Source organism: Lolium rigidum, chromosome 7 (genome assembly GCF_022539505.1).
Source record: "Lolium rigidum isolate FL_2022 chromosome 7, APGP_CSIRO_Lrig_0.1, whole genome shotgun sequence".
NCBI classification, from domain to species: Eukaryota; Viridiplantae; Streptophyta; class Magnoliopsida; order Poales; family Poaceae; genus Lolium; species Lolium rigidum.
The window spans coordinates 17322757-17394845 of NC_061514.1; the positions used below are offsets into that span (position 1 = coordinate 17322757).

Consider the following 72089-nt stretch of genomic DNA (forward strand, 5'->3'; position numbering starts at 1 on the left):
AAAGCGGAGACATGCCGGGATCCACATCTGGCAGGCGCGACGGCCAGAGCTTGCCTGGGTCGTCCATGTGCGCGCACACCAGCGCGTTGCTGGGTCATGCATGCGCTTATTTCGGAAACCTGCGGGCTTAATTAACTTTCTAAAAATAGATAACGTGTGATGCTGTCGGGAGTAGAAACGGTCCTAGTCCATTCGTGCAAAGTCACTTACGAGGTTAGAGGACTGGGCGACAGGTGTTTGCCTCCCCGCTCGCAAGCACTACTGTGCGCAGGTCCATCGATGAAGGCGATAAGTGATCTATAAAACGAGCTCCCACAAGAATAGCATTCCTGTATATCTGAAATCGTATCCACTCGAACCGAAAAGATCAGTCACCAATTGTCGACGAAGATGTTCCTGGAGGGGTTCAAAGTGGAGAGCCCGCATGTGCGATACGGCGCCGGCGAGATCGAGTCCGAGTACCGGTATGACACCACGGAGGTGGCGCCGACACCGGAGGGAAGCTGGGTGGTGCGTCCCAAGTCTGTCACCTACAACTTCAAGACCAGCACCGCCGTCCCAAAGCTCGGGTAATTGTTCTTCAACAGCTCCACAATGTTGTTGGTTTTGAATAAATTAGTCTCATCTCTAAATCATGCGCGCAGGGTGATGCTCGTCGGATGGGGCGGCAACAACGGCACCACTCTCACAGCCGGGGTCATCGCAAACAAATTGTAAGTTTGAACTAGCTCATCTAGGATACACATCGGTTAACACATCTCTTCTTGCATGCATAAGTACATTTTCATCATCACATATTTGTTGTTGGGTCGATGGGGATCGGAATCCATGTCAATTAAAATCATCCAAGTATATGCATCAAGAATTTTATCTAGCATACTTGTCCCACCTGCAAACCTTTAGATTGACAAAAGCACCTGACCCAAAGTAATGCTCATGCAAAATTGCATCAGTTAGTCAAGCCAGAAAGCCAAACAAAAAACAGCAATTCGCAATAATGCACAGTCCCCAATGGCTTGGAAGCCAAACTAAATGGACCCTATGATTTTTTTTAATAACAGACGCATATGTGTAAGTGGGTACGGACAACTGAAAGTAGTGAAAAGGCAGTTATTCTTCTCTCAAAGCTGTAAGAAAACAAAATAGAAACATACTGGAAGCCCACTCAGTTTATGCATAGGTGAATTACCCTCCTTTGATGGCCCATATCCACCTGCAGATTTTTTATTTTTGAAGGTAAACAATATACGAATTGCCTACTGCAGCACCTGATACCCCAGGCCATTTATGTAATAACTTCCATATGAAAAGTAGCAGCCAACATGTTACTATAGATACAATCTGTAGCTGTGAAATCAGAGGAAAGATATTTCCAGGCAAACTGATATTGAAAGAACAAATGATCTTTTGTCTCAATTTTGAGTTCGTTGCACAATACACCACATCTATAATCTTCCAAAAAGAAATTATGTGCTATAGCAGGGCTCTTGTATTAACCCTATCTATAAGCAAAAGCCAGAAATAAACTGCGTTGAGTTTAAGGATGGCAATGGGCAGGGTATGGGCAGGGTAGAGCAATACCATACCCATGCCCATATAGTCAATGGGTACAAACTTCCACCCATACCCGTACCCGCGGGTATAAAACTTTACCCATACCCATACCCGGCGGGTACCCGTACCCATTGGGTACCCGGTGGGTAGGTCAAACTGTATAGAAGTCACTCGCAATTTTATATTTCTCGACCACAAATTTGATTGAAAAAATGAATTATCTCAACTCAATAACAGGTAGTTGCGTACATAAAAATTAACAAAATATAAAAAGCACATTCTCATATTTTAACTCATAAGTCAACAAAATTAGACGTATCACATAAGAAATTTATAATAAACGGGCAGGGTAATGGCATACCCGCGGGTACGAGGATATACCCGTACCCTACCCATGACTTAGTGGGCAGGGTATGGGTACTACCCATGGGCATAAAAGTGTACCCATACCCTGCCCATATGGGTATGGTACCCGCGGGTACCCGTACCCGTGGGTACAATTGCCATCCTTAGTTGAGTTAACTACATGATTTCCATAACAAATGGAAACTTACATGGATGATATAATTTCCACGGAGAACTCTGTATAATTTAGGTGCTAAAACCTGGAGTTCTCCATTTATAGGACCAAGTATCGATCTCATCAGCGAGAGCTAGGAATTCTTGGAGACCAATAAAATACAGGCACTGCAAGCCTCATCTGAATGGGAAGTCCAAAAATATTACCTCGGTTATCACATGAAGGAGTTGACTGTATGATTTCCATAACAAATGAAAACTTACATGGAAAATATAATGTCAAATGAGAACTCTATATAACTTAGGTACTAAAACCTGGAGTTCTCCATTTATAGGACCAAGTATCATCTTAGTAAGTCAGAGCTAAGATTTTTTGGACCAGAATAAAACACTGGCACTATAGGCCTCATCTACCATGGGGAAATCCAAAAATATCACATAGGTTATCACAGTTGAGGAGTTGTTGGATAGAAAAAACATTGATCTTTCACAAAAGGAAAAGATATGAGGCCACTGTTGCTTTCTCTAGAAATATTCATGCGTTCGCTGGAGATTACAGTAGACCTGTCACACCTTCCTTGCCCAAGGGCCAAGGCTCGAGGGGTTAGCATGGTTACTGTGGACAGAACAGATAGCATCGGAAAGAGTGCCTTGTTGGTGGCCACCAGAACACCGAACACTCACGCCAGCAACAATAGATCCCAGCAGCCAACATAAGGAAAATCAAATATTTTTCAGGGCACTGGAACCTAACAACCAAATAACCTGAGCTTAAGAAGCAAAAACAAAAGAAAACAGACCGGCAAAACTATGGCATGAAGAAACGGCCTGTCGCAGCGGAAACCGGAAAGGCCAACGCGAAAGAAATCCCTATCGTTGGTCAAGCTAGAAAAAGAAAAGATAAGAGAACTATTTGAATATCAACAACTGAGCAGCTTACTATCAAGTTAATGAATGTAACTCCAGGATAATTTTTTATTGTTATATTAATCTAGCGAAAGAAAATATAAGAAAACTATCTGAATATCAACAATTGAACAGCTAACCATCAAATTGATGAGGGTAAATCTAGGATAAACAGTATAGTGATATTAACAATTATCGACTTGGTTTCTATAGATTATTCAACCTCGCGGTAGATCAGAAATTTTCTGGGCTTCCACTATAAGTTGTAACAACAAATATTTTTTGTGAAACTTCCAGCGCAAATAAGCCAGTCACTTTTGGTTTGCAAATAGAGTATACACTATTTGTTTGCTACCAAACTAATTTTTGTATAGATAGGACTAATAGTTAGAGACAAAGAACTATCTACAATTTTTTGAGAAAAATATGAATCCTTCAGAGAAAGATGAGCGATCCGTGGATGCACACCAGGAGTCAGCCACAATAATCATAGTACTGCAAACGACATGGCATACTTCAGCTCAGCGGCCTAACCCGGCATAAAACTGTTAACATGAAAAGTATTTTCACCTATCGTAAATACTTATTATATACTACAAAATATTAAGCCCGCTCCGTTCTTTCATATCTTCAGGATAGAACGGCAGAAGAAAGATCAAATCTGAATATTCAGTTTATGAACTTTTAGCCCAAAAACGTGAGGAATCAAAGGACAAAAAATTGGGTGTATCCTTGCAATGAGCAACTCTCCAGCATTTGCAGTGTTGGATAAAGGGCAAGGAAACGGCGTGTGTGATGGCAACATCTTTATATCCTTTGTCGTTGTCACTATCCTGAAGGCTTCTGCTTGAAGACCACGTAGATCCCTAGCTACAGCAAACTGAACTGAAATTTTTGTGGACGTGGTTTTACAGGACCAAACTGATGTTCTCAAACAAACCAAAACTGTACATGTCAGCCAAAAATTCACCATTAGCATGACGGTGGCCGCTGCTAAAGGGGGCGTTGCGAGGCAAGTAGGCAACTTGCCGTATCCAATCGACAGTGTCGTCTCCTTTGTAGACGTCGAGCACCGGGGACCTGCCGTGTAGACTGGTGGCCCGGCTCGATGCTGCCGGGCACGATAGCGGGGCCGACCGTCGAGAACGACGAGAGCTATCTGCGGGCAGTAAGTAAGGAGGAAGAGAGGAGAAAAGGAGGTGTCGCGGCTGCTCTCCTCCCCAAGGGATGGAGTTCATAGGCGGCGACCCCTCCATCTGGGAACTCACTGTGGCAAGTGGCAACGGCCATGGTGGTCACTTTCGTCACCCATGGCGACGACCGCTACCGCCTACAGAGTTTCAGGTCTTCTTCTCTGTATTGGCACCGGTTGCCGTGGCAAGCGACGCTGAGTGCTAGCGGTGGACGCTGTGTAATGGCTGGGTCCAGAGTTCCCGGCGGCGATCTGCGCCACCTCGCGCACCGTCTCCAGATCGACCGTGCCGCATCCTGCCGCTCTGCTCTCCAGCCACCAAGATCAACCCGCACCACCCCCTGCTTGCTTCTCGCCTCGGGAGGTCGGATCCGGTGGTGGTGGGAAAGAAAGTCGTGGATAGCGGCGGCGTGGATTAAAAGAGCAGATGAGCTAGGGCTGGTCGGTTCGTATTTTCTTTTTTTATGCGGTGGAGTTCCTTCATGCATGGTTCGATGGAGTACAACGCAGATCATCTTCTCGGGTATAGAGCACCGCTGACCAACACGGGAGGAAGAGGAAAGACAAATCTAGAAGCTCACCACTTTGAAGCTAAAGCCACACACAACCAATCGACAAGAACAAAGCACAACTGAAGAAATGGAAGAACAGACTAACCCACACATGATTCTTCATCCCATCATTCCAGAGTTCCCTTGTTCAAAAAAAAAAAAAAAATCATTCCAGAGTTCCCAAAAAATGCAGAGGGTACCCACATCAGGCAAGTAGGCAACACTGAACCATCGAACAAAAAAAAAGATGAAACCAGATGAAACACACATGTCACCATGTTGTAAATCCTCAGCCTTGCCCAAAACTCTTACAAAAAAAGTTGTTCCCCTTTAATAAAATAAAATAATCAGAAGATCAGATCAATGGATGTTCCAATGGTCTAATGTATCTGCATAGCTTTATGAATTAATTGCTTGATGCACCCTTTCATGTAACCAGATTAGTCGATGTTCAAATGGTCTAATGTATCTGCATAGTTTTATCAACTAATTGCTCCTAAACCGTGTCTTATAATGTTTATTGTTTTCTGGTGGGCTTTTCTCCAGAGGCATTTCATGGTCAACCAAGGAGAAGGTGCACAAGGCTAACTATTTCGGCTCCCTAACCCAGGCTTCCACAGTCAGAGTTGGCAGCTACAATGGGGAGGAGGTCTACGCACCATTCAGGAGCCTTGTACCCATGGTAGTCTTTTTTTCTTAATTAAATCTCCTCCTATTTTTTTTTCGGGGCAGTAGTAAATTTTGTCGAGATTTGTTTGTGAGACAAGAACACATACTTTGTACACTGAAAATTGCATACACGTCGTATTACGATGGTCACTTTAGGGAGAAAATGTTTTTAGTGCTGAACATGCATGCATGTTTCAATTCAATTCTGCAGGTGAACCCGAACGACATTGTGTTTGGTGGATGGGACATCAGCAGCATGAACTTGGCCGATGCCATGGGCAGAGCCAAAGTACTAGACTTTGACCTCCAGAAGCAGCTCAGGAGCCATATGGAGTCCATGGTGCCCCTCCCCGGCATCTTCAACCCGGACTTCATCGCAGCAAACCAAGGTTCCCGCGCTAACAATATACTAAAGGGCACCAAGAAGGAGCAGGTGGACCATATCATCAAGGACATCAGGTACACAATTAGATCAGCACATTCAGACATGACTTTTGTTCGGTTTGTTCATGCTACTGGATTTTACATTGAATGGAACAGGGAGTTCAAGGAGAAGAACAAGGTGGACAAGGTGGTTGTGTTGTGGACAGCCAACACCGAACGGTATAGCGATGTTATCGTCGGGCTCAATGATACCATGGATAACCTCTTGGCTTCTCTTCACAAGAATGAGGCTGAGATCTCACCGTCAACCATGTACGCGATAGCCTGTGTAACGGAGGGAGTACCATTTGTCAACGGAAGCCCTCAGAACACCTTCGTGCCCGGTGCGTATGTATCTAGTTAGCTATGCAGAAGAAACTAAATATTTGTGGTGTTCCATCTTCCATTCCTGGATTTGAACGATGCTAAGATTGATTGTTTTGTGCATTCGTGCACAGGGTTGATTGAGTTGGCCATCAAGAAGAACTCGTTGATCGGTGGTGATGACTTCAAGAGCGGGCAAACTAAGATGAAGTCGGTCCTGGTTGACTTCCTCGTCGGTGCTGGAATCAAGGTATCCTTAAACTTATGGACAGTGTTGATTCAATCCTCCATTACCAAACAACAAAATTTCAAGAGACTAATGATGTTTGCGTTTTGCTTTCAGCCTACCTCTATTGCCAGCTATAACCACCTGGGAAACAATGACGGCATGAACCTCTCGGCACCGCAAGTATTCCGATCCAAGGAGATCTCCAAGAGCGGTGTGGTGGATGACATGGTTGCTAGCAACAATATCCTTTACAACCCAGGGGAGCACCCTGACCACGTCATCGTCATCAAGGTTTGTCCGTTGGAGTTAACTATTGCTCGCCACCTTGCATGCACGTTGAGAGATTCAATTTTTTTTGATTGAAACCTAAACGATCCTTTCATGATACTGCAGTATGTGCCGTATGTCGGGGACAGCAAGAGGGCCATGGACGAGTATACCTCAGAGATTTTCATGGGTGGCAAGAACACCATCGTGTTGCACAATACTTGCGAGGACTCGCTTCTCGCTGCACCTATCATCCTTGATCTGGTGCTCTTGGCTGAGCTCAGCACTAGGATCCAACTGAAAGCTCAGAGCCAGGTAACTGAAAGTGGAGGCATTGTAAGATCAGTTGATATTTCACAAATGATCATGCTTAATTTTTATTTTTATTTCATCTTGCCGTGTAGGAGAAGTTCCATTCTTTCCATCCAGTGGCCACCATCTTGAGCTATCTAAGCAAGGCTCCACTTGTAAGTGCAATCAGTTTTCATTACGAATTAGTTGTCAGTACTAGAGTTATACTCATAGAAAACTTTTCAGTTGGCAAGTTAAATAAGTATTTTTGTTTACAAAAGAGTTTGGTTCTTGGAACAGGTTCCTCCAGGGACACCAGTGGTTAATGCACTGGCCAAGCAGAGGGCCATGCTCGAGAACATCCTTAGGGCTTGTGTTGGGCTGGCCCCTGAGAACAACATGATTCTTGAGCACAAATGACATGCCAAGCGAATCTTCTCATCACAAGGAAGAACAAAGTATCAACACGAGAAGGAATAACAAGAGGCCAATGAAAGGGGAAAGGTGAAGTAGAGATCAGGACAAAGCATGGATCCTCTTGGTGCTTTTCGTTCATTATTAGTTGGCCCTCGGCTCCTGTTTTTCTCTATTTTTAGACTAATTTTCGTGATGGAGACAGATTCATGTATGATAGTCAAAGGAATTATTACTTCGGTTATTTTCTTATCATGGAGCTAGTAGAATCAGCCGGCCTAATATTTGAAACTTTAAATCAAAGAACGGCTTGCAATTGTCAAATCAATGTTTTCTCGCTCTTGGTTTTTTTATTGTTTGGTGATAAACTCTTCTCCTGTGGGTTCAGGGTAGTGTTTTCCTATTTTCGATAAATCCTTGTTGCAGTTGTTTTAGAATTTCAGAAGAGTGGGTAAGAGAAGAATTTAAACACATACAACAAAGAGAAGGAGTTCGAAGTTTGAGAAGTTGCTCTCCTATTCTAACAGAAATTTCAAAAGAGCCAGAAGTTTGAGTGGTCCTGTTCTAATGGTAAATTGAGAGTAATGGGTATGCTAACAGATTCTCATCAGCGACATTCTTGCATGGCTTTCCCTTCATAGTAATGAAAAAAAAAATTGTTACCAGTGTGGCAAGGTACTGTATCTGGTAACAACTTAACACCACAATGTTCCAATGAATGTATTTTATCAATATTAGTTCCTATGCATGGTTGTCTTTGGACATCCCTAGATGGCTAGTTCTTGGCCACTCTAGTTTATAACTCAATTCGGAGATCAGGATACAATATCACATATTCACATTCTATATAGCCCAAAAATTTGCACATAACACTCACACCAAGTAACAAAAAATCTACTAGTAGAGTGCATAGGCCACTTCCTAATTTGAAACCTTTGGTCGTAAGACCAGGTGTCTACCAGGGGGAAGCACCATGCTTGCCACTGAACTTCTTGACAACAGTACCTGAGTGTGATGGCCGACAGTTGGAACGCTTCCAAGCAGTCAGCTTCGACCAAAAAGCCTCTCTCCACAGGTGGGACTTCTATAATTAAACTTTCTATCTCCGGAAGATGGACACAGCAACAACTGTGTCATCCAACTTCCCCCCACTGAAACCTAGGTAACCCACTGCGAGGGCGGCATCTGAAAATGGGCCTCTCCCTGCTCCAGACCACCCTACCTCATGTGCCCTAGCAGCCAGGTGCTCGGCCATGTCCTGCAAGTAAAATAATCATGTCATGGTTGAATCTTGGACAACGATTGGGCACATTATCTAAAGGAAAGTTGATCCTTACCGTCGGTTTTAAATCTGCCTGTAAAGATCTCGAGATCATGGCTGCTGCTTCTTGCTCATAGACATTGTCGAAAAGGCCATTTGTTGCTGTTATAATGACATCACCTTCCTCTAGATCAATTGTATAATTCTAGAAACATAGTATAAATTCAAGTGTTAATTTTTAGTTGTTCACAAGGTGCAAGGACTGACAGGAGAAATTCGGTAATCATTCGCACCTGTACAAGCTTTAAGGGATCAACCCCCTTCTTACTTTGATTTATTTTTTCGAAATGGGGGGAATATCGCCCAAGATTCTGCATCCAAAGAATGCACACGGTTTTTTTTATTAGATTATTCACAAAATCTTACAAGAACAATATAAAAGATCAATCGCGAAGCAACCTTACTATACCTACAGTGGGATGAAGAGGGTGACAATACACCAACTCACATCATCCAAAAAACTAAATGTCTTCTCAAACCGTCCAATAGCAGGTGAGAAGCACATCCAGTCGAGCAGACTCTCAACGCACGCCAACGCACACACCACAGAAGTTGCTACCGCCGTCTTCCTCGACTCCATCTTCAAGAGAGATCATCGCATTAACCTTGCAAGACCTGCCGTTGATGCCACCATGACGCCAGACGGCTCCACCATCCTGCACGCATACATCATCCCGCATCTGTCGTCGATACCCTGCAACACCATGCCACTGAGACCCAGCGCCAACAATGTGGTAGATGAATACCACTCCACCGACATCCGCCAACATCCAGCAGCTGCTCCAAAAACGATGCCCCAAGAGGTAGAATGACGCAGGGCGCACCGCCATCGTCCGATCCGGGAGACCCGGACCTAGGGTTTCCCCCGGAGCAGCACGTGTGAGAGACCGCAGACTGCGACGACGATGCCTTCAAGAAGGTAGCGGCGCGACACGTCGCCATCATCCGCCAACTGAGGTCGGAGGACAGTTTTCACCGGCAGCCGCGCATCCCCAACTCGCCGAGTGTAGTGCCAAGACGGGCAAAGATGACGCCTTTGACAAGGTAACGACGTTGACCCGACACCGCCATCATCCGCCAAGACCGAGGTCGAGGCTCAGTTTTCACCGGCCGCCATGACACCCCAGACTAGATCACCATTGCCGGAGACCTGTGTGAGATCCCATGATCCCCCACACAGGACTACCAGCCTGGCCGACCACCTCCGACAAAGAAGATGACCACCACCACCATGCCCGGGGCTGCTGCCCCAGGTTTCCTCATGACGTGAGAGATGCCCACGAACGCCTCACTGCCGAGGAGTCATAGCCACGACATGCAGATCGACGCCCGCCCTGGCCCAAACGGACCTAGATTGGACCTGATCTTCACAGCCGTCGCCCGGCCGCCGCATCAAGGAGAAGCCTGGCCGGACGCCGCCGCCGTGCCATCCGGTCGTGGGGCGAGAGGAACGGCCGCCGCCACGCCGCAGGGCTTTGCCCGGCAGCGCTTCCGGCGACGGCGGCGGGGGAGGGGGGAACCCTAGGGAGGACGAGGTGAGGGCTCCGGTGGCTGGGCCCCGGCGCGGGGGGAGAGGAGGTCAACTGGGAGACGAGGATGATGTCCGCTAATGACGAAGCTGCATGCATGACCCCCTTCTCAATTTGATGTGGGAAATTAAAACCATAAACCATTAATTCAGATTTTGTGTATACTTTGTATCTCAAGAAGAGAAATTATGTGCCGAATGTCTCGTGGTAGAGGCTGTGAGCAAGGGTTGTGGTATTCTGCCACCCGACGGTCCAGAACTTGGATGCTGTCAGGCAGGTGCTGCAACTCTTGGGATCTGCTTCTGCTTCAGGTCTTCACACCCCAGCCCTTCCAATCGATTGCAGTGACGCCGACAAGCACGCTGCGATCCACTAGAAACTAGAAAAGAGGATGTTAGAACTTTGTTAGGTAGAAGGAATGAGTGAGCCCCTTCCCCACCCCCCAAGCGCCCCGGCCGCTCCAGGCCGCGGCGGCCACCCCCGTCACCCAAGCCGGACCTTGCTCCGCGGCGCTCCGGGCCGCTGCATCCGCTCTGCGTTTCGGGTCCGTCACGCCGGAGCTTCTCGCAAACGCGACCAGAGGCGCGAGATCTGGCGGTCTGCCGGCGTCTGCATCCTCTTCAATGGTGCCTGCCGCTTTGGAGCCCCTGGCGCCGTCTTCAAGCGCGCCTGCCCAGCCTGCTACCTCGAGCAGCGCAGCCGGGATGGGGAAATCAGGGCCGCGTGCCCCGATTTTCTGCCGCCACCGCCTCCTCTCAGGCCTGGGGATAGGCCTCTGCTCTTCATCTCGATGGAGGAGCAGATCCCTCCTCGCGGCAAGGTGCCTGCTGCGGCGCCTCGGCTGCGCTCCATCATTGTTGCTCCTTCCCGCAATACTGTGGAGTTAAATCAGCGGATTGCCCAAGATCACGGTGGAGTTTGGCAAGTGGTGCGCCCGAAATTTTGGTGGCGCCGAGTTACTCCTTCCTCTTCGAGAGGTAGGTCTGCTGGTCAACAACCATTGGTTTCAAGGAGAGGCTCCGGCTTGGAGTCAAATTGCTTCAACGGGCTCTGCTTCCGCTGTCTTTCCTCCTCCCACTTCGTGAGAGATTGCAAAGGTCCAGTCCACTGCCTCGTGTGCAAGCAGCCTGGGCACCTCGCTCGGGCGTGCTTGACGAGAAAGCTCCCCGGCGTTGCGGCTCTCCCTGCCGGCTCTTCCGCGCTGCCTCCGCCCGTCCCGCTGTCGGCAAGCGCCACAGCCAAGACCAGGCGCACCGCCATGGCTCGTGAGCCTGGGCACTCGTCCCGTCGGCCGGAGGAGGTCTTCAGCTCCTCGCTCAGCACTCCGGCCATGGAGATGGCTGCCACGGAGATGAGGCGCACCCACCTTGCGATCCTTGTGTCTGATCCGAGGCTCAACATCAGCACTCGCTCCATCGCCAAGGCGCTGCAGGACGAGCTCAAGTTCGCCTGGGAGGACATTCACGTGTCTGCATCTGTTGCCTGCCAAAACCCACCGGCGAGCAGTGGTTAAGCAACACGAAGAGCCGGGAGGCTTCCAAGACTGCAGGGGCCCCTGGTCCCTCGACGTCGTCCCGCAAATGTTCCGGCACACGTCCTAGCGGTTGCAAGGGCGTGCCACCTGACCTATACCTGGTCAGGAAGGTGTTGGATTGCTTCGATTAGTTTCCTGCATGGTAGACACGTAAACATTAAATACGAGCCCTATCGGCTCTCAGGTTGCCCTGTGGATCGGCTCAAAGAGCCGATCGCCCCATGGCTTACGTTGGGTTAACGATGACATGGGGCTCCTGCTTGATCAATATAAAGCACCAATCTACGACAGTTTAGGGTTTTCACCGCATGATCGGAACATCCTACGCGTAGTTGAGCCTAACAGACACGAAAGATAATGGAAAACTAACCCTAAAAGAGGCCTAAAAACCAACATTAAGTTAATTCCCGGAACATCCCTCTTAGGACTAACAAACCATACCTAACGCACTACCGGATCGTTCAACCCGTTTTGAAGGCCTAACCATACAGATATTAAACCAATCCTTGAAGAATCAAGGAGCAACTATAACGGATCAGATCTACTAAACAACGAACAAGCAGGGCGCTGCCCTTACACCTAGGTAGGTGTAAGGGCAGCTAGATATCGTGGGGCAGCATAGCTAAGCAAGCATGTATAAGAAAAGCATCCATGCCAGCCCCAAAACATCTACGATAAATAATGCTACTCGCCATCAACAACGCTTCAGTACGAGCAGCACAAGGTAACGAATAAACGCGTACTGCCTAGATCGCAAGCAGCATGATGGTTACCCGGAAGAAACCCTCGAAAGAAAGGGGTGGCGATGCGCCTGATTTGTGCTTGTTGTGAACGTGATTGTCCTCCTTTTCCGATAACCCTAGATACATATTTATAGTCCAAGGGACTTTCTAATTCGGGCGTGCACCTAACCGTGCACGAGTTAAACTCTATCTTTTAATTCTAAACTAAGATGCGATCTACTATATTACAGATACATGTGCAATTAAGCCCAAACTCCTCGTGCAAGGCCGCTTCAAAGATGCTCCACGCGTGTATCCTTCAAGCCCATCTTCACTTACGGCCCATCTCCTGATTTGGCCAAAATCCGGTGGTAACACATGCCCCCCTGGTTTTGGTAATGATAATTTCAAAACCACTCTGTTTTTTTCCTTCGAGGGGTCATGTCGTGGCAGAGCAGAACCGTCGCAGTATTCTTCATCATGATGCCTTGCCTTCTCAACTTCTCTGCACGATTTGACAGTTGTGGCACCGCATCCTCGAAAACTGCTTAAGCATTAAATTTCCGCTTTATCCCCTTTTATTTATCCACTTCTTGCAGTTCCCTTCTTTGCCACCATCTCTTCCTCTTCCTCCTCTTCTTCTTCGTAGGGTCTTTCTGTCCAATCCTCCCCCTCCGGGAGCCGACGCCGGAGTGGGACCCGATGGAGGCCCACGAGGCCTACATTCGCCGCGCCATAGAAGACGGGGACGAGTCCAGCCACGACTTCTCCGTCTGGTCTGAGGACGACAAGTCCTCGACCGACGGGGAGAGTGGCCTCCGTTTCCTCACCGACGGGGAATCGGAGGAGGAGAGCGATGACGATCGCTTCTCCTGGGACTTCACCTCCTCCGAGGAGGCGAAGGAGGAAGAGGAGGAGGAGGACGGCACCTCCTCCGACGAGCCGCCGGCCAAGCGATTCTGCCCCTGGCCGGGCAACCTCAGCGACTTTGATAGCGACGACGACGCTGACGAGGAAGACGAGGACAACGAGGGCCCTGCCGGCGGCCGCGGCAGCAGCGACGACGAGCTCGCCGGGAGTAGCGCCGACAGCGGTGACGACGGCGATGACGAGAGTAGCGACGGCCCGTAGATAGGATCTTTAGCATAGGATCCGTAGTAGTAGATGGGGCAATGTATCCCCTAGTTCTTCCTTTTGAGGGCAATCAGCTCTTCTATGTAAGAAATCCCATTATTAATGAAGAACTCCCTTTGCCATGAAGAACTTCCTTTGATTTTGCCGATTTCCTTCATGCTAATTTAGCCGATTTCCCCTCAACCGATTTTGCCGATTGTTAATTTGGTCGATGCTTAATGAGCCGATGGCAACGCATCAGTCCTTCACAATAAATTGCAAGACAGGTCAATTCAGTTATCTCCTCAAACGGTAACCTGCAACCCTTGCTTCAATTCAGATCCCAAATTGCCAATCGAACAAGTCTAACCCGCAGCGTGCGAATTCCAGATTTTTGGACTCCAAAACACATGAGCGTGATGTTCGATTTAACGGTAAAACTCATGCATTAATGCTTTCAGGAGAGCTTTAGGACCGTGTGATACGTCTTCAACGTATCGATAATTTCTTATGTTCCATGCTACTTTATTGATGATACCTACATGTTTTATGCACATTATATGTCGTATTTACGCATTTTCTGGAACTAACCTATTAACAAGATGCCGAAGTGCCAGTTCCTGTTTTCTGCTGTTTTTGGTTTCAGAAATCCTAGTAACGAAATATTCTCGGAATCGGACGAAATCAACGCCCAGGTTCCTATTTTGCCCGGAAGCATCCGGAACACCCGAGAGCCGCCGGGAGGGGCCCTGTGGGCCCCAGACGACAGGGTGGCGCGGCCAGGGCCTGGGCCGCGCCACCCTATGGTGTGGTCGCCCCTTCGCCCCTCCGACGCTGCCCTTTCGCCTATATAAAGCCCCTGCATCGAAAACCCTTACAGAGGAAGCCACGGTACGCGAAACCTTCCAGAGCCGCCGCCATCGCGAAGCCAAGATCTGGGGGACAGGAGTCTCTGTTCCGGCACCCTGCCGGATGGGGAAGTGCCCCCGGAAGGCTTCTCCATCGACACCGCTGCCATCTCCACCGCCATCTTCATCACCGCTGCTGCTCCCATGAGGAGGGAGTAGTTCTCCATCGAGGCTCGGGGCTGTACCGGTAGCTATGTGGTTCATCTCTCTCCTATGTACTTCAATACAATAATCTCATGAGCTGCTTTACATGATTGAGATTCATATGAGTTTTGTATCACTACTATTCTATGTGCTACTCTAGCAATAGTTATTAAAGTAGTTCTTATTCTCTCCTGTCACGTGTGTAAAGGTGACTGAAGTGGTGTGCACCGTGTTAGTACTTGGTTTATGCTATGATCATGATCTCTTGTAGATTGCGAAGTTAACTATTGCTATGATAATATTGATGTGATCTATTCCTCCTACATATGCATGAAGGTGACGAGTGTGCATGCTATGCTAGTACTTGGTTTAGTCTTTTGATCTATCTTACACTAAAGGTTACTAAAATATGAGCATTAATTGTGGAGCTTGTTAACTCCGGCATTGAGGGTTCGTGTAATCCTACGCAATGTGTTCATCATCCAACAAAAGTGTAGAGTATGCATTTATCTATTCTGTTATGTGATCAATGTTGAGAGTGTCCACTAGTGAAAGTCTAATCCCTAGGCCTTGTTCCTAAATATCTGCTATCGCTGCTTGTTACTCGTTTCTATCGAGTTACTACGCTGCTGCATTACTGCGCATGTTTACTTCCCGCAATATTACTACCATCAACCGCACGCCGAGCAAGCTATTTTCCAGCGCCGTACTACTCGCTCATATTCATTCATACCACTTGTATTTCACTATCTCTTCGCCGAACTAGTGCACCTATTAGGTGTGTTGGGGACACAAGAGACTTCTTGCTTTGTGGTTGCAGTGGTTGCATGAGAGGGATATCTTTGACCTCTTCCTCCCCGAGTTCGATAAACCTTGGGTAATCCACTTAAGGGAAACTTGCTGCTGTTCTACAAACCTCTGCTCTTGGGGGCCCAACACTTGTCTACAAGAATAGAAGCACCCGTAGACATCAAGCACTTTTCCGGCGCCGTTGTCGGGGAGGAAAGGTAAAAGGCACTCATACTTCGGTTCCGGTGTAACAGATGCACTTTTCCGACGCCGTTGTGTGTGTGCTCGAAGCTATTTCCTTTAGACTCTGCAATTGCGACATTTGGTTTCTTGTTTACACTAGTTAGGCATAATGGACAACAATGACCTTTTTATTCTATTTCCTGATTTAAGACATGGATGGTTTGATGCGAAAATTAAAAAACCCATGGAACATATTAATATGAATGCTTTGAACACTATTGTTGCTAATGCTATGGAAAATTCTAAGCTTGGGGAAGCTGGCTTTGATGAGCATGATATTTTTAGTCCCCCAAGCATTGAGGAGAAAATTTACTTTGATGATACTTTGCCTCCCATTTATGATGATTATAATGATAGTAGTCTTTTGTTACCACCTGTTATGGAGGATAAATTTGATTATGATTACAATATACCTCCTATATTTGATAGCTACTTTGTTGAATTTGCTCCCACTACAATTAATAAGAATGACTATGCTTATGTTGGGAGTAGTAATTATTTTATGCATGAGACTCATGATAAGAATGCTTTATGTGATAGTTATATTGTTGAGTTTGCTCATGATGCTACTGAAAGTTATTATGAGAGAGGAAAATATGGTTGTAAAAATTTTCATGTTACTAAAACACCTCTCTATGTGCTGAAATTTTTGAAGCTACACTTGTTTTATCTTCCTATGCTTGTTACTTTGCTCTTCATGAACTTGTTTATTTACAAGATTCCTATGCATAGGAAGCATGTTAGACTTAAATGTGTTTTGAATTTGCCTCTTGATGCTCTCTTTTGCTTCAACTTCTATTTCTTGCGAGTGCATCATTAAAACTGCTGAGCCCATCTTAATGGCTATAAAGAAAGAACTTCTTGGGAGATAACCCATGTGTTTATTTTACTACAGTACTTTGTTTTATATTTGAGTCTTGGAAGTTGTTTACTACTGTAGCAACCTCTCCTTATCATGTTTTTGTGCCAAGTAAAGTTTCTATGTCAAAGTTGATGTTATATTTGGGATCGCTGCGCAGAAACAGCATTGCTGTCTGTCACGAATCTGGGCACAGGCCTCTGTAGAAAATTCTAAAAAATCTGCCAATTTACTGAGCGTGATCCTCAGATATGTACGCAACTTTCATTAGTTTTGAGTTTTTCCATTTGAGCAAGTCTGGTGCCATCTTTAAATTCGTCTTTACGGACTGTTCTGTTTTTGACAGATTCTGCCTTTTATTTCGCATTGCCTCTTTTGCTATGTTGGATTCATTTCTTTGATCCATTAATGTCCAGTAGCTTTATGCAATGTCCAGAAGTGTAAAGAATGTTTGTGTCACCTCTGAATATGTGAATTATTAATTGTGCACTAACCCTCTAATGAGTTTGCTTGAAGTTTGGTGTGAAGGAAGTTTTCAAGGGTCAAGAGAGGAGAATGATATACTATGATCAAGAGGAGTGAAAGCTCTAAGCTTGGGGATGCCCCCGTGGTTCATCCCTGCATATTTTAAGAAGACTCAAGCGTCTAAGCTTGGGGATGCCCAAGGCATCCCCTTCTTCATCGACAAAGTATCGGGTTCCTTCTCTTGAAACTATATTTTTATTCGGTCACATCTTATGTACTTTACTTGGAGCGTCGTGTGTGCTTTTATTGTTTTTGTTTTGTTATCTTAGTTCTCTGAATAAGTTCATCCTTGTGTGGGAGAGAGACACGCTCCGCTGGTTCGTATGAACACATGTGTTCTTAGCTCATAATATTCATGGCGAAGTTTCCTCTTCGTTAAATTGTTATATGGTTGGAATTGGAAAATGCTACATGTAGTAATTGGTAAAATGTCTTGGATAATGTGATACTTGGCAATTGTTGTGCTCATGTTTAAGCTCTTGCATCATATGCTTTGCACCCATTAATGAAGAAATACATAGAGCTTGCTAAAATTTGATTTGCATATTTGGTCTCTCTAAGGTCTAGATAATATCTAGTATTGAGTTTTGAACAACAAGGAAGACGGTGTAGAGTCTTATAATGTTTACAATATGTCTTTTATGTGAGTTTTTGCTGCACCGGTTCATCCTTGAGTTTGCTTCAAATAACCTTGCTAGCCTAAACCTTGTATCGAGAGGGAATACTTCTCATGCATCCAAAATCCTTGAGCCAACTACTATGCCATTTGTGTCCACCATACCTACCTACTACATGGTATTTCTCCGCCATTCCAAAGTAAATTGCTTGAGTGCTACCTTTAAAATTCCATCATTCACCTTTGCAATATATAGCTCATGGGACAAAATAGCCTTAAAAACTATCGTAGTATTGAATATGTACTTATGCACTTTATCTTTTATTAAGTTGCTTGTTGTGCGATAACCATGCTTACGGGGAACGCCATCAACTATTGTTGAATATCATGTGAGTTGCTATGCATGTCCGTCTTGTCCGAAGGATCTATCATTTTAGTGGTTGGAGCATGCAAAATTGTTAGAGAAGAACATTGGGCCGCTAACTAAAGCCATGAATCATGGTTGAAGTTTCAGTTTTGGACATATATCCTCAATCTCATATGAGAATAATAATCATTGCTACATGCTTATGCATTTAAGAGGAGTCCATTATCCGTTGTCCATGTTGTCCCGGTATGGATGTCTAAGTTGAGAATAATCAAAAGCGAGAAATCCAAAATGCGAGCATTCTCCTTAGACCTTTGTACGAGCGGCATGGAGGTACCCCTTTGTGACACTTGGTTGAAACATGGCATGCAAAGATCCGGTAGTCCAAGCTAAGTAGGACGAGGTGCGGACACTATTAGTATACTATGCATGAGGCTTGCAACTTGTAAGATATAATTTACATAACTCATATGCTTTATTACTACCGTTGACAAAATTGTTTCATGTTTTCAAAATAAAAGCTCTAGCACAAATACAAGCAATCGATGCTTTCCTCTTTGAAGGACCTTTCTTTTACTTTTATGTTGAGTCGGTTTACCTATCTCCCTCCACCTTAAGAAGCAAACACTTGTGTGAACTGTGCATTGATTCCTACATACTTGCATATTGCACTTGTTATATTACTTTATGTTGACAATATCCATGAGATATACATGTTATAAGTTGAAAGCAACCGCTGAAACTTAATCTTCCTTTGTGTTGCTTCAATACCTTTACTTTGATTTATTGCTTTATGAGTTAACTCTTATACAAGACTTATTGATGCTTGTCTTGAAAGTACTATTCATGAAAAGTCTTTGCTTTATGATTCACTTGTTTACTCATGTCATTACCATTGTTTTGATCGCTGCATTCATTACATATGTTTACAAATAGTATGATCAAGGTTATGATGGCATGTCACTTCAGAAATTATCTTTGTTATCGTTTTACTCGCTTCGGACGAGCAAAACTAAGCTTGGGGATGCTGATACGTCTCCAACGTATCGATAATTTCTTATGTTCCATGCTACTTTATTGATGATACCTACATGTTTTATGCACATTATATGTCGTATTTACGCATTTTCTGGAACTAACCTATTAACAAGATGCCGAAGTGCCGTTCTCGTTTTCTCGCTGTTTTTGGTTTCAGAAATCCTAGTAACGAAATATTCTCGGAATCGGACGAAATCAACGCCCGGGTTCCTATTTTGCCCGAAGCATCCGGAACACCCGAGAGCCGCCGGAGGGGGCCCCGTGGGCCCCGGATGATAGGGTGGCGCGGCCGAGGCTGGGCCCGCGCCACCCTATGGTGTGGTCGCCCCTTCGCCCCTCCGACGCTGCCCTTTCGCCTATATAAAGCCCCTGCATCGAAAACCCTTACGGAGGAAGCCACGGTACGCGAAACCTTCCAGAGCCGCCGCCATCGCGAAGCCAAGATCCGGGGGACAGGAGTCTCTGTTCCGGCACCCTGCCGGACGGGGAAGTGCCCCGGAAGGCTTCTCCATCGACACCGCTGCCATCTCCACCGCCATCTTCATCACCGCTGCTGCTCCCATGAGGAGGGAGTAGTTCTCCATCGAGGCTCGGGGCTGTACCGGTAGCTATGTGGTTCATCTCTCTCCTATGTACCTCAATACAATAATCTCATGAGCTGCTTTACATGATTGAGATTCATATGAGTTTTGTATCACTACTATCTATGTGCTACTCTAGCAAAGTTATTAAAGTAGTTCTATTCCTCCTGCACGTGTGTAAAGGTGACAGTGTGTGCACCGTGTTAGTACTTGGTTTATGCTATGATCATGATCTCTTGTAGATTGCGAAGTTAACTATTGCTATGATAATATTGATGTGATCTATTCCTCCTACATATGCATGAAGGTGACAGTGTGCATGCTATGCTAGTACTTGGTTTAGTCTTTTGATCTATCTTACACTAAAGGTTACTAAAATATGAGCATTATTGTGGAGCTTGTTAACTCCGGCATTGAGGGTTCGTGTAATCCTACGCAATGTGTTCATCATCCAACAAAAGTGTAGAGTATGCATTTATATATTCTGTTATGTGATCAATGTTGAGAGTGTCCACTAGTGAAAGTCTAATCCCTAGGCCTTGTTCCTAAATATCGCTATCGCTGCTTGTTACATGTTTTATCGAGTTACTACTCGCTGCGTTACTACGCATGTTTACTTCCCGCAATATTACTACCATCAATCGCACGCCTAGCAAGCTATTTTTCGGCGCCGTACTACTGCTCATATTCATTCATACCACTTGTATTTCACTATCTCTTCGCCGAACTAGTGCACCTATTAGGTGTGTTGGGGACACAAGAGACTTCTTGCTTTGTGGTTGCGGGGTTGCATGAGAGGGATATCTTTGACCTCTTCCTCCCCGAGTTCGATAAACCTTGGGTAATCCACTTAAGGGAAACTTGCTGCTGTTCTACAAACCTCTGCTCTTGGGGGCCCAACACTGTCTACAAGAATAGAAGCACCCGTAGACATCACCGTGGCTGAGACAGCTTGATGCTGAAGCTGATACTTCTGCAGAACAGGCACCACTTACTCACAAATTCCCTTGTGATAGTTTACAGTCACCCTGCTCTGTTTCTTCGCAGCAACAAGCTGACCCAGAGCCTATCAATGATGATGGCTCCCTCTTCAAACTCCTCCCACCAGCTCCGGTGGTTCCCTTCTGCAATAATTCACCACTGTTTAAAAAGATTGTGGTGCAGAATTAGCCGATTTCAGCCAAAATCGGCTCCGAAGAGCAAAGGATCTTCAGGGCCAGCTGCCCCCGAGCCTCAGTCAGGGCGAGAATGGTAGTGAAAAAGGTGGCTGCCAGGAAAACTTTGAAGGGCAAACACCCCTCTAGGCTTTAGTAGCCTATTAAGTCCAGTAATCCTGCTCTTGTAGACCTCTACCGAAGATGATATCAGCGAGGATACGCAATCCAGCTGACGAGGTTCAAGCTTGGGCACCTCTGAGGATACCACCACGTAAAACCAGCCAGATGTGCCACCATCGGTCTCCAAGAAAAGGTCAGCCCCTGAACCTGCTGCCCCTCCAACTCATCAAAACAGGGCACCATCTTTGCAAGAAGCTTCCAGTGGGGATGCTGATGAAGTTCTGATGCCCTCCACACTAACGGTGACATTGACCAAGTTACCACCTTGGTCAAACTCCAGGCAGAAACGCCATATCCGATTGCATCGTCATCGGCTGTTCCCCTGGTCCTAGGAGGGGTATGCTCCCTTTGTTGGGCTCGTCCTTACCCTGATCTGCATGCTTATGCTGCTCTTGTTGTTTGTCAGGGTTGGGATGAACTCCAATGCTTCAAAGCTCTGCTTTCTTCACCCATTGAGACATTGGTCGAAAACTCTGAGGAGGTGAAGAACATCCTTGAAGAAATCCAGCTCCACATCCCAACGACGCTGCGGTTGAAACTCTGGCCAGTCGTAACGTTGTCCTGCCTTCAGGTCAAGGGTGCAGTTGGATCTGTAATTCTAGAGTCGATGTCCGAGCATCGGCTGTGCTTAAAATTTTTCGTATTTTCGATTTTTTTTATATCAGCCGATCGATTTCATGAATCGGCTCCTCCTGGGGACATACTTCGTGGCCTTGTATCTTCTCTGTATGTATGCCCCCCGAGCCGAATCCTTCAAGTGATTGAAGATATCGGCTTTTCAGCCAACTATAAGCCTTTCACATCACTCACCATGCGAAATAGCACAACGACTAGTAAATGTGGTGAGAATGTGTTTTGGACGATTGCTGGAATCGGCCTCCCTTGCAGTTGTAACTCTTCTAGCTCATCAGATGATGTAAACCCATACCCCAGCTTCCCATCGCCCGCTAAATCAATGGTGAACCCAGGCAGAAGGCATGTTGAGGTTAATTTTGGCCGATTGCTAGAATCGGCCTCCTTTTCCATTGCAATGTTTAACGAGGGTTTACAACCTCTTGGTTCTCTGCTATAGCGACGTGGCATGCTTGAGGTGAGATCCTTGCTTTTTATTTTTTGGGGCTGATCGCAGGGATCGGCCTTGCCACGTACGTCCATAGACTTGGATCTTGTTACTCTGTCAGGCCAGTGGATAAGACCAGCCTCACCCCATTTTTTGAAGCTTCGATGCGCTCACAGACCGTCCAGTATTGATTCCGAGAGCGGCTCTTGGTCGTTTGCTTCCCAGATGTTCATGGCAGCCAAAGAGATGTCGATCGAATCATCTGCATGAACAACCTCCACTTCATCTCCATCCCATTGTATGATGCACTGATGCATTGTTGATGGAATGCAACAGTTAGCATGGATCCAATCCCTTCCTAGCAGGACAGCGTAAGTGCTCTTGCTGTCGACGATGAAGAAGGACGTAGGGATGGTCTTTCGGCCGACAGTTAAGTCCACGTTCAGAACACCCTTGGCTTCTGACGCTTGGCCGTTGAAATCGCTTAGCGTGACGTTGGTCTTGATCAGATCTTCATTGGAACGTCTCAAACATCGTAACATGGAGTATGGCATTATGTTGACTGCTGCTCCCGTGTCAACCAGCATCTTGCTGATAGGCTGCCCATTGATATAACCCTTCAGGTATAGGGCTTTCAGATGCCTGTAGCTCCTCTCTCGTGGCTTCTCGAAGATAACTGGTCGTGGCCCGCAATCAAACTGTGCCACTGATACTTCCTCATCTCTTGGAGCACAAAACTCTGACGGGAGAATGAACACCATGTTTGTATCAGCCGATGCCTCTGCATCGGCTTTTGTCTGCTTGGGTCGCCACACTTTCTTTGGTGGGCGAGCCTCTGTCTCCAGTGTTTGTTGAATTTTCACGGCCAGATCGGGCCGTGCTTTCCTCAACGTATACAGGTATTGCGCCTCGGCTTCCTCCAAGTTTCGTAGCCGTTGCACTCTGCGCTTTTGGGAGTGGCTGAGTCCATCAGGACACCACCTTGGTCGGTGATATCTATCTTCTTCCTCTGACTCCTCGAAGTCTTCATCTTGAGATGAGTCAGCTCGTTTGTTCTGAGGTGGGAGAGGTCCTAGACGCTTGAACACTGAAACTTCATTTGTTCCCTTCCTCTTCTGTCTACATTCTGGGCATTTCTCGATTGTAGGCAATCGGCTCATTCCCCGAGTCCCAAGCAGTGTTTGAAGAAAGGACAGCTCCAATGCCTATCCATGTCCTCTTGCTCTCTTGACCTCCCTTCCGGCGCGACGCTCATACCCTTCGTATCGACGGTATTTCCTGTTGTCTGCATCAGACCGACGATATCTATCGTCGTCTGCGTCGTAGCGCCGACGTCGGTCGTATTGCTGCTCATATTTGTTAAGGAGACGTGCGGAGAGTGGTCGCTGATATCAGATGGTATATATGTTTCAAGAAAAGCTTGCACAGTATATGGATTTCTTGAAGGTTTAACCCGGGTGCCAACATTATAAAGAAAAAGGATAAGTTCAAACCCCTCTCATCCTCAATGATCATATTGTGTAGAATGACATGATGTCCTTGAGTGTGTCCATATCCCAAAATCGGGCTGGTCCTCAGACTATTGCAAATCTAGCTTGCAAAACACCGAAAGCTCGTTCTATATATCTTTTCGAGCTGCCTCTTGTTCTTTTGCAAACTCAGCTTCAGCTATGTTCCTGGCTCCCCCGGATGGTTTTCGCAAATGTGACCCAATCCGGGTATATACCGTCGGCAAGGTAGTACCACATTGTGTACTCCCTCTCGTTGACTGTGTAGTTGCAAGCCGGGGTATCACCTTTAGCAAGCCGGGCAAGAAGGTGGGATCGATGCAAGACATTGATATTGTTGAGTGAACCGAGCAAACTAAAAAAATTGTGCCAAATCCAAAGATCCTGCGATGCAACGGCCTCAAGAACATTTGTTGGGTCGCCGCTCCAGCCACAATACAAGCCTTGCCAAGCTTTTGGACAATTTTTCCATGTCCAATGCATACAATCTATGCTCCCTAGCATGCCCGGCCACCCCCGCTGTTCATTCTCTGCCATTAATCTTGCGATACCTTCGTCATTGGGAGCTCGAAGATATATCGGCCCGCACACACGCATCATAACCTTGCAAAAACGTCGCCAATGTCGTATCTTCGCCTATGCGAAGATACTCATCGGCATAGTCCGCCGGAATGCCGTATGCAAAGATGCACATGACGGCGGATATTTTTTGGTGCGCGCTAAATCCCATAAGCCCGGCGACATTTCTCTTGCGCTTGAAGTAGAGCGTGTGGTCCTCACACATTTGTGACGATCTTGTTGAACAAAGATCACCGCATTCGGTACCAGCGGCGAAAAAGATGGGGCGGATATGTCGGTACCTCGACACAATAAGCGCGCATGAGCAAGGTGTGGCCGAGGGCGCGGTTCCGCGGGATGCACAGCCGCCCAATGGTCGACCCCTTCTGATTCTTCGGCCGCACGTCCGTGACCGCCGTCGCCGCGAGTATCCCCGCCGTCTGCTCCAACTCGTCGTCGAGCAGCTCCTCCAAGTCGGAGTTGGCGGAGGAGGACGAATCCTCCAACAAAAACAACGCGCATGGGTTCATCTGCAAGGCGCAACAACCGCGGCGAATCATTAGAGCTGTTGAGGCAGATCCGCGGCTGCGAGGAGCTTGGGGAGAAGACTTACCGGCCGGCGGCGAGGCATGCGCGGTGGCGTCGATTCCGGCCGATTGGTGGCCGATTCGCGCGCCGGCGGGCGGAGCGGACGCGGCGGGCCGACGCGTGTGCTCCTACCAGTTGGAATCGGAGGGGACGGCCGGGGGAGGCCGGGATCTGCGGCAGCGCGCGGCGGCGGTTGGCGAGAGGAAGATGAAAGGGACAAGCTGAAAGTTCCTTCACGCCAGGGGGGGGGGGGGGGATGGATGGAGGCCGCGCTCGCACAGCCTCTCTGACCCAGGAACTTGGGGTTTCTGCGTCACGAATCGGGGCGGTCCAAAATTTTGTTTGGAAATGAGGATCTGATGGGGATCTGAACGGTCCCCTTTTTAGTCTCCGAACTGGAAATCAGCGGTTATTATGCGGATGGAGTCGGATGAGGGTCTGCTAGAGATACTCTAAACCAGGTTTGAAAATCGAGTTTTTTTCAACTGCTCCTTAATTTCACAGTTAAGGCGGTTTATAAGCTGAAAAGAACTGGCCCTATGCCATGGCATACCCTGGCTAACAGATTTTTCTATGTATACACTGTGGATGCGCTAATGATCGGAGATAATTACACGATTACAATTAACCTATGTACCTAATGCCCGTATCTAATTTGCTAACCCTATTGGCATGTGTGTGCCCAAGCCTAAAAATCCAGTCCATGTGTTATAGGTAGGCCATCACGGTGGAAGCCTAAGCCGGGAGAGTTTGGTAGTCTGCATGAGAATCATGGCTCACTGCGCCAGCGAGATAGGATTCCCATCTCGTTCCGGACGAGCTTGATTCACAAATGGCACATCGTTTGAAAGGCTGGATTGCATCGAGTTGCACCCAAGTGACATTTTGATTCATTGGTTGCATAATTTCCGTAGCCTCACCTATATAGAAACATGATGACCTTGCCTCACCTATCACAAGACCACCATGGCACCGCCGTTCACAAGTTTCGGCACGTCGGCAATGGCACCGCTGGTCACGCCGGTCAAAAGCATCACCACGTCGCCGACCACGAAGACGAAGACCACCATGACACCATCGGTGACGCCGGTCACACGCATGGGCACGTCGCCGACCACGAAGACGAACACCACCATGACACCATCGGTGACGCCGGTCACAAGCAGCACCATGTCGCCGTCCACGAAGACGAACACCACCAGGATACCGCCGGTCACAAGCATGGGCACGTCACCGACCACGAAGATGAACACTACCATGACACCGTCGGTGACGCCGGTCACAAGCATCACCATGTCGCCGACCAAGAAGACGAACACCACCAGGACACCGTCGGTCACGCCGGTCACAAGCATGGGCACGTTACCGACCACGAAGACGAACACCACCATGACACCGTCGGTGACGCCGATCACAAGCATCACCATGTCGCCGACCACGAAGACAAACACCACCAGGACACCGCCGGTCACAAGCATGGGCACATCGCCGACCACGAAAACGAACATCACCATGACAACGTCGGTCACAGCACGTCACCGACCACGAAGACGAACACCACTATGACTCCACCACCATCGATTATCACCTCTCACTTCTCATCTATCATCACCACGTCGCCGTCCATGAAAATGACGAGCGAGAAGTTGAGAAAAAGTACTCCAAACCTTAGTCACACATACGTACAGATTGCAGTATACTTGTGAGTCAATTATGCATCAGCGTATATACACCAAAACAAAAACCTATCAACATGAAAGTCTACGGAATGGTGAGGTGAACCTAGTCCTGAAAGGAAATCTCAAACGGTTGAGCGTGTGCGACGAATTTAACAAAATTCGTTTAAAACTTCATACACGAAATTAACGATTTACGACCGACGAAACTCGAAACAGATTGTGGTAATTGGTTCGTATCATCGACACGCATCTTTTTCATGTACATCTTATTTCGATTCAGACTATGTTTGTGTTGATTTGAGAGAGAGTGTGTGGAGTAGTATAAGGGAGAGTGAGGGTAAGCAATAGCTCCTGCAGCGGCCGTTGCATCTCTGGAGCCAAAGTGTCGCGAGAACGGGTCTGGCCCTGACGAAACTGTCGATTCAGGCGTTCCCCCAGATCAGGCAAAACGCTGCTTTGAGAACATACGATACAATCTCGTGGCTCGGCCCAGACAACCAAACGGATCGAAAATTGCTGGCCCGATGCGAGCCAAGGGGTATACAGACCACCAAACGCGCCCCTAGATATTTACCTAGACCCGGCTAGGAAATCTAGCTGGTTCAGCACTCTGTTGATCTTGCTGCCATGAGTTAATAGATTATGAACGCTCAAATTAGAAGGTACACTTATATGCATACAATAATCACATATCTAGTAGCCAATTCTTTTTAGGGGATCCTAACACAACATATAGTCTAATTATCTACTTCCACAATTCCACATACAAGGCAATGGATTATCAAATTGGTTGACGATCTTGGCTTGTGGTTAGCTTATACATTAAAAAAATGTCCTTTTGTGACTTTTGGGTTAACATAGAAATTTTATCTATCGAAAACATACATAAAAAAATTCATTTTGTGTAGCTCAACATATTTATTCACATACATCGTCAAAACAAATATATGATAAATTTATGTCGAAACCTTGATGGGCGTCAAATTTTTGGCGTGGCATATCCCTTGAGGAAATCCTAGGTCAAGGCAGCCATGGGCTTGAGCTCTCTGTTTTTTTAGCCATAATCAAACCATATGTTGCAAGGATTTGTTTGTTATTTCTCGTTTTGCAAGGCCATATATTACCCTTCTTGTGAGTCCTTTGGAGCATGAAGTTGCTTCGGCTTTTTTTTTGTTACAAATACGAGGAGTTAGTTCTATGGTACACAAAAACGCGGAGCGGCTATCTATTTACGTCCTACTGCAACCGATAAGTGACCAAAATGTTACACACTTCTTATATATCTCCTCCCTTCTCTTCCGCACACATTTCCTAACACCTAGACTCTTTCCCAATTTGAATTCACCGCATCGCGATTCACGACTGCCACCACTAAATCGAGGCCACCGGCGAATGAATCGATATTTTTCTATTCCGCGGAACCAATTTCACGTATTTGTATCAAAAGTTGGAGTAGATCCTATTTTTTAGAACCGCGTAGCTGTGGGGGAAAACACCGAAGCAATCGTCCTGGAGCATTCAGGATAAGACATTGAGATGCCTGGGTTCCCAGGTCATGTTCAACCTACTGGGTGCTCAACAATTGGTGCAACCATGGAGCACCGGTCCAACCGAACGACATGTATGTGGCGTTCAGATGATTAACGCATGCAGAAGGAAGTACACCGGTATAAATTTGAACGATGGCCGTACGAACTCATCGTCCGTCGCCACGAGCGTCGAGCTGGGAGAACACCTGGCTGCCGGGGATGTCTGTGATTCTCATGACCGTCTCGTCCGCCTGCGCCTGGTCCATCGACAAGCTCATCGACGGCGGCACCCACCTCGGAGCAACAACGTCGACGGGGATATGCGTGGTGACGGCACCGCTGTCCTCGAACGCGTCCGTGTTGAGGGGCATTTCCTGCAGCTGCAGGCAGAACTCGAGGTTCCACACAACTTCGCCCATGGTCGGCCGATCCTTGCCGCAGTCCGCGAGACACTTCTCCGCGGTCTCGACGAACTTGCGCAGCGAGTTGTCGTTCACCTCGGCGGCGATCCTTGCGTCGACGACCCTGTCGAGCTGCCCTTCCCTGTGCATCCTCATCGCCCAGTTTGCGATGTTGATCTCGTCCTGGTCAAGGCCGTGGTCGATCACCGGCCGCGCGCAGAGCGCCTCGAGCAGCACCACACCGAAGGAGTAGACGTCGGAGCGGTCCGTGAGCTGCTGCGTCTTGAAGTACTCCGGGTCCAGATACCCGAAGCTCCCTTTCACGACCGTGCTCACGTGCGTCTCCCCGAAAGACGGCCCGATCCGGGACAGCCCGAAGTCGGCCACCTTGGCGATCACGCCGCCGTCGCGGCCGCCCAGGAGGATGTTGGTCGACTTGACGTCCCGGTGGATGATGTTCTCCGAGTGGCCGTTGTGTAGGTAGTGCAGACCCCGTGCCGCGCCGATACAGATCTCCAGCCGCTGCTTCCACGACAGAGCAGGCTCGTCGGACCCGTACAGGTGGCTCCGCAGCGTGCCCATCTCCATGTACTCGTACACGAGTATCATCTCCGCCTGCTCGTTGCAGTAGCCGACGAGTGACACCAGTTGGCGGTGTCGGATGCTCGACAGCAGCTCGATCTCCGTCTGGAACTCCGGCAGCCCCTGATTCGTTACCCGCATGGCGCGCTTCACCGCCACCGGTGTGCCGCCGTTGTGGGGGAGCACACCCTTGTACACATTCCCGAACCCGCCAACGCCGATGAGGTTGCGCTTGTGGAAGTTGTCCGTGGCGGCCTTAATCTGTGCCAGTGGGATGTGCAGCGTCGTGTTCACCCTCTGCATCCTGACGGTCTTGCCATCGCTGGACCGGCTCGTCGACTGGCCCGCCAGCCTCCGTCTCCTTCGCCGCACCACGAAGAAGCAGAGCACCGCGCAGGCAAGAAGTGCTGCGCTGAGCACCGCCGAGAGCGCGATGACCATGATTCTCCTTTTCTCGCCACGCCACCGAAGCGAGCTCATATCGGCGTGTGGCAGCTTCATAATCTCCAACCCGCTCAGTATGCCGCTTGTATTGCCCGTCGCCGAACTACCTATTGTGACGGTGAGGTTACCATTGCTCGGTGCCCTCGCCGCGTAGTCGAAGTAAAAGGCCGTGTTCGACTGGCTCACGATCGACTCGTCCTTCGGAGAGAGGTCCTGAGTGGCCATGGCCTGCGCGACGTAAACGTTAAATACGATGCCGACTCCAATAACGGAGCTGATCATCTCGTAGTCGCAGAAGTGGAGGCGGACGAGGTAGCTCGCTCTCGGCTCCGCCGGGAACGTCCACGTGACGTTGAAGTTCCACCCCGGGGTGGTCATGTTCTCCGCGCGCTGCGTCTCGTACACGACGTCCGGTGCCACGTTGTTGCTGTATCCGGCCGACAGGTTGAAGACGATGGGGCTGGAGGTGGAGGTCAACACTGTCTTCCTGGAGTCGCCGAGGAGAAAGGGCCCATCGGGGAGCCACGTACGCCAGAGTGTGTCGTTTTCCTTGCTCACCTTTGGGCCGCCGACGTTGAGGCGGTACACCGTCTCCAGCGGCTGCTGCTGCCACATGGCCAGGTCGTTGCTCCCCACGGAGCCCACCGGCGTCACCTTGTTATTCCATAGCAGCTCTGCCGGCGCCTGGAACAGCTCGAGGGCGTTGACGAAGGCAGAGGAACCGGTGACCGGGGTGAATTTGATGGTGAAGTCGCCGTAGCCACCCCGCGGCACAAAGAACTCCTTGACGACGCCGGCGCTGGGCGGCGAGAAGTTAGACAACAGGAAGTAGGCGTTGTCGAGGACCGAAACGTTGAAGCGCGCGTAGGAGAGACTGGCGACGGGCTGGGAGGAGGCTGGGACGAACGGGAAGAAGTGGATGCGCAGCACGACGAACGACGACGCGTACAAAGGGGAGGCCGGGTACGGGAAGCGGTAGTAGAAGGCCGAGCTGTCGGTACGCGCGGCGGCGTACAAAGGGGAGGCGGGGGTTGGGTTCGAGGAGCTGGCATACGCGGAAGGGGCGGTTGCGGGCGAGAGGTAGGCGGAATCAGGGACGAAGGTGCGCGCGGGAGAGTCCGACGGGAAGGAGACGCTGGAGGAGACGCCGCAAGCGAGGAAGAAGGAGAACTCCGGGGAGAAGGCGGCGAGGGCAGCCCGCGGGAGGAATGTGGCGAGGAGGAGAATGAAGAGGACGGCCATGAACACCGTCAGTGGAGGCGTGCCCGTGCCGCGTGAAGGTGGCGGTACTTTGTACGAGATGATCATGGCCTCACGAGGGCGAACGGGAAGGTGCAGAGCGGGAGTGGTGTCTCTGTTGTGTTGACTATGGCAGGGAGAATGTGGACTTGGAGCTGGCACGTAGGAGAGCGTGCAGCGAGGGCAAACGCCGGTCCAAACTTCCAATTTAATTCCACGATCCACTGCTCAAGTGGACGGTCCTTTGTTCCACCAATTGAATGGATTTGCTAGTGCTTTTCAACGTTCTATTCCCCCCCTCCAGGCCTCCACGTAACTTTTCCCCATTCTGTGGTGTCCTTCGTGCAAAATGTTATTTGTTTTTTGAAATTGAAGCTCAGCCCGTAGCAACGGTGCAAACTGTGAGAGGTGTTTGTTTTTTTGCTAATGTCTACCACGAGTAGGATGGATACTATATTCTTGGAATTTCAATTGGGTTACCAAACTAATTTCACCATTCTATGTTTGAGCATATATATGTATGGTTATGTGGACAATTTTAGCTATCTCAGAACTAACTTAGTTCTCGGCCAAGTCCTACACCATTAGAACTGCATATTGATTCATGCACTTAAATTGCAAGTTAGGTTGTAACTGACATTTTTTCTATTGCAGGTTATGTTGGAATTGAAGTTTTTCAATTGCAAATGAAGCTGCAACTAAAAAAAATATCGTAACCGTTAGATTTGCCTCGCGATTTATGCTAATCATGAGTTGCAATTAAAATCGATGGCGTCATCTAACTGTGAACTAAGCTAGGTCTCGGTCGACTGAGAACTAGTCACTCTCATATATGCCACCAATTTTCTAACAATGCGGCCATTACAAAAAGCAATGTTATTTTTACTATTAAACTATTAAAAAAATGCACGTGTGATGTTACTACGGAACAAATTCATACCTATGTGGATAATAAAGTGGTCTCTCAGATATGCAGAAAACATATCAAGAAGTCAGAAAATGATAGGCAACAACAACACTGCTGCTCTCATCTCTTTCCCCCAAATCTTCTAAGCAATAATTCCATGGAGGTGGTCAAGATGCAAGATGTACAAATATATGTAGCAATGCAGAACAAAAACAGAGGTAGTAGCAATCCTTACTTGATTAATTCATAGCACACTAATACGTTTTATGGAACCGCACTATTGATGAACCATATACACATATTGCTTACTCTGATGAAGTCTGCTCAACTTTCAGGAATAATGTTTTTGTTAATGAAGATGACAGACTGAGGTTCTTCGGTAAACATTAGAAAAAATGCACTTAATTGGTATTAAAAAAAAATCCTGACATAACTGGGAACTGGGATAAGTTATTCGCTGCATTCATAACTTATTTTTATCCCAAGAATAAACTTATGGGGCAAGGCTCGTGATTATTAATTTTAATCAGTTACCAAATGAGGACTTGATAAAATGCTATCGTAGGCTTACTGAGATGGTTGAACGTTGCCCTCACCATGAACTACCATCATTATTAGTTTTGGATTTTTTATGGAGGACCTATGATTAGAGATAAGGATATACTTAATTCATCCTGTTATGGAATCTTCCCAAGATTACCGATTGATGATGCATGACAACTTCTAGAAGAAATCTATCGTAACAGTATAAATTGGTCAATAGAAATAGAAAGTGCTGGTACATTACATATTGATCAAAGATGTGTTTGATCCTTTCTTAGCAACTGGAAAGGTACAAGACCTACATGGAAATCTCAAAGTTGGTTTTGATAACCTTTAAGAAAGTATGCAAAGATTTTCTGAGTATTTACTAGTACCCGCAAAAGAGAAGGAGGAACATGAGCAATCTTCTAACTCAATAGTTCCCATAAAAAAAATAAGAGATGTAAGTTGTATCTCAAATTGAGCTTAAATACAAAGAATAATGTATGACAAAGGATACAGGTGAGAATACTTATCTTGACATGAGATACAATGATCCAATCCATATGAACATACTTAAAAAACCTAGTTGAAGCGAACCACCATGTGATGACATATTCATGTTGAATAGTAAGATTTCAAAGATTATTGAAGGTAAAAGCAAGAGAATGTGTGTGGATGAACCTAATATGGCATGTCTTCTAAGAGGAGTCCCTTATATAGGTAATTTATGTGATGAGATTAACATCATCTCCCATTCAGTTTATAAGGAGATATCATCGTAGCGAACAAGAGAGGGGGTGAATGGGCGCTACGCAATTTTTAGTCTTTTTCAATTTTTAGTGCAACAGAAGATAAAGGTGATAACTTTAGTGATGGAGGTGTTCCTAGTATGATCCTAGGCTAGTGCAACAAGTAAAGGAACCAAGCAACAATAATAAAGGTAAGGAGCGGGACAACCGGAGGGCGCGAAGACGAGGCGAGGATTTGTTTCCCTCAGTTCCTCCCACTAAAGGGAGTACGTCTGCGTTGAGGAGGTGTTAGCCTCACACAAGAGGCTAGGCGGCCACACCACGAAGGAAGGCATCACCTTGTTCCTCAAGAGAGCTCCACAAAGGGTCTCCCTTTTCTCCACTAAGGCACCGGTCGAGGCGGTGGTTCCTTCACAAGGTTAGGGCGAGCTCCACAACACTAGGATGCTCCCAACACCCTATGGAGCTAGCACAACACCAAGCTAGCCTCCATAGGAGCACTTCATCCAAGATCCCACCATAGGAACCCTACCACCAAGATCCACAAAGGACTAGCACGAATTGCTGAAATCTCTCTTGGTAGAACTATAGATCGGGACCTCCTCCACCACTCCTCAAAATTTGGGCAAGATTGGTTGGATGGTTGGGGAGATCCTCAAGGATTAAGCTCAGCAACAATGGAGGAGAGAGAGAGAAGAGATAGAGCGAGCTGGAGAAGAAGGGCCATTTAAATAGCCCCCCCCCCCCCGTAATCCAACCGTTACCTTCAGTTTCCGCCTAAGCGGTACTACCGCTTTGGTAAGCGGTACTACCGCTCTGGTTCGAAATTCCCCATAGAACTTATCCACGTGGACACATAGCGGTACTACCGCTTGCGGTACCGCTTGAGGTACCGCAATGGTCTCTAGGGGTACTGGATCCCAAGCGGTACCTCAGCGGTACCACATCGGTAGTGCCGTAACTTATGTTACGGTACCTAAGCGGTACCGAGGCGGTACTACCGCTCTCAAGCGGTACTACCGCTCAAGGTACCGTAGAGGTACCGTAACTTGTTCTGTGGGACTTTCCAGTGTAAAACCTCCAGAGCGGTACTGCGGAGCGGTACCAGTAGGGTAGCGGTACTACCGCTACTGGTACCGGTAGTACCGCTTTGGTAGAATCTGATTTTTCCTCCCTTCCTCTCCAACCATGTTACCTCGCAACACACACGCAAAACCACAAAACCTATAAGCTACGCTTCAGTCCTCCGATCATGGCGTGTTCAGCGAGGGCACCGTGCACTTGTGAATCTATCAAAGACAATCTTTGTGCACGGTTAGATAATTCAAGTGTTGTCGTCAAACACACAAAACACGGGTTTTAGACTTTGCTCTTTCAATCTCCCCCTTTTTGGTGTTTGATGACAACACAAGAATTGGCAATGGCATAAGATATTAGGATGAGGTTCTTAGATTTGCAAAAAGTAGGCGGAACTCCCCCTAGACGTGTGCATAATTAGAATATGCATTTGAATACATATACACACATCCTAGAGGCGTAACTCCCCCTAGACTTTAAAAACCATGCACGTATGCAACTAGGACACTTGACATGTTCATATAGCATATGCATATTATGGAGGCACCACAAGATCATGCAAAGAGCTTTGGGTGAATTGTCATACCTTTGCCTTGAGTATACCCAAACTCACAAAAGGAGCCTCCATAGAATAGTGGCCAACACGTCCCCATGCAAGAACCCGTCCTAGTTAGATAACTTCTCCCCCTTTGGCATCGGAACACCAAAAAGGAGAAGAAGCATACTAACAAGGAAGGTAAGGAAATACACAACCAAGCTCGCAAAAACCAACAAGGTAAACAAGCTTGGGTGTGACTTCCACAAGGAACATGGAGAAAAGAACCAAAGACAAAACAAGAAAAGCAAAAAAAGAAGGTCAAATAGAAACAAGAAGAACCAAAAACTCCCCAAGGAGGAGGTTGGTGGCTGAAACCACCGTGTAAGAGTATAGTAGTGTGAGGTCACGTAGATGTATCTAGGACTCACGGCTACAACTCAACATGAAGCTCATTAGTCACTTATTTGACAAATAGCATATGTTTTGGTTTTCTTTATGCATTATGGGGGGAGGGATAGCTCAATAAGTTTAAACCGCACTCCCCCTATGTTCATGCGTCCTTTTCATCTAGACATATAGCTAAAGATTTGTATGTGCGCACGATGGTCAAGCGAAGTTCGACGGATCAATGATATTTAGCTCATGCCTCAACTCAATGAAACGCTTCTCATCCAAGGGCTTTGTGAAGATGTCCTCCAATTGCTCCTTGGTGCCAATGAAAGATAGGACAATATCTCCTCGAGCAATGTGGTCCCGGATGAAGTGATTCCTTATCTCAATGTGCTTCGTCTTGCCATGGAGTACCAGATTGTAGGCGATCTTGATGGCGCTCTCATTATCACACAATAGAAGGACCTTGCTATACTCAAGTCCATAGTCCCGCAAGGTTTGCCTCATCCATAAGATTTGTGCAGAACTACTCGCCGCGGCGACATACCCGGCTTCCGTGGTGGAGACGGAGACATAATTTTGCTTCTTAGAGGACCAACACACCAAAGATCTCCCAAGGAAGTGACAAGCGCCGGCTGTAGACTTTCTATCAACCTTGTCTCCCGCCCAATCCAAATCGGTGAAGCCAACCAACGAGAAGTCCGTGTCCCTTGGATACCATAGACCGAAGTTTGGGGTATCAACGAAATATCGGAAGATCCTCTTCACCGCCATGATATGGCTTTCCTTCGGATTCGCTTGAAACCGTGCACACATACCAACGCTTAACATGATGTCCGGACGAGAAGCACAAAGGTAAAGAAGCGAACCTATCATCGAAAGGTAGAGCTTGGGGTCCACCGCCTTGCCGGTCTTGTCGAGGGTGAGTTGACACTTTAGGTGCATAGGAGTTCCTATTCCGTTGGCTCCCTTCATATAAAAGCGCTTGAGCATGTCTTGAAGATACTTCGCTTGATTGATGAAGGTGCCTTGTTGCATTTGCTTGATCTCAAACCCAAGGAAGTACTTGAGTTCTCCCATCATTGACATCTCGAACCTATTTGTCATCAACTTTGCAAACTCATCATTAAATTTTGTGTTAGTTGAACCAAATATGATGTCATCTACATAAAGTTGGCATATGAAGAGCTCCCCATTGACTTTCTTAGTAAAAAGAGTGGGATCGATTTTCCCCACTTCGAAGCCACGGTCTTCAAGTAACTTCTTTAGATGCTCATACCAAGCTCTAGGAGCTTGTTTGAGACCATATAGGGCCTTTTTGAGCTTGAAGACATGGTCCAGGAAATGGTGGTCCTCGAACCCCGGGGGTTGCTTCACATACACCTCCTCATGTAAAGGACCATTAAGAAAAGCACTCTTGACATCCATTTGTTGTAGCTTGAAACCATGATGAGCGGCAAAGGCCAAAAGGATACGGATGGACTCAAGCCTTGCAACGGGGTGCAAAGGTTTCGCCAAAGTCCACGCCTTCAACTTGAGAATAGCCTTGTGCCACCAATATTGCTTTGTTGCGGATGACGATGCCGTGTTCATCTTGCTTGTTCTTGAAGACCCATTTGGTGCCGATAACATTGCGGCAATGATCGGGTCGCTTCACGAGAGTCCACACATCATTCGTCTTGAAGTTGTTGAGTTCCTCTTGCATTGCAATCAACCAATCCGGATCTCCAAGTGCATCGTTGACTTTGAGGGGTTCCACCATAGAGACAAAGGCGTGGTGCTCACAAAAGTTTGCTAGTTGCCTCCGGGTAGTGACTTTGCTCTTGAAATCTCCAATGACGTTTTGCAAGGAATGAGACTTGAGACGCAAATGTCTTGTGGTAGTATCTTCACCGCGAGTATCGGCCATAGGAATAGGTTCTTGTGAGGCCTCTTGATCTTCATCATGGTTTTGGTCCTCGCCTTGACCTTCATTGTTGTTGTTGAGAACATCATCATCATTATCATGAGAACCAGATGACTCGGGGGTATTGGGAATGTTAGTATCCGGAAAGATTATCCCCATGGCACTCATAGAAGGTAGCGTTTGAGATAGGCGAGTGCCAACACCCATCCTTCCTATGGTAACCGGGGGAATTGCATCTCCTTTCTCACAAGAAGCACTTCGCTCCTCCAAAGATCTATCATCTTCATCGAATGTCACATCACAAGATTCTACAACTCGCCCATTTGACTTGTTGAAGACTCTATTGGCGTGAGAATCCGTTGCATAGCCAACAAAGATTCCTTCTTGGCTCTTGAATCAAAGTTGGATAGACGTGTGTCCTTGACTAGCACATAACATTTGCATCCGAAGACCTTGAAGTATGACACATTAGGCTTGTTACCGGTAAGGATCTCATATGGTGTCTTCTCCAAACCCTTGCAGAAGTAGAGGCGGTTAGTAGCATGGCAAGCGGTTGAGATAGCTTCCGGCCAAAAATTATACTTGGAATTCTACTCCATCATCATTGTTCGAGCGGCTTCAATCAAGGTCCGATTCTTCCTTTCGGCGACCCCATTTTGTTGAGGAGTGTATGGTGAGGAGTATTGATGTTGGATTCCTTCTTCGCCGAGGAAGTCATCCAAGGTGTAGTTCTTGAACTCCGTTCCATTGTCGCTCCTTATCGCGAGGATCGTGGCCTTGTACTTGCGTTGAACTTGGTTAGCAAACTCCATCATGGTCCGTTGAGTCTCACTCTTGTGCTTGAAGAAGAATACCCAACAATAGCGTGAATAGTCATCAACGATGACAAGGCAATACTTCTTTCCTCCAAGACTTTCATGAGATGGCGGTCCGAAGAGATCAACATGTAGGAGCTCCAAGCACCTTGTGGTAGATATGGTTGTCTTGGCCTTCTGAGGAGCTCCATGCATTTTTCCTTGAACGCAAGCCCTACAAACACGATCTTTGCAAAAAGAGACATCGTCTTTTAGTCCGAGGATGTGGCCTCCCTTGTGGAGACTTTGCAAAGTCCTCATGTTGACATGGGCTAGTCGGCGATGCCATAACCAACCCTTGTCACCTTTAGCGAATAGGCAAAGAGCGGATGATGTTGCCTTTACGGAGAAGTCAACAACATACAATCCGTTCTCCACATATCCAACAAAGGCTACACGGAGTGTCTTGCTCCACAAGAGGACCACCATATGTTCATCGAAAAAGGTACAAAGACCCATGCGTGCAATTTGATGAACGGGAAGTAAACTGTAACCAAGGGTCTCAACAAGGAGGACATTCACAAGTGAAATGTCGGGTGTTACCACCACCTTGCCAAGACCCAATACCTTTGAGCTTGTGTTGTCGCCATATGAAACGGTAGAATGAGATGGCTCGAGGTCGACAACAATTTCCTTACTTCCGGTCATATGACTTGTGGCTCCACTATTGATACGTCTCAAACGTATCTATAATTTCTTATGTTGCATGCTACTTTTATGATAATACTCACATGTTTTATACATACTTTACATCATTATTATGCATTTTCCGGCACTGACCTATTAACAAGATGCCGAAGCGCCGCTGTCTTGTTTTCTGCTGTTTTTGGTTTCAGAAATCCTACAAAGGAAATATTCTCGGAATTGGACGAAATCAACGCCCAGGGTCTTATTTTTCCACGAAGCTTCCAGAAGACCGAAGGAGATACGAAGAGGGGCCACGAGGGCCCGGCACCATAGGCCGGCGCGGCCAGAGGGGGGCCCACGCCGCCCTATGGTGTGGGCCCCTCGCGCCGCCCTTTGACCTACCCTTCCGCCTACTTAAAGCGTTTGTCGCGAATACCCCTGTACCGAGAGCCACGATACGGAAAACCTTCCAGAGACGCCGCCGCCGCCAATCACATCTCGGGGGATTCAGGACATCGCCTCCGGCACCCTGCCGGAGAGGGGAATCATCACCGGAGGGCTCTACATCATCATGCCCGCCTCCGGATTGATGCGTGAGTAGTTCATCCTTGGACTATGGGTCCATAGCAGTAGCTAGTTGGTTGTCTTCTCCGCTTGTGCTATCATGTTTAGATCTTGTGAGCTGCCTAACATGATCAAGATCATCTCTTTGTAATGCTACATGTTGTGTTTGGTGGGATCCGATAAATATAGAATATTATGTCAAGTTGATTATCAATCTATCATATATGTGTTGTTTATGTTCTTGCATGCTCTCCGTTGCTAGTAGAGGCTCTGGCCAAGTTGATACTTGTAACTCCAAGAGGGGGTATTTATGCTCGATAGTGGGTTCATGCCTCCATTGAATCCGGGACGATGATGCAGAAAGTTCTAAGGTTGTGGATGTGCTGTTGCTACTAGGGATAAAACATCAATGCTTTGTCAAAGGATATTTGTGTTGATTACATTACGCACCATACTTAATGCAATTGTCTGTTGTTTACAACTTAATACCGGGGGGGTGCGGATGCTAACCCGAAGGTGGATTATTTAGGCATAGATGCATGCTGGATAGCGGTCTATGTACTTTGTCGTAATGCCCTGATTAAATCTCATAGTAATCATCATGATATGTATTGAATCTTTATTTGTCAATTTCCCACCTGTAATTTGTTCACCCAGCATGTTATTTATATTATTGGAGAGACACCACTAGTGAACTGTGGACCCCGGTCCATTCTTTTACATCTGAATACAATCTACTGCAATCATTGTTCTCTACTGTTCTTTGCAAACAAACATCATCTTCCACACAATACATTTAATCCTTTGTTTTCAGCAAGCCGGTGAGATTGACAACCTCACTGTTACGTTGGGGCAAAGTATCTTGATTGTGTTGTGCAGGTTCCACGTTGGCGCCAGTTTCACTGGTGTTGCGCTGCACTACACTCCTCCACCAACAACCTTCACGTGCTTCCTTGACTCCTACTGGTTCGATAACCTTGGTTTCTTTCTGAGGGAAAACTTGCTGCTGTGCGCATCACACCTTCCTCTTGGGGTTCCCAACGGACGTGTGCATCACGCTTAATCAACTATCAACCACCCATTTAGCGGCACCGGAAGCATAGTCCTACAAGGAATCAAGTCTTGGATTTAGGTACCCATTTTTCAATGGGTCCTATCATGTTAGTAACAAGGGGTTTGGGAACCCGAATAGTCCAATCAACATTGTCCTCATAAGGACCAATAAAGCGAGCACGAATATGTCCATAGTAATCAACAAAAAGAACATGAGAAGGGTTGTTAGGACCGGCGTAGCCCCTTGTGGTTGGATCGGGGGCGTTGATGTCTACGGGTGCTTCTATTCTTGTAGACAGTGTTGGGCCTCCAAGAGCAGAGATTTGTAGAACAGCATCAAGTTTCCCTCAAGTGGATCACCCAAGGTTTATCGAACTCAGGGAGGAAGAGGTCAAAGATATCCCTCTCAAGCAACCCTGCAATCACAAAGCAAGAAATCTCTTGTGTCCCCAACACACCTAATACACTTGCCAGATGTATAGGTGCACTAGTTCGGCGAAGAGATAGTAAAACACAGGTGGTATAGATGGTGGTAATATTGCAGAAAGTAAAGATGCAGTAAAACAGTAAACAAGCGGCGCCAGAAAATAGCTTGCTGGCGTGGGAAGCAATTCTTTGTGGTGGAAACAAGGCCTAGGGATCATACTTTCGCTAGTGGACACTCTCAACATTGATCACATAACAAATAATTTCTCTTTCCTTTGTGCTACATATACTCTTGTTAGATGATGAACACCACTAATTGTGTAGGATTACACGAACCCTCAATGCCGGAGTTAACAAGCTCCACAACATTCGATATTCATGTTTAAGTAACCTTAGAGTATAATAGATCTTTGCAAAATAGACCAAGTACTAACATAACATGCACACTGTCACCATCACACTATGAAGGAGGCATAGATCACATCAATACTATCATAACGATAATCAACTCCATAACCTACAAGAGATTATGATCATAATCTACGACAAGAACTACACAATGCACACACTCGTCACCATTACATCATGCAGGAGGAATAGACTACTTTAATAACATCACATGAGTAGCACATAGATAAATAGTGATACAAAACACATTGCAATCATAAAGGGATATAAATAAGCACTTCACTATGCCATTCATAACGATGAATAAGTATTCCGTGAAATATAGCCTAAGAGACCCACACGGTGCACACACTCGTCACCTTTACACACGTGGGACAAGGAGTCTTCGGAGATCACATAAGTAAAACCCACTTGACTAGCATAATGACATCTAGATTACAAGCATCATCATATGAATCTCAATCATGTAAGGCAGCTCATGAGATTATTGTATTGAAGTACATAGGAGAGATGAACCACATATCTACCGGTACAGCCTCGAGCCTTGATGGAGAACTACTCCCTCCTCATGGGAGAAGCAGCGGTGATGAAGATGGCGGTGGAGATGGCAGCGGTGTCGATGGAGAAGCCTTCCGGGGGCACTTCCCCGTCCCGGCGGCGTGCCGGAACAGAGACTCCTGTCCCCCAGATCTTGGCTTCGCGATGGCGGCGGCTCTGGAACTTTTCTCGTACCGTGGCTTATTCGTCTCGGGGTTTTAGGTCAGGGACCTTATATAGGCGAAAGGGCGGAGTCGGAGGGCTGACGAGGCGGCGACACACTAGGGGGGCGCCCCCCTGGACCGCGCCAGGGTGGTGTGTGGGGGCCCAGTGGCCCCCCTCTGGTCCTTCTCGGGTGCTCTGGAAGCTTCGTGGAAAAATAGGGTACTGGGCGTTGATTTCGTCCGATTCCGAGAATATTTCCTTACTAGGATTTCTGAAACCAAAAACAGCAGAAAACAGGAACTGGCACTTCAGCATCTCGTCAGTAGGTTAGTTCCGGAAAACGCATAAATATGACATAAAGTATGCATAAAACATGTAGATATCATCAATAAAGTAGCATGGAACATAAGAAATTATAGATACGTTGGAGACGTATCAGCATCCCCAAGCTTAGTTCCTACTCGTCCTCGAGTAGGTAAACGATAACAATGATAATTTCTTAAGTGACATGCCATCATAACCTTGATCATACTATTGTAAGCATATGAGATGAATGCAGCGATCCAAACAATGGTAATGACATGAGTAAACAAATGAATCATAAAGCAAAGACTTTTCATGAATAGTACTTCAAGACAAGCATCAATAAGTCTTGCATAGGAGTTAACTCATAAAGAAATAATTCAAAGTAAAAGGTATTGAAGCAACATAAAGGAAGATTAAGTTTCAGCGGTTGCTTTCAACTTGTGACATGTATATCTCATGGATATTGTCAATGTAAAGTAATATAACAAGTGCAATATGCAAGTATGTAGGAATTAATGCACAGTTCACACAAGTGTTTGCTTCTTGAGGTGGAGAGAGATAGGTGAACTGACTCAACATAAAAGTAAAAGAAATGTCCTTCAAAGAGGAAAGCATCGATTGCTATATTTGTGCTAGAGCTTTTATTTTGAAAACATGAAACAATTTTGTCAACGGTAGAAATAAAGCATATGTATTATGTAAATTATATCTTACAAGTTGCAAGCCTCATGCATAGTATACTAATAGTGCCCGCACCTTGTCCTAATTAGCTTGGACTACCGGATCATCGCAATACACATGTTTTAACCAAGTGTCACAAAGGGGTGCCTCCATGCCGCCTGTACAAAGGTCCAAGGAGAAAGCTCGCATTTTGGATTTCTCGCTTTTGATTATTCTCAACTTAGACATCCATACCGGGACAACATGGACAACGAGATAATGGACTCCTCTTTAATGCATAAGCATGTGGCAACAATTAGTGTTCTCATATGAGATTGAGGATATATGTCCAAAACTGAAACTTCCACCATGATTCATGGCTTTAGTTAGCGGCCCAATGTTCTTCTCTAACAATATGCATGCTCTAACCATTAAGGTGGTAGATCTCTCTTACTTCGGACAAGACGGACATGCATAGCAACTCACATGATATTCAACAAAGAGTTGATGGCGTCCCCAGAAGCATGGTTATCGCACAACAAGCAACTTAATAAGAGATAAAGTGCATAAGTACATATTCAATACCACAATAGTTTTTAAGGCTATTTTTTCCCATGAGCTATATATTGCAAAGGCGAATGATGGAATTTTAAAGGTATCACTCAAGCAATTTACTTTGGAATGGCGGAGAAATACCATGTAGTAGGTAGGTATGGTGGACACGAATGGCATAGTGGTTGGCTCAAGGATTTTGGATGCATGAGAAGTATTCCCTCTCGATACAAGGTTTAGGCTAGCAAGGTTATTCGAAACAAACACAAGGATGAACCGGTGCAGCAAAACTCACATAAAAGACATATTGTAAACATTATAAGACTTTACACCGTCTTCCTTGTTGTTCAACCCAATACTAGAAATTATCTAGACCTTAGAGAGACCAATTATGCAAACCAAATTTTAGCAAGCTCTATGTATTTCTTCATTAATAGGTGCAAAGTATATGATGCAAGAGCTTAAACATGAGCACAACAATTGCCAAGTATCACATTATCCAAGACATTTTACCAATTACTACATGTAGCATTTTCTCGTTTCCAACCATATAACAATTAACGAAGCAGTTTCAACCTTCGCCATGAACATTAAAAGCTAAGAACACATGTGTTCATATGAACCAGCGGAGCGTGTCTCTCTCCCCCACAAGGATGAACTTATTCAAACAAAACAAAAATAAAAACAAACAGACGCTCCAAGTAAAGTACATAAGATGTGACGGAATAAAAATATAGTTTCACTAGAAGAAACCTGATAAGTTGTCGATGAAGAAGGGGATGCCTTGGGCATCCCCAAGCTTAGATGCTTGTCTTCTTAAAATATGCAGGGATGAACCACCGGGGCATCCCCAATCTTAGACCTTTCACTCTTCTCGATCACATTATATCACCCTCTTCTATTGACCCTTGAAAACTTCTGCCACACCAAACTTCAAGCAAACTCATTAGAGGGTTAGTGCATAATCAAAATTCACATATTCAGAGGTGACACAATCATTCTTAACACTTCTGGACATTGCACAAAGCTTCTGAAAGTTAATGGAACAAAGAAACTCATTCAACATAGCAAAAGCGGCAATGCGAAATAAAAGACAGAATCTGTCAAAAACAGAACATTCCGTAAAGATGAATCTGAAAGGGGCACTTAACTTGCTCAAATGGAAAAACTCAAAACTAATGAAAGTTGCGTACATATCTGAGGATCACGCTCGTAATTTTGCAGATTTTTTCGATTTTTTTACAGATACTTATGCCAGAATTCGTGATAGACAGCAATGCTGTTTCTGCGCAGCGATCCCAAATATAACATCAATTTTAGCATAGAAACTTTACTTGGCACAAAAACATGATAAGGAGAGGTTGCTACAGTAGTAAACAACTTCCAAGACTCAACAAAACAAAAATTGCTGTAGTAAAATAAACACATGGGTTATCTCCCAAGAAGTTCTTTCTTTATAGCCATTAAGATGGGCTCAGCAATTTTAATGATGCTCTCATAAGGATGAGAGTTGAAGCAAAAAGAGAACATCAAGAAGCAAATTAAAAACATATTTAAGCCTAACCCACTTCCTATGAAAAGGAATCTTGTACACAAATAGATTCATGAAGAACAAAGTGGCAAGCATAGAAAAGCAACACAAGCGCAATTTCAAGATTCTCAACATAAAGAGGGGAAACTTAATATTATTAAGATGCATATAACCATATTTCCCTCTCTCATAATAACTTTCAGTAGCATCATGAACAAACTCAACAATATAACTATCATATAAAACATTCTTGTCATGAGCCTTATGCATAAAATTATTACTCTCCACATAAGCATAATCAATTTTATTAGTTGTAGTGGGAGCAAATTCAACAAAGTAGCTATCATTATTATTCTCATCAAGTGTAGGAGGCATAGTATAATCATAATAAAATTTACTCTCCATAGTAGGCGGTACCAAAAGACCACTATCATTGTAATCATCATAAATAGGAGGCAAAGTATCATCAAAGAAAAATTTCTCCTCAATGCTTGGGGGACTAAAAATATCATGCTCATCAAAACCAGCTTCCCCAAGCTTAAAATTTTCCATATCATTAACAACAATGGTGTTCAAAGCGTTCATACTAATATCATTGCTACTAGCATGCAAATAAGATTCCATAGGTTTTTTAATTTTCGCAGACAAACAATCCATGTCTTAACTCAGAAATAGAATAAGAAGCTCATTGTTGTCCATTATGCCTAACTAGTGTAAAACAAGAAACAAAAAGATGCAATTGCAGGATCTAAAGGAAATAGCTTCGAGTACTTACAACGGTGCCGGAAAATAGCTTAGTAGCCGAGATCCGGAGTGTGAGTACGTTTTACCTTTCCTCCCCGGCAACGGCGCCATAAAATAGCTTGATGTCTACGGGTGCTTCTATTGTTGTAGACAGTGTTGGGCCTCCAAGAGCAGAGGTTTGTAGAACAACAGCAAGTTTTTCTCAAGTGGATCACCCAAGGTTTATCGAACTCAGGGAGGAAGAGGTCAAAGATATCCCTCTCAAGCAACCCTGCAATCACAAAGCAAGAAATCTCTTGTGTCCCCAACACACCTAATACACTTGTCAGATGTATAGGGGCACTAGTTCGGCGAAGAGATAGTAAAACACAGGTGGTATAGATGGTGGTAATATTGCAGAAAGTAAAGATGCAGTAAAACAGTAAACAAGCGGCGCCAGAAAATAGCTTGCTGGCGTGGGAAGCAATTCCTTGTGGTGGAAACAAGGCCTAGGGATCATACTTTCGCTAGTGGACACTCTCAACATTGATCACATAATAAATAAGTTCTCTTTCCTTTGTGCTACATATACTCTTGTTAGATGATGAACACCACTAATTGTGTACGAACCCTCAATGTCGGAGTTAACAAGCTCCACAACATTCGATATTCATGTTTAAGTAACCTTAGAGTATAATAGATCTTTGCAAAATAGACCAAGTACTAACATAGCATGCACACTGTCACCATCACACTATGAAGGAGGCATAGATCACTGATGCGCGTAAATGTACACGTCCGTTGGGAACCCCAAGAGGAAGGTATGATGCGCACAGTGGCAAGTTTTCCCTCAGAAAGAAACCAAGGTTTATCGAACCAGGAGGAGCCAAGAAGCACGTTGAAGGTTGATGGTGGCGAAATGTGATGCGGCGCAACAACGGGGATTCCGGCGCCAACGTGGAACCTGCACAACACAACCAAAGTACTTTGCCCCAACGAAACGAGTGAGGTTGTCAATCTCACCGGCTTGCTGTAACAAAGGATTAACCGTATTGTGTGGAAGATGATTGTTTGCAAGAAAACGAGTAAAACAAGTATTGCGATGAGATTGTATGCGATGTAAAGAATAGGACCGGGGTCCACAGTTCACTAGAGGTGTCTCTCCCATAAGATAAAAGCATGTTGGGTGAACAAATTACAGTCGGGCAATTCACAAAATAGAGAAGGGCATAACAATGCATATACATGATATGATAAATATAGTGAGATTTAATTGGGCATTACGACAAAGTACATAGACCGCCATCCAACTACATCTATGCCTAAAAAGTCCACCTTCAGGTTATCATCCGAACCCCTTTCGGTATTAAGTTGCAAAGCAACGGACAATTGCATTAAGTATGGTGCGTAATGTAATCGACAACTACATCCTTAGACATAGAATCAATGTTTTATCCCTAGTGGCAACAGACACATCACAACCTTAGAACTTTCCGTCACCGTCCCGAGTGTCAATGAAGGCATGAACCCACTATCGAGCATAAATACTCCCTCTTGGAGTTAAGAGCAAAAACTTGGCCAGAGCCTCTACTAATAACGGAGAGCATGCAAGATCGTAAACAACACATAAACAATAGATTGATAATCACCATAACATAGTATTCTCTATCCATCAAATCCCGACAAACACAACATATAGTATTACAGATAGATGATCTTGATCATGTTAGGCAGCTCACAAGATCCAACAATGAAGCACATAAGGAGAAGACGACCATCTAGCTACTGCTATGGACCCATAGTCCAGGGGTGAACTACTCACTCATCACTCCGGAGGCGACCATGGCGGTGTAGAGTCCTCCGGGAGATGAATCCCCTCTCCGGCAGGGTGCCGGAGGCGATCTCTGAATCCCCCGAGATGGGATTCGCGGCGGCGGCGTCTCTGGAAGGTTTTCCGTATCGTGGCTCTCGGTACTGGGGGTTTCGCGACGGAGGCTATTTGTAGGCGAAAGGGCAGCCTCGGAAGGGGTGCAGGTGGGGCCGGACGGTAGGGCGGCGCGGCCGGGGCCGGGCCGCGCCGCCACCATGTGTGGGCCCCACGTGGCCCTCTCTCGGCGGCTCTCGGGTGTTCCGGATGCTTCCGGGCAAAATAGGAACACGGGCGTTGATTTCGTCCAATTCCGAGAATATTTCCTTACTAGGATTTCTGAAACCAAAAAACGACAGAAAACAACGAATCGGCTCTTCGGCATCTTGTTAATAGGTTAGTTCCGAGAAAATGCGTAAATACGACATATAATGTGCATAAAACATGTAGGTATCATCAATAAAGTAGCATGGAACATAAGAAATTATCGATACGTTGGAGACGTATCGGCATCCCTAAGCTTAGTTACGCTCGTCCCGAGCAGGTAAAACGATAACAAAGATAATTTCTGAAGTGACATGCCATCATAATCTTGATCATACTATTTGTAAACATATGTAATGAATGCAGCGATCAAAACAATGGTAATGACATGAGTAAACAACTGAATCATAAAGCAAGGACTTTTCATGAATAGAACTTCAAGACAAGCATCAATAAGTCTTGCATAAGAGTTAACTCATAAAGCAATAAATCAAAGTAAAGGTATTGAAGCAACACAAAGGAAGATTAAGTTTCAGCGGTTGCTTTCAACTTATAACATGTATATCTCATGGATAGTGTCAATATAAAGTAATATAACAAGTGCAATATGCAAGTATGTAGGAATCAATGCACAGTTCACACAAGTGTTTGCTTCTTAAGGTGGAGAGAGATTGCTGTATTTGTGCTAGAGCTTTTATTTTGAAAACATGAAACAATTTTGTCAACGGTAGTAATAAAGCATATGAGTTATGTAAATTATATCTTACAAGTTGCAAGCCTCATGTATAGTATACTAATAGTGCCCGCACCTTGTCCTACTTAGCTTGGACTACCGGATCTTCGCAATGCACATGTTTCAACCAAGTGTCACAAAGGGGTACCTCCATGCCGCCCTGTACAAAGGTCTAAGGAGAAAGCTCGCATTTTGGATTTCTCGCTTTTGATTATTCTCAACTTAGACATCCATACCGGGACAACATGGACAACGAGATAATGGACTCCTCTTTAATGCATAAGCATGTAGCAACAATTATTATTCTCATATGAGATTGAGGATATATGTCCAAACTGAAACTTCCACCATGATTCATGGCTTTAGTTAGCGGCCCAATGTTCTTCTCTAACAATATGCATGCTCCAACCATTAAGGTGGTAGATCCCTCTTACTTCGGACAAGACGGACATGCATAGCAACTCACATGATATTCAACAAAGAGTAGTTGATGGCGTCCCCGAAGCATGGTTATCGCACAACAAGCAACTTAATAAAAGATAAAGTGCATAAGTACATATTCAATACTACGATAGTTTTTAAGGCTATTTTGTCCCATGAGCTATATATTGCAAAGGTGAATGATGGAGTTTTAAAGGTAGCACTCAAGCAATTTACTTTGGAATGGCGGAGAAATACCATGTAGTAGGTAGGTATGGTGGACACAAATGGCATAGTGGTTGGCTCAAGGATTTTGGATGCATGAGAAGTATTCCCTCTCGATACAAGGTTTAGGCTAGCAAGGTTATTTGAAGCAAACTCAAGGATGAACCGGTGCAGCAAAACTCACATAAAAGACATATTGTAAACATTATAAGACTCTACACCGTCTTCCTTGTTATTCAAAACTCAATACTAGAAATTATCTAGACCTTAGAGAGACCAAATATGCAAACCAAATTTTAGCAAGCTCTATGTATTTCTTCATTAATGGGTAAAAAGTATATGATGCAAGAGCTTAAACATGAGCACAACAATTGCAAAGTATCACATTATCCAAGACATTTTAGAATTACTACATGTAGCATTTTCCAATTCCAACCATATAACAATTTAACGAAGAACAAACTTCGCCATGAACATTATGAGTAAAGCCTAAGGACATATTTGTCCATATGCAACAGCGGAGCGTGTCTCTCTCCCACAAAGTGAATGCTAGGATCCATTTTATTCAAACAAAAACAAAAACAAAAACAAGCCGACGCTCCAAGCAAAGAACACAAGATGTGATTGAATAAAAATATAGTTTCGGGGGAGGAACCCGATTATGTTGTCGATGAAGAAGGGGATGCCTTGGGCATCCCCAAGCTTAGACGCTTGAGTCTTCTTAAAATATGCAGGGATGAACCACGGGGCATCCCCAAGCTTAGAGCTTTCACTCCTCTTGATCATAGTATATCATACTCCTCTCTTGACCCTTGAAAACTTCTTTCACACCAAACTTCAAGCAAACTCATTAGAGGGTTAGTGCACAATTAATAATTCACATGTTCAGCAGTAACACAATCATTCTTAACACTTCTGGACATTGCACAAAGCTACTGGACATTAATGGATCAAAGAAATTCATCCAACATAGCAAATACGGCAATGCGAAATAAAAGGCAGAATCTTTCAAAAACAGAACGGTCCGTAAAGACGAATTTTAAAATGGCACCAGACTTGCTCAAATGGAAAAACTCAAAACTAATGAAAGTTGCGTAAATATCTGAGGATCACGATCGTAAATTGGCAGATTTTTTCGAATTTTCTACAGAGACTTGTGCCCAGATTCGTGACAGACAGCAATGCTGTTTCTGCGCAGCGATCCCAAATATAACATCAACTTTAACATAGAAACTTTACTTGGCACAAAAACATGATAAGGAGAGGTTGCTACAGTATTAAAAAACTTCCAAGACTCAAATATAAAACAAAGTACTGTAGTAAAAACATGGGTTGTCTCCCATAAGCGCTTTTCTTTAACGCCTTTCAGCTAGGCGCAGAAAGTGCAAATCAAGTAACATCGAGAGTAGAAGCATCAACATCATAACTTGTTCTAATAATGGAATCAAAAGGCAACTTCATTCTCTTTCTAGGGAAGTGTTCCATACCTTTCTTGAGAGGAAATTGATATTTAATATTACCTTCCCTCATATCAATAACGAGCACCAACGGTTCGAAGAAAAGGTCTTCCCAACACAATAGGACAAGATGCATTGCATTCAATATCCAAGACAACAAAATCAACGGGGACAAGGTTATTGTTAACCGTAATGCGCACATTATCAATCCTCCCCAAAGGTTTCTTTTTAACATTATCGGCAAGATTAACATCTAAATAACAATTCTTCAATGGTGGCAAGTCAAGCATATCATAAATCTTTTTAGGCATCACAGAAATACTTGCACCAAGATCACATAAAGCATTACATTCAAAGTCATTGAATTTCATTTTAATGATGGGCTCCCAACCATCTTCTAACTTTCTAGGAATAGAAGTTTCAAGTTTTAGTTTCTCTTCTCTAGCTTTTATGAGAGCATTTGTAATATGTTTTGTAAAGGCTAAATTTATAGCACTAGCATTAGGACTTTTAGCAAGTTTTTGTAAGAACTTTATAACTTCCAGAGATGTGGCAATCATCAAAGTCTAAATCATTATGAGCTACAGCAATGGGATCATTGTCCCCAAGGTTGGAAAAAATTTCAGCAGTTTTATCACAAGCAGTTTCAGCAGTTTTAGCAATTTCATAGGTAGGTGCAAGTTCTACCAAGTGTCTATCTTCAAAATCTTCAGTAATACTAACATGATTGAAAAATTCTTCTATATTATTTCTCCCAACTATAGACCCACGTCCTACCGGTATGTCTTTTGTGGTAAAATTAAAAGGAAACATGATGCAATAAGCAAAAAGTAAACTAGGCAAACAAAGTAAAGACGAGTAACTAATTTTTTTTTGTGTTTTTGATATAGAGAGCAAGACAGTAAATAAAGTAAAACTAGCAACTAATTTTTTTGTGTTTTGTTTAGGTGCAGCAAACAAAGTAGTAAATAAAATAAAGCAAGACAAAAACAAAGTAAAGAGATTGAGAAGTGGAGACTCCCCTTGCGGCGTGTCTTGATCTCCCCGACAACGGCGCCGGAAAACGAGGCTTGATGCGCGTAAATGTACACGTGCGTTGGGAACCCCAAGAGGAAGGTATGATGCGCACGGTGGCAAGTTTTCCCTCGAGAAAGAAACCAAGGTTTATCGAACCGGGAGGAGCCCGAAGCACGTTGAAGGTTGATGGTGGCGAAATGTGATGCGGCGCAACAATAGGGATTCCGGCGCCAACGTGGAACTCGCACAACACAACCAAAGTACTTTGCCCCAACGAAACGAGTGAGGTTGTCAATCTCACCGGCTTGTCTGTAACAAAGGATTAACCATATTGTGTGGAAGATGATTGTTTGCAAGAAAACGAGTAAAACAAGTATTGCGATAGATTGTATGCGATGTAAAGAATAGGACCGGGGTCCACGAGTTCACTAGAGGTGTCTCTCCCATAAGATAAAAGCATGTTGGGTGAACAAATTACAGTCGGGCAATTCACAAAATAGAGAAGGGCATAACAATGCATATACATGATACGATAAATATAGTGAGATTTAATTGGGCATTACGACAAAGTACATAGACCGCCATCCAACTGCATCTATGCCTAAAAAGTCCACCTTCAGGTTATCATCCGAACCCCTTTCAGTATTAAGTTGCAAAGCAACAGACAATTGCATTAAGTAAGGTGCGTAATGTAATCGACAACTACATCCTTAGACATAGAATCAATGGTTTATCCCTAGTGGCAACAGCACATCACAACCTTAGAACTTTCCGTCACTTGTCCCGGTGTCAATGAAGGCATGAACCCACTATCGAGCATAAATACTCCCTCTTGGAGTTAAGAGCAAAAACTTGGCCGAGCCTCTACTAATAACGGAGAGCATGCAAGATCATAAAAAACACATAAACAATAGATTGATAATCACCATAACATAGTATTCTCTATCCATCGGATCCCGAGCAAACACAACATATAGTATTACAGATAGATGATCTTGATCATGTTAGGCAGCTCACAAGATCCAACAATGAAGCACATAAGGAGAAGATGACCATCTAGCTACTACTATGGACCCATAGTCCAGGGGTGAACTACTCACTCATCACTCCGGAGGCGACCATGGCGGTGTAGAGTCCTCCGGGAGATGAATCTCCTCTCCGGCAGGGTGCCGGAGGCGATCTCTGAATCCCCCGAGAGGGGATTCGCGGCGGCGGCGTCTCTGGAAGGTTTTCCGTATCGTGGCTCTCGGTACTGGGGGTTTCGCGACGGAGGCTATTTGTAGGCGAAAGGGCAGCCTCGGAAGGGGTCTGGTGGGGCCAGACAGTAGGGCGGCGCGGCCAGGGCCTGGGCCGCGCCGCCATCATGTGTGGGCCCCACGTGGCCCCTCTCTGGCGGCTCTCGGGTGTTCTGGATGCTTCCGGGCAAAATAGGAACCTGGGCGTTGATTTCGTCCAATTCCGAGAATATTTCCTTACTAGGATTTCGAAACCAAAAATAGCGAAAACGACAAGCGGCTTTTCGGCATCTTGTTAATAGGTTAGTTCCAGAAAATGCGTAAATACGACATATAATGTGCATAAAACATGTAGGTATCATCAATAAAGTAGCATGGAACATAAGAAATTATCGATACGTTGGAGACGTATCAATCACATCAATACTATCATAACGATAAGCAACTCCATAACCTACAAGAGATTATGATCATAATCTACGACAAGAACTACACAATGCACACACTGTCACCATTACATCATGCAGGAGGAATAGACTACTTTAATAACATCACATGAGTAGCACATAGATAAATAGTGATACAAAACACATTGCAATCATAAAGGGATATAAATAAGCACTTCACTATGCCATTCATAACGGTGAATAAGTATTCGTGAAATATAGCCTAAGAGACCCACACGGTGCACACACTCGTCACCTTTACACACGTGGGACAAGGAGTCTCCGGAGATCACATAAGTAAAACCCACTTGACTAGCATAATGACATCTAGATTACAAGCATCATCATATGAATCTCAATCATGTAAGGCAGCTCATGAGATTATTGTATTGAAGTACATAGGAGAGATGAACCACATAGCTACCGGTACAGCCCCGAGCCTTGATGGAGAACTACTCCCTCCTCATGGGAGAAGCAGCGGTGATGAAGATGGCGGTGGAGATGGCAGCGGTGTCGATGGAGAAGCCTTCCGGGGGCACTTCCCCGTCCGGCGGCGTGCCGGAACAGAGACTCTTGTCCCCCAGATCTTGGCTTCGCGATGGCGGCGGCTCTGGAACTTTTCTCGTACCGTGGCTTATTCGTCTCGGGGTTTTAGGTCAGGGACCTTATATAGGCGAAAGGGCGGAGTCGGAGGGCTGACGAGGCGGCGACACACTAGGGGGGCGCGCCCCGCCTGGGCCGCGCCGGGGTGGTGTGTGGGGGCCCAGTGGCCCCCCTCTGGTCCTTCTCGGGTGCTCTGGAAGCTTCGTGGAAAAATAGAGTACTGGGCGTTGATTTCGTCCGATTCCGAGAATATTTCCTTACTAGGATTTCTGAAACCAAAAACAGCAGAAAACAGGAACTGGCACTTCGGCATCTCGTCAGTAGGTTAGTTCCGGAAAACGCATAAATATGACATAAAGTATGCATAAAACATGTAGATATCATCAATAAAGTAGCATGGAACATAAGAAATTATAGATACGTTGGAGACGTATCAGGCGTCACCCCTTCTTGGGTTAGATTCACCACCCTCACGGATGGTGCTCATGTCCTTGTTGTTCGTCTTCTTCTTGGTCCTTCTTCTTCTCTTCCTCTCGGGCTTGATAGCCACTCCTCCTTCTTTGCATGAGCCCTCATTGGCACCTTCCTTAGCATCAATGACTCCTTCCAAGTACCGGGCTTGGATTTGGAGTCTATCAATTTTGGTCTTCAAGCGATTAACTTCGTCTTCATGTTCCGGATGAGGGTGATTGATATCAAACACTTGCAACTCCTTCTCCTTGTTCAGCCGGAAATGTTCCTTCAAAGCTTCTTCTTGGAGAGAATTCATCTTCATGAGTAGGCGCTTGTGACTCTCCAACTTGGCAACGTCACCTTCATGATTGCAACAAGCACGGTCCTTGCTCAAAGGAAAGTACTCCTTCAAGTCTTCTTCTTGCATTGAGTTGACCTCCATGAGCTTGGCTTTGCTCCTCTTCAAGGAGGCAATTTCTTTCTCATGGTCACAACAAGTAACCTTTTCTTTGCTCATGCGGAGGCACTCCATCAAGGACTCTTCTTGCATACCACTCAAACTTAGTAGCTTGGCCTTGGTCTTCTCAAGAGTGGCAATTTCTTCTTCATGATTGCAACATGAAGTCTTCTCCTTACACAAGCGGTAATACTCATCTGAAGCTTCTTCTTGAAGGGAATTGACCTCCAAGAGTAATGCATTATGCTTCTTCAAGGATGCAACTTGATCAACAAGCTCGTCACAACATGAGTTCCGGCCTTCATCCACAATCTCCTTAGGAGCTTCCTCTTGAGGGTGATCACATGTCTCGAAGAGAAGCACATACTTACTCTCCAAGGATTTAAAATCCTTGGTGAGAGTAGCAACTTCCTCAAGAAGTGATTTCTGGTCATCCTCAAGAAGAAGCTTCTTCTTCTTGAGCTCACCCACCAAACCAAGAGCATGATCTCGGTCCTTGGTGAGTTGGGAGATGAGAGCGTTGTTGGAGACTTCGAGGACAATGACACTAGCTTCAAGAGACAAACGCAAATCTTGCTCCTCCTCATGAGCTTGAGTGAGAGAGGCAATCTCATTTGCCGCCTCCCTCTCAAGCCTCTCCTTCTCCTCTATAAGGTCTTGAGCTGCACCAAGTTGAGCCATGAGGGCCTCAAAATGGATCTTGGTGTCCCCTTGTATGTTAGTGAGAAAAGCATCCAAACCCACAATCTCACGCTTAATGGTGAGACTAGTGGCATCATCAATAGATATGACTTTAGAGGAAGATGTGAGTTTGGAAGGGGATTTTACCTCCGAAGATACCTTTGCCACAAGACAATGGGAGTTGTTGGTGACGCGGTTCTCATTTTGAGAGTCAAAGAGGGAGACGGAGGGAGTGGAAATGGCGATGGCGGCCACACCCTCTTCCTCCTTGCTCGAACTCTTGTCTTCATGTTCTTCACCTTCATCGGAGGAATACTCCTCACGGATAATGAAAGCTCTAGGCTTCTTGGTGAAGGAGACCTTGGCGTCACCGGGCTTGGAGGAGAACTTGGAGAATACTTTGGAGAGGGACTTGAACTTGTCCTTGAGGACGAGCCTTCCACCATTGTCTTCCCTTCTCTCAAAGATACAATCCGCGATAAAGTGGCTTTTGTTGCCGCAATTGTAGCACGTTCTCCCCTTTTCCCTTCCCTTGGGCTCTTGGAGGAATTTCTTGGAGAGTCACAAGGTGAGTATCTTCTCGGTCTTGAGCTTCGTGTCTTGTTTCCATCCCAAAAACTCTTTGCGGCGAGATCCATGTGCTCATGGTAGTTTGCCTTGAGATCATCCAGACTCTACTCCATGGGATCCTCATCACTCTCACTTGCTTCACGTTCTCTTATCTTTAATGCAAGGTTGGGCTTGCGAGTGTTGTGAGCCCGAGCAACTAGGTCCTCCGCATTCTTCTTAGAGATGTCCAAAGCGATGACTTCACTAAGGACTTCATCGGAGGTCATAGCACGGAAGGAGGGATTTTGGCGGATGGCCGTCAACTTTACTTCCTCATAAGGGAGGAGAGCGTTGTAGAACTTTCTTTTGATCCAATGGTCATCCACAAAAGTTGCTCCAAGGTCTTGCATTTGTACGGCGAGAGCAATGAGGCGCCGGTACATCTCTTCGGGAGATTCTCCTTCAACCATGACGAAGTTGTCGGCCATGTTGTTCACTTCATCGAAATGAGAGCTTTGGATGCTCTCATTTCCGAGGAAGAGCTTGTCGAGTTTATCCCACGCTTCCTTGGCGGTCTTGAGAGAGCGGATATGGGCGCGGTCCTTGGGTGTGACGGCCATGTGAATCATGTTGATGGTGGTGGCGTTGAGTTGGTTATACACCACTTCTCTTCTAGTCAAGTGCTTCGTGTCTCGTGGTGAATATCCCTCCTCGATGATGCGCCAAAGCTCGATGGACGCGCTGCGCACATGAGACCTCATCAAGAATTGCCAATTTTCAAAGCTATTGGATTCAAGTAGCGGTGGTGAACCATGAGATAAAATATGAGGCATGGGTATTGGGACATTTATGGTGTAATCACTTGGTGGAGGCACCGCAAGATTACCCCCTAGTTGCCCCGCCACCGGTGGTTCATCCTTCCCTTTTGTAGAAGTGCCGGCTTCCCCAAGCTTTTCCTCTTGTTGAGTTTTCGTCGATTGAGCGACAAAATCAATAAGAGGAAATGAAGTAACTTTGGGTGGGGGAACCTTGGCACTTGCATTAGTATCTATGGTGGGGGTTGGTTTTGGAGCTACCAACTCCATCATCATAGCCTTCATTTGGTTAACGATGGATGACTCCAATTTCTTGAGGTCATCCAACGTAGCCATTGTGCTATTGACGGTAGATGGTGGAGGTGGTAGCTCACCGGGAAGGGACCCATTCTCAACCGCCTCTTGTTCGGCCATTTCTTAGGCGGTAAAGCCCGAGCAAGAAACCTTGCTCTGATACCAATTGAACGGATCGTAGCGAACAAGAGGGGGGAGGGGGCTGAATGGGCGCTACACATTTTTTAGTCTTTTTCAATTTTTAGTGCAACAGAAGATAAAGGTGATAGCTTTAGTGATGGAGGTGTTCCTAGTATGATCCTAGGTTAGTGCAACAAGTAAAGGACCCAAGCAACAATAATAAGGATAAGAAGCGGGACAACCGGAGGGCGCGAAGACGAGGCAAGGATTTGTTTCCCGCAGTTACTCCCACTAAAGGGAGTACGTCTGCGTTGAGGAGGTGCTAGCCTCACACAAGAGGCTAGGCGGCCACACCACGAAGGAAGGCATCACCTTCTTCCTCCAGAGAGCTCCACAAAGGGGCTCCCTTTTCTCCACTAAGGCACCGGTCGAGGCGGTGGTTCCTTCACAAGGTTGGGGCGAGCTCCACAACACTAGGAGGCTCCCAACACCCTATGGGGCTAGCACAATACCAAACTAGCCTCCATAGGAGCACTTCATCCAAGATCCCACCATAGGAACCCTACCACCAAGATCCACAAAGGACTAGCACGAATTGGTGAAATCTCTCTTGGTAGAACTATAGATCGGGGCCTCCTACACCACTCCTCAAAATTTGGGCAAGATTGGTTGGATGGTTGGGGAGATCCTCAAGGATTAAGCTCATCAACAATGGAGGAGAGAGAGAGAGAAGAGATAGAGCGAGCTGGAGAAGAAGGGCCCTTTAAATAGGTCCCCCCGAAATCCAACCGTTACCTTCAGTTTCCGCCTAAGCGGTACTACCGCTTTGGTAAGCGGTACTACCGCTCCGGTTCGAAATTCCCCACAGAACTTATCCACGTGGACACATAGCGGTACTACCGCTTGAGGTACCGCAATGGTCTCTGGGGGTACTGGATCCCAAGCGGTACCTCAGCGGTACTACAGCGGTAGTGCCGTAACTTATGTTACGGTACCTAAGCGGTACCGAGGCGGTACTACCGCTCTCAAGCGGTACTACTGCTCAAGGTACTGTAGAGGTACCGTAACTTGTTCTGTGGGACTTTCTAGTGTAAAACCTCCAGAGCGGTACCAGTAGGGTAGCGGTACTACCGATACTGGTACCGGTAGTACCGCTTTGGCAGAACCTAATTTTTCCTCCCTTCCTCTCCAACCATGTTACCTCGCGACACACACACAAAACCAGAAAACCTATAAGCTACGCTTCAGTCCTCCGATCATGGCATGTTCAGCGAGGGCACCGTGCACTTGCGAATCTATCAAAGACAATATTTGTGCACGGTTAGATAATTCAAGTGTTGTCATCAAACACACAAAACACGGGTTTTAGACTTTGCTCTTTAAATATCTCACAACCTAGATTTCCCTAAGATGGAACCCACGAATACTACTTTTTGTTTTCTGATTGAACTACTAAAATGCCCATGGGTATGGTTAAGAATGTTCATGTAATGATTGGTCCATGCATACTCCCTATTGATATTGTCGTTATGAATGTATCCTATGATCCTTTTCATCTTATCATCCTTGGTAGACCCTTTATAGTAACATCTGACATGAAAATTTACCAAAAAAGAGAGTTAATATCACTTAAGTTTGGGAAAGATGAAATTCAATTAACTTCTCTAAATTTAAGTATCAAACATAAGAGCAAGCAACATATATTAAAGAAGATGACATATCCCACTGCCACAAACCATTTGGGAATCTCCAGGATGCTTTGGAGAGAAGTCTCACTAATGATGGAGGTAATGATCAACATAAATTGTACTATGATACTCACCTAAATATTACTCTGCAGGGGAGAAATTTAAGACATCCTCTTTTGAGGAATTATAAAGAAAGGAGGTTGATAAAATTGTTTCATTACATATAAAACATTTATATAATGGACTAAAATATGCATATCTTGGTGAAACAAAAAATTATCCTGGTATTGTTAGTACCAACCATTCCAAAATTGAACAATAAAATATATTAACATCTTTAAATACCATCGGAAAGTCGTTCGGTATGCACTTGATGACTTCAAAGGAGTGAGTCCTTCGGTTGCTATGCATATAATTTCTATTCTAGAGGACGTGGAGCATATAGTGGATACCCAGAAACGTGTCGACCCTTGAATGAAAGATGTGGTAAGAAAAGAGGTAGTTCGTTTACTTGACGCTAGTATTATCTATCATATTTCCGATAGTAAGTGGGTTAACCCTGTTCGTTGTTTTGAAAGAAATACGGTAGGGGAAGCCCCTACAGTGATTTTATTTTTTAAATAATAAGAACCCAAATTCATGTCTATGGAGACTTGAACCTGGGTAGCTGGGTTGTACATCCACTTCCCTAACCAAATGAGCTAGATTCACTTCTTTGTTAACCCTGTTTGTTGCATTCCTAGACATGGAGGAGTAACTGTTATCCAAAATAATGTTGATGAAGTGTTTCCTACTAGAACTATTACGGAATATAAAGTATGTGTTGATTTTAGGAAATTAACCAAGGGAACCATAAAATATTATCAACCATGTTCTTTCATGGAACAAATTATAGATAGATTGGTACCACACTCTTACGATTGCTCATTAGATGCATATACTAGGTTTTCTCAAATACTTATTCACCCAGAGGATCAAGAGAAAACCACTTTTCGCTTGTCCTTATCGAGTGTATGCTTACAAGAGAATGCCGTTTGGATTATGCAATGCACCATATACATTTGAAAAATCCATGATAAACATCTTTGGAGATTTTGTAGAAATAATCGTAGAAGTCTTATTCGATGATTTTATCACCTTTGGAAATTCATTTGATCATTGTTTATACAGTCTCACCAAAGTCTTGCACCAATGTAAGGACACTAACTTAATGCTCAATTGGGAACTTTACCACTTCATGGTAAGAGATAAAATAGTATTTGGTCAAAATATGATGTGAGCATTACCCTTCGGGTACCCAACATTGGCCTACCTCCTCCGGCCCAACAAAGGGCTCATGAGGGTCGCCATGAGCTAAGGTGAGCCCATACGTCGGTTGCAACGGAGAAAAGATGGAAGGAGACAGGTTCTTGACGGACAAGGCAAGGAGACGTAGACAAAGCGAAGGATAGATTAGGTCTCAATGTAATCTAGTCGAGCTCGGAAAGGACTCTCGGGACCTAGCCTCCTATATAAAGGCCAGGGGGGAGGGCTGCCGAACCTTACGCTTATACAATCAACACAACCTAGCATACACCAACCCTAGAAACCTTGCCTTCCAGCGAGTTCACCATAACGCAGTCTATCGGCTGCCCCATTGTAACCTTTTTCATCGATAAATCAAGATCATACAAGCAGGAGTAAGGATTTTACCTCATCGAGACACCAACAAAATGCCTTAACAAATGGATGGGAGGGATTTTCATTCAAAAATCCTACTACCAACTAGAGACTTTAAATAACTATTAGGAAGATTTTACTTTTTAGTTCCCATAAAATCAACAGTATTTGAATGAGTTTTGTTAAACAAATTAATTTAAGCTGATATGTTCCTGCTTTGGGCCTAAATGCCCCTACGGTTCCAAAAAATAGAAATTCATTTGGAGATTTTTGTCATGTGGTGCTTGCCTCGCCTATTTATTTCCAACAAAAGTCCAACCTAAAAGCACCAGGGAAATATTCTCGTATCCACCAACCACCCCATGAGTGGATAAATGAACGACATGAGGAAAGCAGATTTGGTGCACAGGAGCACCGATGCTCCCAGTTTTAAAAATATATAAAAATTTACTTCTGCGTTTCAATAAATCGTCAAATTTATTCCATGAATACATACACATGTCCTGAATACTCGTGCAAAATTTTGGTAGAAATTGCATTGTAATTTGAGCTACGGGAAAAACAAACTTGTGGCTGTGTATAGGATCAAATATTTGTCTGAAATTTGTCTTTTTCGTATAGCTTAAAAAACAACATATTTTTCTGCAAAATTTCTACCGTACCTTTGGAATGTTTATATGTTGTGGGTATTTAATTTCAATTTTTTAAAATCCAAGAAACATGATTTAAAAAAATCAAGGGCACTGGTGTTCATGTGCCAAAAACACTTTTCGCGACATGAGCAGAGACACTAGTCTGGTCCAAATTATTACTAGTGCTCCTTGAATGAACTACATAATCCTAACACGAAAAGTGAAGCTACACACGGTTCTCATGCAGAGAAGTACGTTGACATGGAGTACGGGGCATGTCGAAGAAGGGAGAGTATCGGATAGATTTACCGGGCAGTAGACCCTTCCCCGTGTTAAAGAAAAGAGTAACAGTAGGGTAGTACCAGCTGCCGATAGAGTCAATCTCATCAGAAATGTCCAAAATCCCTCGTATTCTGCTGTCTGAAATAAACAAACCCTTTTCGTTCTGCTTTTCCGTTGCGACAGGTCGAGGAGGCGGCAGACAGCGAAGATGGATGCGTCTGCTAGACAACAGTAGAAAACAAGGCGTCCAATGCGCTTCAGTAGAGGCGTCCGATTCTCATCACTAATCTACGCTGTCAACTTGCGCTCCTGGTTAGATTAGCCTCTCCAGATTAATCTTCAGTCAGTCCCGATCGTTTCCCCGAGAAAACCACTCCGCTCTACACCACTTGCGTCGCACGTTGGGTTTCTGAAATGCTCCAGAGATGTCTGCTCGTTTTCTGCGTATTCCAAGGTACGGCTTACCGCTAAACTAACATGATTGTGGTGTAGTAGTAGTAGGCTAGTAGCTAGAGGGTTAGTGGAAGTATATTTGTGTGGCCGTAGATTAGTGCAAGTTACTCCAGGTGTTTGCTAGGTTAGGCGCATAATTGCATTGCTTTGTAGCCGTAGATTATCCTGGCCGGCTGCTAGCTAGCTTGGTACTAGGGAAAGCGGCCGTATTTCGTTGCAGCATGTCCGTGAATCTTGTATTCTCTCGCCGACGTGCGGCGCAGGTACCGGCCGGACAGGGCGGCCTGGCTAGTCTACCGTGCCCATGGCCGGCCACAAGCTGGACACGCAACGACGGCAGGCATGTGAGGACGCCTTGGATGGTAGCCAGAGCTGTACTGATTCTCCGGGCAAGCAAACGGAGTGCAGAGCTGAGCATGCTCGCCTGCTACCTAGCTATGGCCACTGTCCCATACTGTAGACTTGGTGCATGCAGGCACACCATCAGTTCTTGGCCTTTATTTGTTCTCTGAAGCACCTAGTCGCTCGATTACTCGACCCTGTACTCCTGTAGGGACAGTGATTATAGTCGTTCGGGCTCTCAAGTGTGTTTTGTTGCTCGATAAAGGTCCTCTTAAGTAATTACCTAGAATGATCCTGCTAGTGACGCGACTTTCCCCACCTCGCACCGCTCTCCTCCTTTCCTCCCCTTGAGAGTCTCCAAGTCACTCCCGGCTCCTTCCTCCACCTTCTCTGGCGGCCTCGCCGGCCGGAGGGGTTGGAGGGATGGAGACCGGCCCCTGTATAGGTTTGTAGTTAGGCTGGTACTAGGCTATATGCCCGTAGTTTGGAGCAGAATCTCCGATCTGTTCGGCCAGACCGGTGGTTGCCTAGGGTGTTCTGTTCAATCTCTTCAGCTCCGGCGGCCGGAGGTGAATAAATCGACGGGAGCCACAGCCTTCGTCAATAAAGCCGCTCTTGCTAAGCTTAGCTTGCTGGAGCAAGCACCTGCATCTTCTCTGGTCGGCCGTGGCGGCGGGAGGAGAAGAAAAGGTGCCGCTGCAAGTCTCGTCGTTCTCTGGCCAGCCATGGTGGCGGGGGGAGAAGGGGAGCAGCAGTATGCTGCACATCGGCGTCTACTAGGAGGAGCTAAGGATCCCCGTGCTGTTCAAGGTGGATGGTGCAGGTGCTCTTCGTCTCCGCATCTTCGATGGTGGATCTTCCTCGACAAGTGCTTCCAAGCCGGTGGCAATCTTGCCACGGCTATACTTAGCCATGGAGGCCAATCTACAACCTCCAATCGGAGGCTACTCTCCGTCATCTGCTGGAGCTCGACGCCTAGATGCTTCCAAGTGGTTTGTCCCCGGAAGCCTCAAGGTAGCCACTCGCCGGAAGGGGGCGCTCGAGTGCTCTCGCATTGCTCCTCGGCGGCAACGCCTTGAGGACGCCGGCGGCTGGTGGCAGAGATACCCATGGTCTTGATTGCTTTTCCAGTATTCTTCCTAGGGTGTTTCCTGTAAAAGTGCATGCCTTATCTTCAAATACTTGGTTCTTTAGGACAAGTGATGTAAAGGGCATGTATGAAAAATGTACCTGCCACGATGCTACGCTAATATATGATCCACTTCTTTGTTTAAATTTTTTTTTAGCTAGAATTAGCATGTAGAGTAGCATTAACAAGCGAAATGAACCAGTGCCTTGAATGAGTATTTTCGCCAATTTTAGTGGAGGTTTCACTCTAACCCCTCCACCTAGCTAACACTAGATGACACCCTCCACATCTCCTTAACCGCCGCCGCCGGAGGAGGCTACTGGGCAAAGCCCACACATGGTACGCCACTGGATGGGCCCTTCTTCACAAGCGGCATCGGGTGGGCAGCGATGTTTTGGCGGCGTGGTGCTGCCGATCTCCCAAGGCAATGTCGACACATACATCGGTGGTGGGGGCTCCCTTCGTTCGATGGTCCCACCCCTTGTAGCTACGTCTAGAGAACATCTTGGTTGGTGGCTATAGGGCGCGGGGCGGTTCATCCTGGTTGCGAAGGTTGGCTGACACCATGGTGGTGCCAACATTCACGAGCCATGGCCATGGTGTGGCCGGGCGTCATGGCGCAACAACTTACAGTGATGGTAGCGGCACCAACCTCACAAGTGGTGGCAATCTAGCCGGCTGTGGGTTTGGGTAGGTGTGGCTACCGGTGAAAACCGAGCTCAACTTAGGTCATGGCGGAAGATGCCGACGCTTGTGTGTCGCTTCCTTGTTGAAGGTATCATTGTTGCAACCTTCCGGTGGAAAAACCCTAGATCTGGTTCTCCCTGATGGGACGATGGTGATGTGTTGCACCATTTCCCCCCAGGGGACATCGTTTTTGGAGTATTTGTTGGATGGAGGGGCTCTAAGGTGGAGCGGCGTGGTTCTTTCTGTGTCGATGGCTATGGGTCTCTGCGGCGTGACACCGCGAAGTCTTGACGGAGTATGCGTGTTGAGGTGTGCGTGTAGGGAGGAGGCGCCATGGTGGCGTCATCAGTAGGGTGGGTGAAGCGAATGCATATCTTAACCATTAAGATTGCTCGGTGTTTCGATGTCGGTGACAACATTTGTAATCTGTAGCATGTACATGAGGTGCTCGCTAAGAGTTTTCTAAGCCGCTTGAGCGTTCTTCTTTCGCCTAGAAGGCATCTCAGGGTATGCGATGTGTACCTGGTTCCTAACTGATGGAGTAATTTTGTTGTTTTCTGGGTTTAAGTCCATGTTATCATGATCTTTATCCATTATTGGGTCTGTAGGTGTTTTGTGCGGATGCTTCAGAGTTTTTGATGTGCTCTTTGTCCGTGCTTTTTGGAGTATACTAGTAAAAAAGCTATTGGGCTTGTTTGATTCATAGGATAGGAAAAGTGAAGGAATAGGAAAAATGGAGGATTGCTATGACATGACCCCTTGAATCCTATGGAAAAGAAACATATGGAAATTGGTACAACTAGTTGTTTGATGATAGCATAGGAAAGGCATATGAAATTTTTATTGGGATTGAGTGCATATCATAGACACATATGAATTTTTCCAAGAGGTCTAACTTCTTGTTCGAAATACTATAGCACTGTACTATGAGAAAATAATCCATAGAAATTTTGGAGGATTCAATCCTTTGAATCAAACGAGCTCTATAGAAAAAAAATTCTAAGGGTAAAAATCCTACAAGATTTTTTTAAAATCTTTTAAATCAAACAAGCCTGTATTATTTTTTCCGTTGAAGAGGGCAGGGTCTGATCCTTTGTTTCAATTTTTATTAAAATATACCCCTCCTCGGAAAGAAAAGATGAAATAAGGAATTTGCTAGTTCTCAGCTAACCGAGAAGATTTGATCCATTTCAAAAAAAAAAAGCTAAGATTTGATGACATGATTCTAGAAGCGAAGTCAGTCGAAAGAGAAACAGTCCATCAAATAATCCCAAGCGATCAATAAGCTCATGCACCAAAGGCTGATCCCTGCATGACTTCAGAAAAGGATGAGTTCATCGAAAACCGGAAAAGGGAAAAGATACTCTATTCCGACCCATCATCGGCGCCGAGATTGCAAACGGCTGCCGCGCGCAACGACCGTCTCTCTCGGGTTCACATCGCACTGCTGAGGTGCGCGCGGCGCCATGCCACTCGTAGTGGAGTATCTCTTTTCCGTCATTTCCTCCGGACGAACGAACGAAGCCGTTGGTCCTATATATCCACGCGAGCGCGACATCCCCCGCACTTCGCTCCTCGCCCCCACGCAAGCGCACACAGCATCTCTAGGCAGCCAGCCGGTACCGCGCCACCGTGTACCCGCCGTCAGTGACGCCCCCACGGTGCCTGTCGCGGTCACACGCGCGCCTCTACACCGAGGTGGGGAGAGCTGAGCGTGTTCTGTCGGCAATGGCGGGCGCGAAGCTGCTCTGGAGAGCCGCTCTCGTTGCCGTGGTCGCTCTGGCGGGCATGGTGTGCGGCGCGAGCGCGCAGCTCCGGCAGAACTACTACGGCAGCAGCTGCCCGAGCGCGGAGTCGACGGTGCGGTCGGTGATCTCGCAGCACGTGCAGCAGAGCTTCGCCGTGGCGCCCGGCACGCTCCGCCTCTTCTTCCACGACTGCTTCGTGCGGGTAAGCGCGCGCGCTCCCCCGTTCTTGCTCCTCCGCCGCGAGAAATGCACGGCGTCGGTTGACATTGCTGCTCTTTGCCGTGGATGCCGCTGCAGGGATGCGACGCGTCGGTGATGCTGATGGCGTCCAACGGGGACGACGAGAGCCACAGCGGCGCGGACGCCACGCTGTCGCCGGACGCGGTGGAGGCCATCAACAAGGCCAAGGCAGCCGTGGAGGCGCTCCCGGGGTGCGCCGGCAAGGTCTCCTGCGCCGACATCCTCGCCATGGCCGCGCGCGACGTCGTCTCCCTGGTACGCGCGCGTCCTTCACCACCTGATTCCTTTAGCTAGCTATAGCTCAGCCCATACGCCGCGGTGCCACCCCCGCCCGCGCACGCACGGCATGGCACTGGCATGGTCACCCGCCCGCCATTGCTCGGCTGCCGGTAGTGCGCCCCTGTCAGAGAACGGGTGAGTCCTGGTTGGCTCGCGTTCACCTCCCTGACCCGCCATCCTGTGTTCCGGGCCTTGCTCAGTGCAGTGTGCGCACCACTTTGGCAGTCGAGTCCCCACCACGCCGGGCAAGGGCGGGTACACTGTTCGACCAGCTTGCCTGTCAGTGACTTTTTAGGCACCGCAACCTAGGCTAGGCTAGCCATGGTCCAACAATGCTGCTTCCGGCCGCGGCCGGTGGTGATCCACGGGCCACGGCCACACCCAGCTTTGCACAGTCAGAGATCGTTCCCGGTGTCTCGGTCCCTCCCGAAGCACAAAAAGGTTGGTTCTTGCGGAGCACACGTGATGCGTGTCGGGTGCGCGACCGGATGCCCGCCCGGCGCGTCGCGACGCGCGCATGCGCCACCAGGACCGGCCGGCGCGCTCGCCGTCTCCCTCTTCTCGTGCCGATGTGTTCGCCACGGTGACCATGTCCCTCGGCTTGGATAGGGACGCCAGGGCAGCCCGACGAGCGCTCCGGGGCGAGCTAGCTGGCATGCACGGCGAACTTTGCTGTATCTCTCTGCTACTGATTTTGCTAGATGGCAAACAGCTTTGAGCCTACCACGCTTTGCGCAGCAGCGTGAGTGAGTTCGCGCGACAATGACGTGACGTGACATGAAGAGAACAAGATGAGATGCCGGCTCGTATTTCGGGTCACTGTAGCCTGTAGCCTCGCGGTTTCTAGTCTGCATCTCGCCCGTGACGCTTTGGCCCGAATAGGTCCGTGAAACTGACGCTGCCTGCAACGCAACGCAACGCACGATGCTCTCGTCTGCAAACTCTCCCGGACAAAGTTTCCATTCCGTAGAGTCGTAGACCGCTGGCAACGCAAATGCATGACTAGGCTAGGTATCCACAATTTAGCTCACACGCTTCCCAGAGCACTTCGGGAAATGATTCCAGTCCCGCTACGATCTCTCTGAACCGAATTCAATCAGTTTTTGAACTGAAAAAACCCTGAAACCAAATATTACCTCATGCAACTGCAAATGCCTAGTTACCGGTTAGTGAGAAATTTGCAAAATATAAAACCATGACAATGCAAGGCTTCAAACTGAAAAAAAAACAATTGGGTTCCAATATTTTCGCAATATGCCCCCAGTATTTGTTTACGCTTCTCGCCAAGCCTGTCTTGGTGAACAACAAGCTTGCCCTCACCCTGTTAGGGGCGGTTTCGTCTAAATTACAAGTTAGAAGTGGCATGGTGGCGTTGCCGACCCACTATCTTGCCCCTTCGAGACACCTTCATGGAATGGAGGAAAGCGTCGGAGAGCTTGCGCCTCGACCGGTCGAAGTCGGCGACCTAGCAGGAGCGTCGGTCGGTCGTAGGACACATCTGACCATGAGATGGTGGCGGTGGTCGATGTGATGGGCCAGCCCGGCGACGGAGGGCGGTGCGGCTACGACAAGTTGCGTCGATGAATTTGAGTAAGAGAGAGGAGATACATGAGTGAGAAAGAAGAAGGCCTTGATAAGTGGGTCCCATAATCATGAGTGGCCCTATTATGTCAATTCAAATCGCTCAGTCAAATGTATGGAATATTTATGCCACATCATCGATTAGCCAATTCCATCGGTCATAAACGGAGTCAAACTGTGTTTACTAATCGGTCAGTTTTTAAAAAAAGGACCGTTGATTGATTAATCATCATCAAGAGCACCAAAGGTAATAAAAATTACAAATAAGTCTTAGACCACCTAGCTAAGGTACTGGAGCGAGCCGCCATCCTCGCCCCTCCATCATTGGAGCCAGAGCCAGACAAAGTTTTACGAAGTATAGCTTGTTGTGGTAGAGGAACATTAAGTCATCATCATGCTAAGCTCCAAAGGACCAATGTAGCAGAGCAGCAATCATCACCAACAATGAGAACCGTTGATCAAAAGAGCCATACTTTTACGGACGAACATGAAGATGGAGCTGATATATGGAGATCCACCGGACACAAAACTCCACTCGCCCTCCGCCGGTGGACGCTAGAGCGAAGAGGACCTTATTATGCCATGAGGATAGCTGCCCCCTCATTATCTGAACAAGACTCTGAAAAGCAACCTAAAAGGATCGGGAAACCTCCCACCGGGCCACCGGCGAGGAACCGTGGTTCACAACATCTCCAAGGCCATTAGGCCACCTGAGACGGAGCAGATCGGCAGTGTCGCTAGCGAGGAGACAAAACCCTAGATCTGTGAAGTCAAGCTCAATCAGTGTTAACCGGTGTCAAATTGCGAAAAAAATAAAAGCCGGTGGTCTTTCGATTTGAAGTCTTGAATTGTGGTGGTATTTTGCAGTTTCTCTCGATTAGTGAGTGGAAAACTCCAGTAATTATTCAGCATGCAAAGACTACATTGGCTGACATTTCTTATTTCTTGGTGTAGACCGGCGGTCCGAGCTACGGCGTGGAGCTGGGGCGGCTGGACGGCAGGACGTTCAACAGGGCCATCGTGAAGCACGTCCTCCCCGGCCCGGGGTTCGACCTCAACCAGCTCAACACTTTGTTCGCCAGCAATGGCCTCACCCAGTTCGACATGATCGCGCTCTCAGGTACCAATTTCCATCCATTTCCAACTTCTACTGCCAAGGAGTAAAAATGGTGTACAGGCTTGGGGATACTCACACGGTTGATAGTTAACCATACGGATTAGTTTTACCACTCCTCGTTAGCGTTGCCCCGCATTTTTTTATTCATTCAGTAGGTTGATCGCAGTGCAAGCATCTTTCCATGGCCTCTGCACGGTTCACGTGACACATCCGAGCACAAGACAAAGTGGTTCACTGTTTTATACTGGGATTTCTTTGTTCCTTTCGCTGATAGTAGCTTATAGAAAACTACACTTCCCCAGTTTGTTTTGTTTGCATCCAAGTCGAAAGCTACTTTGCATGAAAAGAAATCCATATTTAGACAGTGAAAACCCGACACAAACAGACTATAAAACGAAGAGATTTGTGTCCAAGGCTGAAGCAGCAGCGAGGTCATGTGCTGATGCCTGACACATATATGGCCATTTGGTGTGCCCGGTTTCATTTTTTTGACGTTTCTTTTTGTCCCTGATTCCATATCGGGAGTATCATAATTTATCTCACTGGCCGTACGTGAGAACAGAGGACATGTCTGTCTGAATGTTCTTGGTTTCGCGTGAGATCCTAAAGCTTAGTTGATCTAACCGGAAGGGTTAGATTTGGACGCAGAAGGCCCACCATATGACACCAAATCGAAGCAAGTAGGTGGAACTTTTTGACTGAACATGTCTAATTGGTCCATCCAAAGTAAAATTAGCAGTGCTCGAGGACCACAATGGCACATGTTTTACATGAAATTTTTGCAACTCACAAAATGGCAATTGTTTGAGACAAACTTCACATGCTCTCAAATTCAGTCAGTTGGGTGTTCTAGCTCTAACTGGAAGGCTTAGATTTGGACACAAGAAGGCCACCATATGACACAAATCGAAACAAGCAGCAGTAACTTTTGACTGAAGTAGTCGATTTGGTCCATAGTCCACACAAAGTTAAAAAAGCATAGTGCAGGCAGGATAACAGGAGCACATGTTTTGCCAACTGAAAATTCTTGGACTGGAGAATTGATTTGTTGACACAAACAACACTACCTGTCATTCAGCCCTGAATCCGCACTTCACTATTGCAACTTACTTATTTATTTATATTTCATTGGTAAACATAATTCATGCTGCACTTTTTTTTTTGAGAATAAACACTCAGTATTTGTTAATCCTGAACCGCTACTTGGCCAAAAACTGGCTCCCTGTCACATGTCCGAACCAGCAAATTGGCCCATAAATAGATCAGGCTGAAGTTAGAATCTGCATTGCCCAAGTCTAACTCTGTTTCATGTCTGCCTGCAGGTGCGCACACAATCGGGGTGACGCACTGCGACAAGTTCGTGCGCCGGATCTACACCTTCAAGCAGCGCCTCAAGTACAACCCGCCGATGAACCTCGACTTCCTGCGGTCGCTGCGCAAGGTGTGTCCCATGAACTACACACCCACGTCGTTCGCGATGCTGGATGTCTCCACGCCCAAGACCTTCGACAACACCTACTTCGACAACCTCCGCTACAACAAGGGCGTGCTCGCCTCCGACCAGGTTCTGTTCACCGACCGCCGCTCCCGCCCCACTGTCGAGCGCTTCGCCGCCAATTCCACCTTCTTCAACGAGGCTTTCGTCGCAGCCATGGCCAAGCTGGGAAGGATCGGGGTCAAGACCGGCAGCGACGGCGAGGTGCGCAAGGTGTGCACCGCCGTGAACTAGGACTAGGTAGCATTGTGTTCGGTCGTGCGTTTGAACGTGCGTGTGAGTGTTAGCTGGGTTACTTGGTAGGTTTGTGACAGGAGGGAGACTACATGTAATGCCGCGCAGATGCAGGGTGTATTTTGTGCTTCTTCTGTGTGTGTTCATACGTTTTTGTGGTGGGATTATGTTAACCATTCTTTTGAGGGAAGTGTGAGATGGAATGAGTTCAACAGAATATGGGATTTGTGACATGGTTACGCCCAATCGACCGCTTTGTTCACTGCTACTTGACGAGTAAGGATTCTCAATTTCTCATGGTGAAATCTTCATTTGCCTACAAATGTCTGCCAAGTTTGTTTGGAGCGCTGTTGCTATTGCTATCAACTCTCTCACTCGCCTGGGGAGTTTTTCACAATTTTTTGGGTGGTTTCCCCAATTTACTCCTGCAAGTCATAATACACAGATAGCTGGTTTGGCAGCTATTTGCTGGGCCATCTGAAAACTTAGAAACAGAAACAGAGCTTGTTTCGAAAAAAAGCTAATTAGCTCCCCTCTTGATCTAATCAGTTACGCTGTTTTTATGAACTATTGGTCAGGTCTTCATGGCGAACAAGATGCTTCTGACCTCCGAGCTGGCGCTGATGGCATCTTGCGCTTAGCCGCGGCGGCTGGAGCTGGTAACTCATCCTCTGGGAATGCTGGGCGTGCTGATCATCTTCGTTTGGAGGACAAGAAGCCTGATGATGCAAACGATGGGAACACTTCCTGATGATGGTGGTCGAAGAACTTCTTTCAGATTCTGAAGTCGTTGGCTTCGTGAGACTATGCAGTTTGCTCTTCCTTGTTTGATTCTGGCTCCCCTTTGCTGTAGGCAGGGGTTTATGTTTGGTTTGATCCTGGTCCTGTAATCGTTATCTTGAACGCTAGCATTAGGCGGTGATCCCGCCTTTTTCTTTTTCCTTTTGCTATAAAGCTGTTGTATTTTCGTTATCTCGCTGATAATGAAAATTCGATCCACCTATGGATCGTTTGGAAAACAAAATCAGTTAAGCGCACATTTTTGCCTTTGGCTTCCAGCGTCAGTGCTCGCTTGTCGCTTCAAGCATGTTTCATTGATCGATCAGTTTTTCTCCACCAAGAGATTGCGTTTGCTACACACGCTCGGCTTTAAATAAATGAAGCTCCATGGGCAAGGCAGGTTCATGGAGCCAAAGAAAAAGATTGCGAGGAGTTGCCAAAGAAATTTGTTAACAAGCAGAACTTCCTCGTCAACCAAAGCGAATGTGTTGGCTGCATTGTTCACGGCTTGTTATTCACTAAGTAGGGATTACTCTCATGGTTGTCAGTGTCGCAGTTCGGATAGGTTTAGTACACACGCCCAGCTTTAAACCACAATCCACAAAGCAGCCAAAGGAGTGACAGAAATATGTTTACACCAACCAAGAACATAGTTGCAAACCCACGGAGCCCTCGTCAACCAACCGGAGTCAATTTCAGTATCCAACAACCAATTGCTCACTCTGAAAATTCCGCTTGGAATACGTTCATGTACATGAGTACTGAATGAATACAGTGTGGCTTCAAACTGGCAAGCATCTTTATTTATATATGCATCTCAAGTATGGTTTATTTATATGCACATCGTTACTAGGACAAACAAACAACAGATAGATACACCTGTCATGGGCTCTTCATACAATGTGGGGGAGCACATTATATAGCAGTGTTTCATTCTTTCTTCTTCACGACAAGAACGGGACACTTTGCGTGGTGGGTACAATAGTTGCTCACACTTCCGAGGAAAAACCTGCAGTTACAGTAGCAAAAATCACATCAGCTGGAGATGGAGAAACC

General features: G+C 46.3%; 4 protein-coding genes across 5 annotated transcripts in view; 2 read left to right on the forward strand and 2 right to left on the reverse strand.

The window, feature by feature from the left end:
- The first annotated feature begins 390 nt into the window (after positions 1-390).
- LOC124670172 (inositol-3-phosphate synthase 1) lies at positions 391-7345 on the forward strand. 2 transcript variants are annotated; one of them, XM_047206678.1, is made up of 10 exons: positions 391-569; positions 645-713; positions 5269-5404; positions 5603-5850; positions 5932-6158; positions 6273-6388; positions 6482-6658; positions 6761-6949; positions 7039-7101; positions 7226-7345. In XM_047206678.1, exons 1-10 carry the CDS (start codon positions 391-393, stop codon positions 7343-7345), a joined length of 1524 nt encoding a protein of 507 aa, XP_047062634.1. The 2 variants fall into 2 exon arrangements, with proteins under 2 accessions (XP_047062634.1, XP_047062638.1); XM_047206682.1 differs by having other exon boundaries at positions 6761-6965; positions 7042-7101; positions 7226-7251.
- Positions 7346-28039: 20694 nt separating this feature from the next.
- Positions 28040-30556, reverse strand: LOC124676673 (probable receptor-like protein kinase At5g59700). Its single transcript, XM_047212719.1, has one exon. The coding sequence runs from the start codon at positions 30554-30556 to the stop codon at positions 28055-28057; it is 2502 nt and encodes an 833-aa protein (XP_047068675.1). The 3' UTR covers positions 28040-28054.
- Positions 30557-65287: 34731 nt separating this feature from the next.
- On the forward strand, positions 65288-70438 carry LOC124679477 (peroxidase 16-like). The gene is made up of 4 exons (XM_047215225.1): positions 65288-65509; positions 65605-65802; positions 68362-68527; positions 69847-70438. The coding sequence occupies exons 1-4, from the start codon at positions 65288-65290 to the stop codon at positions 70251-70253; spliced, it is 993 nt and encodes a 330-aa protein (XP_047071181.1). The 3' UTR covers positions 70254-70438.
- Positions 70439-71946: 1508 nt separating this feature from the next.
- The window catches only part of LOC124676679 (universal stress protein A-like protein), a 2087-nt gene continuing 1944 nt past the window's right edge, over positions 71947-72089 (reverse strand). The window contains exon 4 of the mRNA XM_047212723.1: positions 71947-72042. Coding sequence (XP_047068679.1) covers positions 71964-72042 — 79 coding nt within the window. The 3' untranslated portion in view covers positions 71947-71963. The remainder of the gene's footprint in view (positions 72043-72089) is intronic.

Excerpts from the sequence above, each read along its gene's own strand:
- LOC124670172 (XM_047206678.1), top strand. The coding sequence starts at position 391 with ATGTTCCTGGAGGGGTTCAAAGTGGAGAGCCCGCATGTGCGATACGGC. Across the intron at positions 6,389-6,481 it reads TCGTCGGTGCTGGAATCAAG|CCTACCTCTATTGCCAGCTA; the intron begins GTATCCTTAAAC and ends TTTTGCTTTCAG. Across the intron at positions 7,102-7,225 it reads ATCTAAGCAAGGCTCCACTT|GTTCCTCCAGGGACACCAGT; the intron begins GTAAGTGCAATC and ends TTCTTGGAACAG.
- LOC124676673 (XM_047212719.1), bottom strand. The coding sequence starts at position 30,556 with ATGGCCGTCCTCTTCATTCTCCTCCTCGCCACATTCCTCCCGCGGGCT.
- LOC124679477 (XM_047215225.1), top strand. The coding sequence starts at position 65,288 with ATGGCGGGCGCGAAGCTGCTCTGGAGAGCCGCTCTCGTTGCCGTGGTC. Across the intron at positions 65,510-65,604 it reads TCCACGACTGCTTCGTGCGG|GGATGCGACGCGTCGGTGAT; the intron begins GTAAGCGCGCGC and ends ATGCCGCTGCAG. Across the intron at positions 68,528-69,846 it reads CGACATGATCGCGCTCTCAG|GTGCGCACACAATCGGGGTG; the intron begins GTACCAATTTCC and ends GTCTGCCTGCAG.